We start from the raw sequence: 72089 nt of genomic DNA, 5'->3' as shown, positions 1-72089 counted from the left end.
TGCATCACATTTCAATATTGCACAGAGGTGTGCCGCCAACGCACTGCTGACACATCAAAGGGCTGTGGCAAATTCACACTCCTCCTCAGAGCCTCACAGCTATGTCACAGCTGTTCTGGGGTAGGCCAAAGAGGCACAGAGAGAGGCCAGGCATGACTGAAGACCCCAGCAGACATATTAAAAAATGGATTCTCTATTTCCCACTTCGATGAGTTAAAGGTATCAGGCCAGCCTCTGGGTAGTGCTTGATGGTTTCCTGGTAGAGGACGGCATGGTTAACTCCGAGCGTTAAGGAAAGAAATGATCTGGATCATAAGACATGTATGACAGGGTAAAAGTGATGAATAATTTCTAAGTGCAGGACTTTTTGAGACTTTTTGCCTCAAGTTAGTTTTCTGATAACTTAAACGTGTTCTCAGTCTGTGAAGTTCATACCCAAGCACACCAGAATTGGTCTGGTACACAGCAAGAGGCCGATCCATTCAGCACTGTAATGACATGACATATTCTTGGTTCAGACAATAAAAGGGTGCAGTGGCATAAGAAATAAACTGACAATGACGTTGACGTCTATGTCATAGTGAGTCTGTTACAGGGGAATGATCCTGCTCTTGGCCCACTGGTTGACGATTTTGTTCAGTGGTGTGAAAACTGTTTTTTAAAATTGAATGTCCCCAAAACTAAAGCTATACTGTATAAGTAGACTTCAGAATACTGCTGTACATGCCTAAAAACTGAAACTTCCTGATCTGACTTCTTTTGTAAGAGAGCAACTTCTAGCTCCTGCCTTCCAGATAGAGGTGTAGACTACCAAAGGCCAGATCTAAGAGGCTGAATAAATCCTTTGTTTCTCAGGCCACCAAACTGTTACATGCTCACAGTGACTCAGATGATTCCCATTTATCTACTGGGGCTGATGATGATGGTTTTAACAATGGATAAACATTCTCTCAGCTTTCTATTGTCACTTGATGTATTCATGTATTTCATCATTTCACTTCATGTGCTTCTGTTTTTACAAGGCTGTAGGTCCAGTTTCCCCCTTGGGACAATAAAGATCAACATTACATATGAAAATGAAAATAGCGAATGATAGCTACAATTTCACCTACAGTATGTGCAACTTACTGAAATGTCCTTATGGACGTTAGAAGAGAAGGTTTTAAAAGACCCCAGTGTTTTTTTGGAAGGCACAGGAAGCCTTCATCAGGTAACTCTTGTCTTTTTTTAGATTTTGGTATTAAGAAGTATGACCAGATGTGGCCAAGGATTGTTGCTGGAAGCTACCTCTAGTTCTGGGTTTTACTCCATCATCCTTGCACTATAGTCGAAAGACAGGTGATGCTTATTTTTCTTCCATGCAGCTGACAACTTGGCTCTTTATGCGTGCTCCCCCCTCTACAATCCCCACATTTAGAGTTATAATAAAGGTATACATGTAAATACAGTAACACACAAGTAAAGAGTAGAAGCAGTCTTTTTTATAAAAAATACTTTTATACTTGTGTGTTATTTCCATTCCATTACTACTACCACTGCAGGCATTGTCAGTGGTTCACAGAGATCCTCATCAGGATATAGTGGCTAGAGATATATTTGCAGGAGTTGCATTAACACAGCGAATTCAAGTTAAAACAATGTGTTCATTTGTTGCCGCTCGGTTTGCCTCCTTACCTCTACACTGCCTCTTCACCCTCTCTGTTCTCCTTTACTGTTGGCCTAATGAGTTAGAGCTCTAAATTGAATTGCATCTTCACATATTTCTTCCAGAGGGCTCACTAATTAAGAATTTAATTATGGCTGTGAGCAAAATACAGGCAACAAAACCACCTCATGTTTAAAACATGTTTAAACTCCCTCTCTACCCTTTGGTTTTCTCTCTGCTTCCTTCTGTAGGGGTGTTTTCTGAAAGTTATGAGGTGAACTGAAGGTAAGACACAGACACAGACTCTAAGATGGTAATCAGAAAGGACTATACCAGAAATTCTCAAGAGTAAGCATGTGATGCATGTATGATCAAAGAGGATAAGGAGGATGTACCGTAGACAAGATATTTAATGTTTGTTGATGATATTAAAATTATGCCTAGTGCCTAAATCTCCCAAATTAGATGATCATAGCAATTAAAAAAAAAAAAGGTATCATCCTGGGTTTTCTTTTTTCCTTTTACCCTATTTGTGAAGACTGCTCAGATATTCTTTTTTTAAAGATAATTTTTTTGGCCTTTTCAAGCTTTTTATTTCCATTTTATTTTTTATTTTTATTTTTGACAGAGACTGCTGAAGAATGACAGGAATGTGGGGAGAGAGAGAGGGGGAATGACATGCCGCCTCGTGTGATATTCTTTAAGCATCGTCTTCTCTCTTAGCCTTTTGCAGAAGGGCTGCCTGCGGGGGCTATTCCCGTGCCTAGGGGTTTCTGCACACTATAGGCCTGGCCTGTTCACATACAGTACCTTTACTCCCTCTCTCAATCACACAGGCCCTCTCAGCTTGTCTCTGTGGGCCAACCCTCCAGTAGCTATTTGTCACAAGCAGATGTTTTAGAAAACCATGACCTCCAAGTGTGGTTGCTGGGGAATGGGAGCTTGGCGCCAGTTCTGATTGGAAACCTGCAGAGCAGAGAGTGCATGGTCAAGGTGAGTAATACTAGCTCCTCTTAGGTCCTGAGGTCAGCTAATCTCCCATGGCAATCAAGAAGGCAATAGAACAAGTTAGAGGTCCCTGAGTGGGGCTGTGCAGGCCCTGACATAGCAGTGATGGATCCAGACTGGGACAGACTTTCAGGGATGGTATGTAATGTCTCCTTTAAAACTATCCCACACACACTTGTAATGGGATAAGTTGTTAGGTTTACAGACTGACATCAAACATGGCCCCTTAGAAGTCTACTCCTATGGTAAAAAAAACACAGACGCATGTCATTATGGCTGTAGCATGTATGGTTACATTTGGACCTACACTAGTTATACTAGTATTACAAATGTCTGCATTCATTGAAATACAGACATCTGCAAGAAAGCAAAAATATTCTGGAAGTATTCTGGTTTATGTTCTGGGGCCAGGTAGGAATAATGAGCTTAGAAGTGTTCAGGGAAACTGTCCATGTAAACAGGGAACAAGGAACAAAATGGCTGAAATATCTTTTGGGCCCTAAAACACCACCTAAAGATATACAAATGAGAAATGGTGGACTTATAAAATGAGGTGTTGGACCACCTTGATCTGTCAAAATAGCCTTAATGCTCCATGGTATAGATGCTATGCTGAGTGCAATGAGCTCATGTGCTGTGCATGGGTAGCATCAGCATTCATTATGTTAGCCCATTTATCTATTTTCCTTTATCTTTTCTGTTGTAATAATATCATATGTATGGGCTATTGCCGAAGAAGCTGCTACTGAGACTTATTTATTGGTTCTAGCACTGTATTTACCCAATTTATTTATTTATTTTTTAATTTTAGAAACTTTATTCCCAATTTATTTATTTATTTTTTAATTTTAGAAACTTTATTGATCACGCTGAACGTGAAATTACTTCTCTGCATTTAACCCATCCAGGCTGGCACCTGTTGGAACACACACATGCACAGGATCACACACTCAAATTGACAGATGCCAGATTCACTGGAGCGGTGGGCATCAATTCACAGTGCCCAGGGAGCAGATGGTTGGGGGAGGGGGGGTACGGTGCCTTGCTCAAGGGCACCTCGGCCGTGGCAATGTTTTTTGAGCAGCGAGAGTGGGATCGAACCGTCCAATAACCCCAAGGTCACTGGACGACCCACTCTACCACTGAGCCACGGTCGCCCCACACACATGCCATGATCATGGGACAACATAATACACATTTCTGCCAACTGTAGAGGGTGTGGACAGCTGACACACACACTGTGTCACCTCATACCTTAGCCTTGGCCATGTGTCATTACACTCCATTGTTGTGCTTCAACAGCCGCAAGTAAAATGATTTCCCAGTGCCCTGTTGCATGTAATTTAGCTTAAATTAGGGAGTGATATAAAGAGACAGGACAGATTCAGGGAAGTGTTTTGGGCCAAGTAACTATCATACAGTACATAATTGGGCACGTTCAAGGCAGTGTTGCTTGTCCTTGGTAGGCATCTTAGTCCCCTGATTCAAAATGTATACTACAAAAGTACTTGTCAAAAAATATGGTTTGTTTCCAATTAAAACTCCATGAACTAAAATTACTGAGTGGCCAGCTTGGAATATGCTAGAACAAAACACTATGACGGGAAAAAAAATCAGACATTACATTTTAGATAGGAAAGAGTGCAGCACCCATGTGAAAAGAGTATTTTCACACATACCATTATTGGGTGTAAATGTGATTCAGTGAATCTATTAGACAGAGTTTAGATGAATGTTAATGACTGAGTTGAAGGACTGTGAGTGCAAGTGCAAAATATATTCCAAACATATCCAGTCAATTCATCTTGGTCATTATTAGTGTGTGGAGTGTAACCACATGTTATGTAATAGTGATTTAAAATGCATGAAACAATACACCATTTTAGCCCAAAGCAATCAGTTAAAGAATTTCAACCATATAGAAATAAGATTATTAGGATGGCCGTGTAGCGTCTGGATCCAAGAGCAGGAGGCTTGAGGCAGAGGTTGTGTGCAAACCAACCCGGTGTTTATTTCACCAACATTGACACATTGACATACAAACTTAAAAAAAATATACTGTGGAACGCAAGCACAAGTGGTCCTACCAGGAGCAGCTTGTGGTGGAACTGGCAGCCTCACAGTATATAACCTGCTGCTAATACCACCCTAGGCCCTGACACAGTATGGGGGAATCTGACCCTACCATTACATACCAACCGAACAAAACATCACACAAAACCTTAAAATACATTTACACTATACTATATTATCAGTCAGTTTGTATGTTCTAACTGTGCTGAACATTACCAAGGACTATCAAACTCCCAAGAACTCCCCCCTACACCAATTAACTCATGGTATGGTCCGAAACCTTTCAATAGTGCTGAGCTAGCCTGGGGACTATTTTCACCCGAACACCCCGGAGAAAAGACAACAGGTGTATGACTTGCACGCATACACACATTTCATTTATAATACTGCACAGTCACATCACAATTCCAATAAAACATTCATTACTTTTTTTTGTGCCTCATTCTTTAATATATTTAACCCATTGTGATACTAAATTCCTATTGCTACAAAAGTAAGTAATGAAAACAACCTTCATTACAAAGATAAATAATAATTATGATAATAACATTTACTATCCTTGCCTCATTAGTTGCTATACCAGCTCTGCTGTAACCACTTTGTAGTTGGATTTTTCATTCTCATTTAATTTTATTTCTATTTTGTGTCCTACTTTTTTGTTTTTCGGTAACCGTATATGTGTCATAATATACAGTATTTATTAGTCCTTGTCTGCATTACATACCTTTTGCATCACCTCTGTGGTAATGATAATCACAGTGAGCATCCTGAGAACAGGAGAACGGGATGCTCAGAAACTGCAGTAAATCGTTTGATGTCTAACTACAACTAGAGCTAAATAACAACATGATGATAATTCAGACTATCACATACCCAATGACAAACAGTGGAGTTACTTGGCGTGCAAATTTAATATGATTAAAATAGAACTCTCTCACTCTCATAGGCAAATTACTTCCACCTCTGTGAGAATGCAGATGATGAGGCTAGAGGGAATCTAGTGTGACAAGTTCTCCTAATATGATATACATACTGTAATTCATTAAAGAATGCATTTACTGAATAATATTCTAACTTCCATAATGAAGATAATAAAGAGCACTCATCCCTTTTCCTCGAATTACTGCACACGCATAGACTGTGGTTGTATAATTAATATATTCTAAAATCAGTAATTAATAGAAAGGTTGGCATGCACATAATTCTGTGATTTAATCTATTAAGCCTTGAATTTCTGAGTCAAATCAGTTAGCCATGAAACCACTTTCAATTTTAATTAGCCTTTTCATGAGATTTAGCATTTACATCTACCCTTCTTCCTCACTTTGTCTGTCTCACTTTGGTTAGGGTTTTAATGAAGATTTTGAGGCTGGAGCTGATGACGGGTCTATTTCCCTGGATTTGATTCAGCTGTTTCTCCATCTGGCATTTGAGCACCTGGGGTAAGTCTTCCACTACAAACTGCTTCTCCCTGCCTTTCCAAGGTCTCTCTCTGTAAACTGATTTTGCATTTTTGTACACATTGTTTTTCTCCCATCTTCTTCCGTTTCTCCGCTATCTTCGGGTTCGAAAACCTCTTACATGTGGGTTTCAACCAGAACATTAACATATTTATAAACAACAAGCTTACACACAAAAATGAACATCAGCACCTATTTCTGAATAGGTTCAACACAAATATTCTATTCAAGAAGGTTCGAATTGCACAACATTTTAAATCTCAGTGCATTTACATTACCATTGAATTCCCAAAAGAGCTCTGAAGGTCAATTCAATCTGGCGAGTCAAATGGAACTTGCAAAGTGAAGAGGCTAGATTTCATAATACAGTGTAGCACAGAGCTCCACAGCTCTAATGAACTTTACAGATGTGTCAACCCGGGAAGGAGGGGGATGCCAATGGCAATGTAACAGCAGCCAATTACCTGCCTGGATGAAGATTCTTTACTCCTGCTTAGTGCATACATGAAGGCCTAGCAGCAGTGTACTACACACACCAATATCAACTACTGAGCTGCTATTAGACACGCTCCATCTCAAACGTGTCTTTTCATTGTTACTTCTTTCAGTTTGTGCAATATGTCAGTTGGAACAAATATAGATACAATCCATTCATATAGTGTATTTATTAATATCGTCTGTTGTATATATTTAACAAAGTGCTTTTGAATTAAATTGGCCATGAGTATGGCACACATAGATGCAGATACAAAGCTAGTTTCTTTCTTTTCTTTGAGGAGTGACGTTTTAACTCACACAGGCATTATAATAGTTCATGTGGCAACATTATTGAGCAAAACAGACAATATAAGATTTGAACAGCAGTCAGGAGTCAAAGAAGGATAAGTAGAGAGAAAGAATGTGAAAGACTTGCCATCTGGATCTTTCCTGATCTCAGCCTCAGGCGAGATTGGTCGATGTGAAGAGCTGCCCTGCTGTAATCTAAATGCTGTATAGTTTGGTTTTGTTCTTTGTGTAAGAGTTATATAACAGATGCACTCAAAATGCTTATTGCCTCCATATTTTGCAACCATCTGTTTTAATGTGTTTACACCTTTTAGGAATAAATTTTTGATATAATGTTCGAAACAGGACAACTGTATACGTCTCATCCTCAAGCACTATCCTTTATCTCTGTTTTCCTCCCAAAATAGCTCCTTATACATGTATATATGAAACGAATAAAACAGAATAAACATTAGATCTTGATCACATGAGATGAAGAAGCAGAGATGAAAAAAATAAGCTGTTTGCACAGTGTGCTTGTTTTCTAGCCTGTCATATAGTCAGAGTCGATGCATTTAGAAGTGCCTGAAAGGCAGCATAGCTTTCATTTGGTGTGGTCACATAGTAATGCATTGTGACAAGTTTTGACTGAAGGTAGCTCATTATACTACACTATGAAATAAAAGAAATCAATATTAGTAATGCCTGACTTCCCATTAAAAGTGATACTATATAATGCTGCAGCAGTTTGTTCGTTTTCACATTCACAGTGCCATACGGTTGCATATAGAGAATGTGACTGTTTTTATTAGGTGATATTGCTGAGGCATGCTCCTGAATTGAGTAAATAAGAACATCCTTATCAGAGTGGGTAGGGTGTTAGCAGAGTTTCATCCCCTTGAATTCAGCCAGCTGTAAAAGTGGTACGCCTTCCCGCAAGCGGAAGTGGAGCTAGTTGAGAGATGTGCTGTGGGACGGCTACAATATCACTGACAGAAAGAACATGACTCTCTAGAGTACATAATCATATTTCACTGTGGAATGTGGCGATTCTGATATGATGTAAGTCTGTTTTGTGCTGCTAGGCAGAACACGGGCACCATTGTCTCAAGGGTTTCTCAAGGCGGTCATACTTTATGATGCAGAAAGCCTAAATCTCATTACCTTTAAGTGCTATAAGGCTAACACACAAGATGACAGTGCCTTATGCGGTGTGTGAAGAACAACGCACCCAGAACTAAACTGGCCTGACTTTATGCCACCGGGACAAAAGCCAGGACCCATGCAGGCCTCCCAGGGGTTTAAATTAGTTACGCCTCTGTCCCTCTGTGGCCTCTGAAGCCCCTTCACTTCTACTACACCATGTCTCTAGTGGCAGGGCTTACTTAAAGCCCAACCCACATACTCTACCAAGACATGAGCTATCTTTGAAAATAACCTTGAGAAAGTAGGGCTGGAGGGGAGGGTTTTGGTACACTTGATTTGTCTCCTCTATAATAAGACTACATGATTTGGCCTCTCATGAGAGCCTGTCACAGAGCAGTCGATGCTGAATGCTGCCCTCTAAAATATTGGAAGACCAACAATGCATTTAATGGTTTGGCTTGATGCAGTGCTGTTATGTAAGCTTTGTATTAAAGAAAAAACAAAATGTGTGGGTGAAGATGAAATAGTACATAACCAAGCACCTTATTAACTAGATAAATATGGCATATCTGTGTGTTACACTGTACTATATGCTTGGCCTTCAAGAGGAGAAATGTTTTCAGGAGAACCTCTTTAATAGGCCTATGGGGAAATTTTTATATATTGGGTAAGTCTCCGCTCAATGTTCCAGCTGTCTTATAAAGCCAGGAAAGAAACTTGTCTGAGACTGTGTCTATGTTAGATAGGTAAATGTGTCTATGGTGTGCAAATGTGTGTTCATACCGTGCATACTCATCCCTATGAATTCTAATGCCCCCGACATACCACCACCTACCTCTTAACACACTCTTTTTTGGCCAGAACTACTGTCAGCTCTGTGACACCTGCCATGAAATATTCACTATACCATGAGTCATGTTCGGACTGCAGGGAGAGCTGTTCCTGTTCCTCCGATCAGACCTGGCTAAGAAGAGTCGCTGTTCACTTTGATCCTCTGCTGAGTCTCCTGACTAAAAGCTGTCTCTCTCCATGCCCATGTCATACTATGCTGGCATCATCTTTCTATCTCTCTTCAACATTTCCTTATTCCTTATTTTTGTTCAAGTCCATAATGGGTGAAAGAAATGATTGATAGGGAAAGAATGAATAAAAGCTTTGGGCACCCTTACTTTCATGAAAGCATCAACGTGTTAGCCCTGATATGTTGTTTATGTGCAACTCATCTTGTTGTCACTGTGAGATTTTGCTAAAGAGGTGCCTAAGGAGCTGTTGATGATTAGTGGCAGAGTATGTGCAGTATGTGAAAGGCGTGATGTTGGTTTGAGGTCTTGATTGTAAAGAGACCATAAATTAACAGAAACAAAGAATATCATCCCCCTCAGCAGCAGTGATTAATCTCACTTTGGGCTTTTAACTCCGGAGCCGGGTAGCAGCATGTTCCTAAGTCAGGCAGCATTTGCCCGGCCATTTATTCATTAGAGAGCCCTGAAGAACATCTGCGGACACCTCAATCGCTGCTGAAAAAAAATGTGTCTCTTATGTTGTACTGCTTATTTATTCCAGTACCAAGCAGTGTTGAGTTGTGCATATTTGCCATTTATGGCGGAATCATAGACAAACACAAGCTGTTTTTGATTGACAATGCAGTTTGATTTACCTTTATGTACTGTACAGGACGATGTATGTCAGTGATTCACATCAGCCCTTAATACTTATAGTATGCCCTTGAGGCACACACCAGAGTAACAGTTCATTTATTGTTAAAAGGCATTTGCTCTACCTGCAGAGGAAACAAAGTGCACTCTCTATGCACTCAGTCACTACAATTGCATAACTGGGCTTTACACATCTTCTCTTTTGCTCATTATGTCCAAACCATGTCCTACTTTCTCAGACAAAAGCATTCTTAAAGGTTTAGATCCACAAGGCTTTTCCTCAAAACGAGAAGCCAGCTGTCAAAAAAGCCATGCTTTGATTTTTTTCTCTTACTTCAAGTCAGTGTGGTCCTGAATGGCCTGCTTAGAGTATTAATAGGCCACAGTTGATCCATCCTAACTAAAAGTTTCAGTGTGTTGTCCCTTTTAAAACAATACAAGGAGAATGTCCTTCAAGGACAAACAGGGCCGCCTGGAGGCGACACAAACAGTACATTTATTCTCCAAAATAGTAGACTAATGAGATACATTACAGCTAAAGTCAAGTGACCTTCTGTGTCTTATATGAGAACATGTCCTCTGCCTTGTCAGTCCCTATCAGTGAACTGGTTAGGTTCCTCAAACTGATCAATAGGAGTACAGAGTCTGTCTGAGGATAAGCAGCTATGTGAGTTAGTACACTTTCTCACTTGGCACCACTAATCTGTCAGTCTGTTGTTGTTATTTCTGCAGTTGTCAAGTGCCATGAAAGTGACATTTCTTTTGTAGAATGTACCAGTATTTTTTATTTTTCGTCCTAGATTGTTAGGAAATAAAATCTTTTTTAGAAATGACGACAACTGTTCAGCTGCCTTGAAAGACAAAACTTTTAAAGAATGTTGTGTCCTTGCTTTTATTTTTTTTACCCACTAGACCTGTACTAGGGACTGAGTGAATAAGTGTCTGATATTGACTTTGGAACAAAAATGTCAATGAAGACTGAAAGACAACGCTTTGCATACTTGTGACAAGCAAAGACACTCTCGCTATGAGAGCAGAGGGTGGTTATTGAACCTGGCACTTATCTCACAAGAGAATTGAGATGTTGGTGAGTGTTGTTAACAGACCTTCTAATCGATGATAGACAAACACCATGGATTCCCAGCAGGGACTTTACAAAAAAAGGACCAAGTAAGGACATCATGTGGTCTCTTTCAGATCAGAAAAAAATGTACCAATGACATTTTAAAGAACATTGGTGATTAAAAAGCAAAATTGCTTCTTTGTCATTCAAGGGGCAAGTTAAATCTTTTCCTGATGGAGAGTACAATTAAAACTCTACATTGGCCACATTTTTAACTTGGTCTCTTTAAACCAACCTCAAACTTTTTGAGTTCTTTAATAGTACATAATTGTGTAAGTGTCCTTAGATTTGAATTGCCCTAATGAGAGTAATTTGAAGTGGTCCTCCTAGCATCAAGGGGCTGCAGTGTTATTCTTTTGACACCTGCGGGTCTTGGCGAAAAACAGGAAGCCCTTTCAGGAAAAAAAAAGTCTACAAATAGAACCAATTAACCAGTCTGACAAGCTCCCATGGTAATCACCACTGAAAGGAGATTGGGTTGCACTTAAGAGACAGGCATTTAGAAATTAAGAAACGTTAAGTTTTAGCCCTTACTTGGACTCATGGCCATGACAGAGTGGATAGGAGAGAGATTTCCCATGTGCAGTTTTTGAGAAATGGGAAATGCTGTACCAGTGCTAAGACTGGTCAGGTTTCCTGCTCAACTGTCAAAGTGCTTTTTTAAAATATATATTTTTTAAATGAATACATTTTTTAGTCATAGAATAATTGGAATTTCCTAGTTCAGTAGGCAGAGAAAAGTTATAAAAACAATCTGAGTCAAGCAGTGGTAAGAACAAGCACTTTTAAAGGGCATACTTTGATGATGCACAATTCCCTACAAGGATTAGTTTGTAACCCGTTTTGCTGCTCAATACTTGTTGGCCCCATTTGTCACTTGGACACAAAAACACAGGAAAATAATGTCAGGTTAAAAAAAATACTGAAGTTTCCCTTTAAGAGCTTTAAAAGCCAATGACCTAACTTAAAAATCGATCCTATAGGATGTCAGTAGTGAGCCGAGCACTGGAATAATATGTTCTCTTCTTTTAATTGCTGCTTCTTTTGTACGAGTTGAAGTTCGCTAATTGATGTCTCTGGCAGGGCAGTGAGCAGGGTCTGACAGTAACCCTGTCATGCTTTATCCAGTTCAGTTTTATCTTGAAAAAATACCTTTATTATGCACTGAACTATGGCTACTTCACATCGGGCTTTAGATAAGAGTATTTTTTTCACAGAGAAGCCATGACCCGCCTTGCTCTGCCTCTAATTGGCTTATCTTTATATTCCAATGCAGGCAGGAAGTACTAGCCAAACAGGGTGGCGGGCTGTGACTTTGCCCACTTGGGGTGGGGGTAAATGGTATCGGTATCACTGCGTGAAATAGTCATAGTTCAGTGCTTAATAACTGTCTTTTTTCAAGATAAGAGCCTTTTATTGTGACCAGTCCAAGCCACGCCTGGGTTATAGTCATGCTGTTAATCAGTATCTTTATGTGCCACACCTGTCAGGTGGGTGGATTATCTTGGCAAAGGAGAAATGCTCATGCTAACACAAACTTTAACAAATTTATGAATAAGATTTGAGAGAAATAACCCTTTTATGTGCATAGATTCATTCCCACATCACTTCCACGTTTGTGTGCATCCCATGAAAAATGGGAGCAAAAACAAAAGTATGTTTGTATTTCTGTATAATCCCAATGTTTTCTCAGGACCATCTCAGAAAAGGCTGCCTTATTAGTTATTAAAACACTGTTTTCTGAGTGGGTAAAATAGTAGTAACACATAGGGAGCTATGATCAGATGTTGTAATTTCAGCAACTTCACTTTGTGCTGTGTAAAGGACGTAAGAAATCACAAGATCAAGAATATGTCCTTGTGTCCTTGTGTGTGGGCACTGCAACATGCTGAGCTGAGTAAAATAAAAGCAGGATTTTCATAAAATCCCCTGCTTCTGTGTCTGGTGTTTTATTATATATTATTATATGGTCAGAGCTTTCAGTGTAAATTGAAAGCAGTTCAGAGAATTTAGGTACGAAGGTTGTATTGTGGTTAGGTGGGCGATAAATGTTCAGCAGGAGAATTCTTTGCACATTGTTTCAATTGCAAGATACTGAAAAGCAGTAGATTTTCCAAGGTCTATGTTTTTGCAACTTGTGTTTTTACTAAATAGAAGCTAGTCCAACACCTTTCTTTCCCTCCCTGATTGAATACAAATATGTGTAATCTGGAGGACATATTTCATTTAACACAGTCGCACCATCAGGTCCAAGCCATGCTTTGGTCAGGAACATAAAATCCAGATTGTGTTCAGACATAATACCATTGATAAAAAAAGTCTTATTAGCAAGTGCTCCAACATTCAGAACTGCCATCTTAAAGCTGTCACTGTCTGACAGTTCTGACAGCAGGCCTATAGGGATAGCAATTAATTTTTCTTTGTGGCGTTTGGCCTGTTTATGTCTTTCTGCTTTCCCAGACCTTGGTTTCAGCACAGAAGTTGGAATGTGTCACATTCTTGGAATGTAGTCAAGGAGTTGAATGAGGACACATCACTCTTTTACAATATATAAATATACACATAATCTCCAGATGTGGACAGCTGTAAAAAGCCTTTTATCCATGCCTATTGTATGCTGTTACCACCACCCACATCTTCTTCATCTTCGTCTGTTAGTTTTAAATATATTCAGGCAATACTCTTTGTATATTTTACACAAATAGGAAGCAGGAGCAGAGATGTAGTAGAACATCAGCAGCACTTGAAATTCCTCATCAATTGAGTGGCATGAAAACGCATTTATAGCATATCTGCTGACATACTAGAAATGTGATTTGTATTGATTTTTGGAAAATGCAGCACAAATAAAAGAGCAGTGGTCACACAGAAAAGCAACTACTGCATAGAGATCAGTACAGAAGAAAAGGTGTGTGATGTGAATAAGTAAATTCATTCATTTTCTGAGTTCTGATTCAAGATGTTCTTGTTCCTTGTTGTATTGTTCTGCCTGTACAGTTAAAAGGAGAAAATGCTCCTTCCTCATGATATTAAGCACTAAAGGAAAAGTGTGGCAAATTCATGGTGCCTTGTGCTTCTTTTGAATAGCATGCAGTCTAAGCAGAGTATCACAGTTGTTGCGATCAAGGTCAGCTCTCATCCTCCAGACCTGATTTTCCTTGTCGGTATTCCAGGCACCTCAGAAGACGTTGGCAACAGTTTTTACTTGGCAGATACCTCCCCGACCCGATAGGGCACATGGAAGAGACGCACTCTGAATAGTCGATTCTTTCAACCTGTGGTCAGCATTCCTCATGCGTCGCTCGGAGCTAAACGCTCTTCCTCTGCTCCCCTTTTAAGCCCTCTTGACAGGAAGGATGCGATATTGCACCTGGCCTCTTTCATGGCCCCCCTCCCGCTGCTTCGCCTTTGCCTCATCGTGGAACTGTTCCACCACTCGACACTAATTGTTCATCCCTTCTCTCCCTCTTATTCCGCTCTGACACCTCCTCCCTGTAGAGCTTCAGTGCTCATGCTTTGAGAAAAGAGGACAACTCGTTATTCAAACTGTTAAACAGATGAGTTCATAAGCAAGAACAGCTCTGCACCCTGGGATACAAAAATAGTGAAACCTGCTATAAATCTGTTTTGATCTGGGCAGAGTTTCAGCGCAGCAGACCTTTCTGATGCCAGAATGATAAACATAACACCCTTCTGCTCAGCCTGAGTAAGTCTATGTTGTTTATAATGAATCCCATTAAGTGGGAACAACAAAAGATCTCGATCAAACTTTGTGTTCTTATCTAATGACTCCCTGTGGGACTTACAGGCCCTGGTCTAATGCGGGTTCAGAGTCCAGCTCTATGACTGGCTTTGTTAATGAGCATCAGAAAACAAAATTTGAATCTATACTCATTAAAAGGTCCAAACAATATTTAATTTTTCATTTGGTTAGTACATAAAAAAGTAAGTAAACAACCTTTACATTTTCCAATGTTTACGGGAAAGTATACAACATAACTCTTTTCTTTTCTGTGGCTATAAATAATGAACTAAGATTATTTTATCTCAGTCATGCTTTCACAGATCGAGTGGCCATAGTCCGAGGATATGATACTGTATGGGCCACTTGAGCACAAGTGTTATTCTAGTAGCAATGGTACTTGAAGGTTGCTAATACGCAACCTTTGTGATGATAGGTGGAACCTTGTGAATAATTCTCGACTGAACTGCAGTGTTTATTGCAAGTGCTTGTATACCGCACATGGACAATTTATATTAATTTAATTAGTTCCATTGTTATTGACTCTTTGTCGTCAATAATGTTGTAATGTCTCTGCCATCAGTTCCTCTACATTACTACTTTCATAGCACTTGTAGAAAAAAAAACTAAACAGCAGGAAAACTTCTGGTTATTTTTATATTCTTTGTCTGTGATCCTCCTGTCATATTTGAGAGTGATTAAGGATTCATTATAACATGGCCTGTTAATGTTCAGTCTGTGTACGTGTGCGGTGGATCAATGGTGATGCTCTAGCACATGGAGCCTGGCCTTGTCGTGTGCTGTGGGGGTGTGCAGGGAAGGAGAGGGCAGATTAAAGCAGCTTTGTCTGTGCGTAAGTGGATTATCAGCAGGTAGAGTGCTCCCTGTGTTCCTCCAGCGATTGTGTTAGTGCACTTCCTGCCTGGCCACAGAGAGGACCATCTGCCATTTAGCTCTGATGGATAGTCCCAAGCAGACGTCAGTCTCCTCTATGCAGAACACCTGCTGAATCCTGATCGGACTGTTGGCTCGTATTAGTAAAGCCTATCATTTTGACACGATAGCATCCGTGTCTTGCTGCTGAGGTTCAAACAGGAACAGCTATGCGCGAGCACAAACACACACACACACACACACACACACACACACACACACACACACAAACACACACACACACAGAAGCGAAAAAAAAAAAAAAAAAAAAAAAAATGGGGCATTGTTCACACACACACACACACACACACACACACACACACACACACACACACACACACACACACACACACACAGAAGCGTAAAAAAAACGAAAAGAAAACAAATGTGGCATTGTTCCAATACATACTACACCAGGCACACTTATAAACAAGCCTCATTATTGGTTGTGTTATGGCCATTGCTTATTATATTGGTGAACAGACTGTAATATTTTGACTGGCATCAAATGGACGTAGCTGTGCCAATTCCTAACAGGATTGTGTGTCTTGAAGCATAAGCTCACCCAGTGACAAAGTACAGTATGTTTACTTCTTGCACACGAGAGAGAAAAGAGAACTAGAGGGAGGCGAGGAACTAAAACCAGAATACGGAAGAGGAGAACGAATATAATATGCGGAAACATCACAATCGGAAATATCTGATTATACAGAGGATATCAAAGTCCTACTGTAACCCCGCGGATCAGACCAGTAGATCATACAGACATTAGACAGTAGAAACTTTAGAAGAGGCAGAGATAACAGGCTTTCATGTGACAAGTTGGGAGACATAAATGAGAAGAGAGAATTTATACATACATAATAGCCGAGAAGATTTTTGTGCAAAGAAAGCTGAATTCATTTATGACAAAAAAAAAACTCAGGTTGTCAAGTGACCAAATGGAATTTTCATGCTGCAAAACTTGTGTACTTTGGTACGTTTGAATATTTAAATGAAGCATATGATGACAGAATATAAACACACACTATGCTTTTGTAGTTTTATGAATTTATATCTTTCAACAGTAGCAGTGCAGATTCTTGATATGACATGTCATGTGTGAACATGATGCTTGTCTGTCTTCTTGCATTGTATTGGACATCCTGTCGTGTGTTAGTAGATAAAAGGTCTCAGATTACATCTCATTCATTGTTACCAAGATGCACTGGTATATCTTTTATTATTACCTCTTCTACAATTCACAGTGATTACCATCCCCCAGTTTACGTCTTATATGTAATGCATTTCATTTTCTGCTTGCTCTTTGAGTGTCATTTATTTTATTATCCCCTGAAGTGGAAAGCCTTTTTCTCTATTAGGACACGTATACACTAAAGAGCAGCTACATGTGTGCTGAATCAGTGTCACAGAACAAAAACAGGTTTTGTTGTAGTGCGATGGGTACTGACCCTATCAGTTTGGCAGTCATGCTCTCAGTCAGATCAGGAGCCCTGATAGCCACCAAAAACCAGCCAGAAGAAAGACCCTGTCCCCTCCTGACAACCATGCCCTACCACTTGTCACTTTATCTCATCAAGCCTGTCAAGAAATAAATTAGAATACAGCAAACCAAGAGGACACGGAAGCTGTGTCCTTTGTGATGCACATGACATTGGCTGACAACCTTGTTTTGCCATAAATATATTATTTCATGCATGTGCATTTTGAGATTGATTCCAGTTTCATGCACAGCTCTAATTTGATGATAAAATTATGTTGCCTTTCGAATGATGAAAAATGAATTTCCATCATGTTGATGTGCCACACATAACGAACGTAAAAGCCATTGAAATAATAATTTGCAGAGCAGTGGAACCGTAATTAAAATGAAAAAGAGAATTTGGATGACGGAGATCTTTTTTTTTTTTCAAAAACAGTATTTCAAATTTGACAGTAATGACAGTAGTGAATGTTTCTTAAATAAGTCAATGTTTATTTCTTAAAATATTGTTGTTGGGGGTGTCAGTCCTTGCTAAAGTCGAATCTGACTTGTGGCTTTGTCCTGCATGCCATTTCCCATCTCTCTCTCCCCACATTCCTGTCACTCTTCATGCTGTCTCTGTCAAATAAAGCTCAAAAAGGCCAACAAAAATCTGAAATATATATATTGTTGTTGTTTTTTAAACATTCTGGATTTAGTCGAACTAAAAATGGAAACATTCCTACCAGTGTGGAATTGTCTAATGGTTTTCTCACACTGGTTCACCAATGTAACACCCAAAATCAGACTCACTAAGCACAGCAGGTGTTGTCCAATAGGTCAAAAATAAAGACTCAGCATCGCGAAAGCAGTCAGACCAGAGGGATATAACAAGCAAGTAGTTATCAAAAGGCAAAAAATGATTAGAAGCCAGCTCCAGGTTATGAGATCCGTAGTGATGGCTCGTGGGCAGGTGTAGCAGGGCAGTAGTTCAAATTTCCCAAGAAATGTACCAAATTGCTCTACAGTGGAAGGAAAGAGAGACGTTGGAGTTTATTCTGGTCATAGATATCTTAGTTCAGTTCCTTCTTGGGATTCTGGATTTAGTCACTTTAAAATGTAGCTTATAGTATTTAGCTGACAAACATCTCTGAAGATGTGTAACATGTTAGTCAGCAGTGAAAATGACTGTGTTGATGTGAAGACAGTATTTCAGTTGGAGCTGAATTTCTCCAGGGCAGATTCCCGTGATCTTTCATTGCTGCGGCTTCCAGCTGTTTCTGCAGCTCTGCAAACCTGGTCACCCACACTGTTGAACCCTTCAGCTTACTATGACAAACCCTTTGGCTCTCTCCATTTCTTTCTGAATTTTCTAAATCCTGTTTAGTCAGCCACTATGTGAGAGAAATAAGTTTTGTACACTCGTCCAGAAAAACCAAAAAGGTATTTTTATCCGAGAGGACAGGAATAGCCGGACATCGATTTTAGCTTTCTTAGCATCAGCAAATGGACTGCTATGATTCAGCATGTGTGAAATGAATGAAACTGTTCTGATGGGAGTGTGAGCGGTAAACAGTACCATCAATCAAACTAAATAAGACAGGCGATGCTGTATTACTGCATGCAGATGTGAGGGCACTTCAACATAATCAAAAACTCGCTTAGTTGTGTGCCCAAGTCTATTCTAATACAGGCCTGTGTTTGCAAATTGCCAATCATTTCCATTCCAATCTCATCATCCTTATCTGGTACAGAAAGGCAGAGTGAACAAATATCATTTCTCTCTAGTAATTGTATAAAAAATTCAATATGTTGCACCTTTAATCTTAGTGTAGGCTCTCTCTCACTCTCTCTCTCTCTCTATATATATATATATATATTTATTTATTTTTTTTTTATTTTTTTTACTGTGCTCTATGCTGTCTTTACGTGTTGCGTGCTTTATGGTCCTCCCAGATAAAATAATCAGTCCTAGAGGGGATGACTCATATCTCACTAATCTGATACAGATATCAAGCCCATGCCTGTGTGCGTCTTGGAGTGTTTCACAATGCCTATATCGCAATAATAACCCTAAATCTTCCCTGCAGCCGCCCGTCCACTGCTCACTGCCTTGGGCCACTCATATTTTATCAAAACAATGGGCACTACCATCTCAGTTTTCCACCACCTGCAGTGCCTTTCACTGCCCTTCCCATGAGCTCCAGGGCGCTGATGTAACTAAAACACACACCCACTCACCTAACTGCCGAGAGGCAGAATGGTTTTCCCTGCAGCACTGAACACACTGTGGAAGGGCAAACAGAAAAAAACATCGTTTCACTTTGGTGCCCAAGGATCCTGATTTCAAATCATCACAGAGAATCAGTGCATCTTTTAAAGTCAGGATTTAATCTTTGAATACTTGCTCAACCGAGAGTTCTTGCTGAATGGTAACAGTCACATCCAGCTGGCATCCGAAACCAAAGTGATCTGACTGTCTGTCAAATAAAGCCCCTCTGCATCCCCCTCCCCCCCTCCATCCCTATTTGACCCAGTACTGCTTTCATCTTCCTCCTTCGAGTACAAAGTGAATGCTGTGCTGGTGCTGGGACCCAGCCAGCCAAGGAAGGAGTCTACCACTCAGACACTGACTACAAACTATAAAATTACCCCCACCCTGCCTTGACTCTCTCTCACTCTCTCTTCTTTCTTCCTCTGTCTCGCTCTCTCCGAGCTCGTAAACACCCAGACTTCCATTTTGCAGAGAAGACATTTTGCCGTAACTGCTGTGCTGTTCGTTTCCTGGGATGCAGGATTACAGGTTATGTCCGGGCCTCCAGATATACACTGGTAGAGCAGTGTCCCACTGACCCTCCAAAGCCTGCAATTTAGCAGGGTTATTTATGGAGAGATGAGAACGCATCCTCCCCAACTGCTTCTCTCTGCTTTCATGATGCTGGACAGCCGCAGAGGCCCTTCACACTTGTGCCTCAGCCCTCCCCTGCTTGGTGAGCATGGCACTTTCTCTGTGAGCCACAATCCTATTACCCCTTTACGGCCTCGTGGTGGGGCGATAAGAGCAGCCCGGTGCGTTGCAAGAGGGGTAGGGCTAAGTCTCCTTTAGCTGCGGTAGGTGGCTTAACCATGGGAAGAATGCTCAACAGAGCTTTTGCTCTCATCATTTCAGTGGGAATTAGCTTTTGCAAAGAAGTGTGTATGTTTATTAAAGATGAAATTGCCTGGAGAAAATAAACCAGAATATGTGTGATAAAATAGGGCAAGATATAGGCTTGTGACATCGACAGTAAGAAAAGAACTGCATTTCAACAACAACAAAATAATATGTCGTACTTAAAAACAAGAGTTTGGATTGAATGACCATACTATCTGCTGAGAGAGATCCCGCATGTCAGCATCGTTGTCCTGTCCATCCCTCCCTCTGCAAACCAACATCTGCCTGCAGCACCATTGGACCTTTAATATATATATAGTTTATATATATATTTTTTTTGTTCTTAATAGATGGTTACGTGTTTACATATGTTGTTTTCGTTTGTTTGTATACTGGAGTATTGTAACAAAAAATAATTTCCCCCTGAGATTGTTAAAGTATTTCTGATTCTGATTCTGATTCTGATTCATACAGTCTCATTGTTATGTACTTATACATCTTTACTGTCTGGAACACTGCACACAGAATAGGAATATTGTCCTTATTTCTGGTAATTTATGCCCACATTTCAATTCAATTTAGTAAAACTGCATCTTCTCCAGACTCAATGGATTGTAGCAACAGTTGGTACATGCTGGTTGTCTCCTAGGGCAAAAGAAAATTTACATCATGAATTTAACATCCTCTCGCATATGCAGGAGTCGACTTTGTACTCACTGATATAGCAAAACACACTCACAGAGACACTATCACCTCACCAAGCAATGTGATATTTATCCACATTGTACTATAGGTTTATGCAAATACCAACAATTTCTGTGCAGTGCTTTGAAATATGAGCACATCGACTACAGTATATGTCCCCATGTTCTTGCCTCTGCTGTGTGCTACCCGGGGCTCTGACACTGTTAGATGTATTAAAAAGCAGACAGCCTATCTCATCCTCCTCTCACCACCTGAAAGGAAATGAATGTCACCTCATTGAAATTGGCTCTCTTTCATTGGAAAGAAGTAATATTATTTCTGTTGTCTAGGTGCCATTTGCTGCTGCCTTTTCTTTTCCCCCATTTTGAAAATGCACTAAACTGCGCTGGCCTTTGATTACCTTAATGTCTCTTCATGCAAAATTATATTTGATGTTTCAGATCAGTTTGGTGCATCTGTGTTTCCAAGTTTCATGTAAGGCAGCTTGTGTGTCAGCTGACAGGGTGTTTCGTTGTAACATGTGTAAAAGTGAAAGTGCTGACAGTGCTCTTAACCCTCCCATCAAAGCCCCAGCTTTCCTCTGAGCCCCCTCCTCACTCAGGCCTTTATGTGATCATCAATCCCTGTTCAGCCCTGTACACTGTGCCTAATTATGCCGAGGCCAGCACGAGAAGTAGAAGGAGCCTCCGCTGTACGAGCCTGTCAGAGCAAGAAACAAGGAATAGGAGAAAAGGGGCGGATAATTAGGATTCTGGTCCGTTTTTTTCTTCCACTTTCACTCCTCTCCGTCTCACCCTGCTTCATCTGCATGTTTCAGAAGGTTTCTCCAATTACCGAGGCAGTACCCCCAACCGCTTCTCCATCCGCCACCAGGGGGGGAAAGTAGGAGGGTGTTTGAGGAGATGAGAAAATGGAAAGATTCGGAGAACAGTGTGAGTTTGAATTAATGGTTTAAATTATCATTTCTACAGGAGAGTGTAAAATTGAAGGTGAGGGATTTCTGCTTATACACACTTGACAGTGACATTTATTGAGCCCTATTCTTTCTGCTGGCCTGATGCACATGGACAAACATGGTACAGCAGATATTTCCCTAAAGGGATCCCTCACATGCACTGTGCTCTGTAAAAAAATGGCAGTGTGATGTCAGCTAAACCAAGATATGGTGTGAATCAGTAGCCTTGAGGGAACATATACTGTAGATGTCATACCTTCATGCAGGATTTACCCTTTCCTTGTATGAGTCATTGGCTACCTCATGGATTATCAGTCATCAGCGGGGACAGCAGCCTTTAAATGGAAGAGCTGTAATATTAATCTTATTGAAATATTGGCTGATTTGAGACATCTGAGTTTGTAACATCCACTGAAACATGCACACACTGTCACATGCAAGCGTAGACTTACACACACAGTAAAACCACCCTCACACTCCATTATATTTTCTCAGTTTTGCAGAATCAGCTGTAGCAGAGGTGACAATAGGCTGGTGCTGAGGTGAGAAGGGTGAAGGTGAAAATGACTGAAACCTGACAAGGGGAGCAGACCTGAGGTTTGGGTTTCCTGTCACCGTCTCACACTGATTGGAGTGGAGGTTAATGTTCTTTGGGGCGGGGGGCATCATGAGTAATAGCTCTACTAGTAAGCAGTACTGTCACTTCTGTATAAGGTAAGCCATTCAAAATGGTTGACCACTGAAGCTGCATTTTGAAGCATGTGAGTGGAATGAATTTGCCACAATAGCTGTAGAAGGATTTTAAGAATTTATAGTTATTATAATAGATTTTCCATCAGGGCTAATTTCTTCATTAATTCCCAGCTTGCACAGCGAGCGGTAAAACTCTAGATGACTGTGGCCTCAGCACAGCTGCCACGTGAAACCCTTTCAGTGTGCCCGAACAGACAAAACAGTTTTGTAACAGCCAATTATTACACTCTCTGAGCCCTGACTGCTTAAAATATCAGCTTTGATGGAATACGGCTCTTTGGTGGAAAAGTTAGGTGCACTTGGCTTAATGGCAAAAATGCATTCAGGGCAAAAAATTACAGACAAGACCTTTTGTGACAGGAGTTGCAAGCATTATCTTGCATTTTCACCTGGAAAGGTGGTATTGAATAAAGGACTTTTTTTACCCCATGTCTGCTTCAGCTACTTTTACTCCCGATCTAGAGTCATTGTTTCCCTTTTCAGTTTGCCAATAGTCCCCCCCCCCCTAAAATAGCATACGGCAGCAAAAACCTCTGCAGCTAATCCCCTTCTTCCTAGTTGGTCAGTATCAGCTCCTTCCTCGCTCTGTCGCTCACTTTTAGCAGAGATTAGGATGTATGAATTCATTGGGCTGGATGCAGCTGTAATATAAAATGAACACATGTGAGCGTTGTGTCAAACCATGTGTGCTGCACATGCATGGATACACTACCACTTAATGTTTCTGTTGACCCCATAATTCATAGTCGTCCCTGATTTATAACTGAGAATTGCTACGAAATCCCCTCCATCACAGAAACCAATGAGAGGCATGTCATAGCTTCTTATGAATAAAAATGGGGATTTCATTTCAGCCATGTAATGTTGCTGTCATTTCTACTTCTTGGAGCCCAATGTATGTTGCACCAGAGAAAAATCCCCCATATCCCATGAGAGAAATTTCATTCTCACATGGCCATAAGTCCTGCAACATCCTCAGAATATCAAATCAGTGAGCAGGGATGGATGGAAACAAAATTGCTACTGGGTATAATAGGCAGACCTATTAAAAACATACTGCGGTTGTGGGAGGAGTTAGTGTGGTCGCAAGGTCATAGTGGGGACCAACCTAATTTACTCGGACCAGTAATGTTGGCTAGAAATTATCTAGAGAGAGGCGGCCTCTCCTCTAATACATTGATATCATGCCATTACTAATTACTAAATGACCTCTATGAAACAAGTATAGATAGTGGCCTGCCAGAGATGTGACCCAAACAGACAGGCAGAGTGGCACCAACATATGCAGTGTGGAATAAAACAGGAAAAGAGAGAGACACACACACACACAGAGAGTTAGTTTTAGACAACACAACAGATTAACAAAGCACCATATTAACCTTCAGGTGCATCTAATTGTTGGGAAATTGAATGCAGCTCTCAGTGAGAGGCAGATCAATATATCGAGCTGGCCTGGCTTACAACCTCTAATCCTGCAAATCTTCTTGAGGTCCTGAAGTGCTGTATTGAATATCTGAAAGACTCGGAGAGCACTGCTTAAGCATAATTTATGTAATGCGTCTGCCTGTGTCTGCATTCATTCCTGATTTAGATTTTTTTTTTTTTTGATTGTTCGACCTTTCTCCTATCAAGATGTATTCAGATGCAGTGCACATTGAGTATGAGGTTAGATCACAGTCTCATATCACAGCATTAAAACTTACATTTGAAAGAGAGTTTTAAAAGTGTAAAACGTTTTGAAAAATAGGATTCAAACATATTTTTAAAAAGATTTGAATGTCTTTAACAATTGCTTCCTTCTTACAATGTTGGCAGCGTAATGTTGTTAATGTTACAAATCTGTGTGTGCAACATTCAATTCAAGATTCAATTCCTTTGGGGATTTTTGGGCCCATTTGAACAGGGGAAACTGAAGCTTTCTGTGTAAAACTGAAAGAAAAAAAGGCTGCACCGAAAGATCAGACCAGCTTGCATTGAAGCTCAACTGGATGCTCAACCAATTACACGGCTTACAATGAAAGATAGGCCAATCAGCTAACAGGGGTCCATACTTTTTCCAACACTTTTTCATTGGTTACATTAATGAACGTGTTTCCATTGGACATATGAAGATGAATTTTAATATGGTGTTTTGTCGGTCGGTTGAGTGGGGTATATTTATGCTTCATGGACCTCTCCTCACAAATAGGGGCACAGGGCATTTATCATATTATCTTATTTAGGATAAGCTAATCCTTTATTGATCGCCCAGAGGGGTTTAGATTGTAGTTTCACAGTATATACAGCCGTATAATGCTGGCGATGTACACATTTGTCAGACAAGAATAATTCAGAAGTAATGTTAGGTAAAAGAATTGGTAATAAACCAAACTTAACTCCAACAGTAGCATGTTCGGTAATCAAATAATATTGGATTTTGTGCACCAGCTCTTAATTTAGCTGTCGTTATAGCACAGCACATATAAATTTAACCCATTACTGACAAGGTTGTGTGATAGTTAGTTAACTCCCTGTAGCTACATAAGAAAGCAACACTATCACTAATACTTTCATTTACATCTTCTACAGTGTACACAACAAACTCAAAGTTCAGCTCACTTGAAAGACTCTCAGACCAGACTGCAGCATTACCTCCTGGCAGCAACAACGTTAAAAAAAACTTGAGATATCCTTCCTGCCTATGTTGTATTGATTGATGTCCAGTGTGATCAGTGAAAACATGCCTATGAGCCAATTGGCTCACATTCTGTTGGAAACTACGTGATCAGTTGAGCATCTCTGAGTTGCCGACCAGGCTTGTCTGGTTGTTGGTGGTGCCTTTAAAATCTTAGTTTTAATGTTTTGCTATCTGACATCAATCGAAGTTCTTGATTGAAGCATGGCACAAGAACCTTGAACCTGTATTGCTTTGTCTGCTGCTTGCCAAAACAATTGTATGCAGGGTATGTGTAATCTGTTCAGACTGTATCAGGCATCAAATTCATTTAAATAGTAATCATACACAACTAGATAGAGAAACATCTGAGGCTAGTGATCACGGTTGGTTGGTTGGTTCGGCCATAGACAAATTTAGTGTGGCACAGAGAAAGGGAAATATCTCCTTTATCAAAAGCGGAGTGAAGCCTGCACATATGGTCTACCTCCCACATCCCTAATGTTGATCATGAAAACAAACTGCCTCTTCTCTTTGTTTAGAAGCTGACACTGCATGTACTGATTTCACAGAGAATAACAAATGTGCATTGCCTTACTTGCTACAGTTTACAAATGCAGATTCTATCTCTTACTTGTTAACTATCCATTGAAAAACATATTTTGCATCTTTGAGCTCAGAGTCTTGTCATTTGTGCAGGGTGATGCTGCCCTAAAGCCTCCTGTCTGTCCCTTTAATCACAGGTTACTGTGCCACTTGTCATCTGCAGTCAGGCCTGTTATTGAGAGGCTTCCCTTAGGCCGCCTCTTTGTCTTTAGTGGCTCGATTAAATTATCCTGACACCTGGCATGGATCCTCAGCCGTAATGGCCCTTCTTTTCATCCCATCCCTTTTATCAGCATAATAGACCTCTGATGAAATATTACAAACCTACAGCTCCTTCTCTGTGCTTCACTGAACTCTGTGTGAGGTCGAAAGAAACAAGTCACTGGTTCATGAGACTTTAATGATATAGCAAATTAAATGATGTATTCAAATAGGTATGAATAACATCAGGAAGTAGCAGGCTGTCTGCAGTCCTCACATATTGTAGTCATTGGATTAATTGCTTTTGAAATTACATGAGCACTTTAATCACATTAAATCTATGACTAGTGACTTGTGCACACTGTTGAGGTGGTGGTGAGTGGTGATAATGGTGGATATGATGGTGCAGAAGAGCTTTGCTTCTATTCCTGGAAACAGGACCGCATCGGAAAGGCAGCCTTCTTTTGGTGGTTCACAGTTACACTTTGCCATATATAATGTATTTTATGCACCTTTGTTATGCAAAGGAGGCATGATGAAAAGAATTTCATCATTGAGAAATGGAGTTCCAGCTGCCCCTCCTCCTCTTCCCCGTGGTCATAAGTACTGCTGGAGGTGCAGGGAGGAAAATCCCCACCACTCCAATCTTGTTGAGCTGACGTACTTGGCTTTTTTATATTTCATGCGCTTTTCTGATGCAGGGAGGACGGGGAGATGCTGAGGAGGGCTGTTCAAACCTGTATTCAGCTTCTCAGTAAACTGCTGTCTAGAGAGTAGAAACTACAGACTGTTCCTATTTGGTGAACCCAGTGGTACCTGAATGATGAAAGATCTTAATTATTCACATTGCTTACAGTATTAATGCACTTTTGCTTACCTTGCACATTTTGAGAATATTTAACGTCCTTCTATTGTTCCACCTTTAATTCACAAATGCTTATTCTGCAAGAATTGCAAACAGTTGTGTTTTAGCAGTGGAGGCATGCAAATGTTGTGTTCTTTCTCAGCTTGCTTTAGTGCTGCCTTGGGTGACAACATAATAATTGATAGCCAAAGAAAGTATGTTGGAATGAGATACACTGCTAGCTGGTTGTTATTACATACCTCTGTTGACTCTTTGTTGCCTTTGGGTGGTCAAAACCTTGAGCAACACAAGTTATCTGTCAGAGAATTCAAAGGATTCCTCCTGTTTCAATTTCTGTTTATTGCTCTTGAGTGATCATAAACTCAGCGAAAATGGAAATCTCTCTGTCACAAGGTGGTTTAAAAAACATGATTATACACTGTATTGGTATTCTGCCTTTCATCCCACTAATGCATCTACTAGAAAAACATGCCAGCATCACAGGGTCAGCAGAAATGCCACAAATTTCTACACATTGCGGTGTCATGTATAATGTTCCTCCACCTTTACAATCAACATGAAGTGCATATTCCACCTTCCTCGAATGTATATATTCCGTTCGTCCCACGCCTTTGTACATGTATGATTGCCTGCCAGTGTAAACACACATTACTTACAGTCATACAGACAGTGGGTCTGTTTTGGACGAGTGCTTCAAATAAAGGTCTGATGCTTTCTTTATCTATTGTTCACACATAATTTCATTATTTTCAAAGGGAACTAGAGTATAAGCGGAAGCGTTTATCAGAGCTGTCACCTGGCTTTCTTCTGTACAAAGCATGCGCATGCACAAGAATACAAAACACACAAAGTCAGAGCAGGAAAACTTCCACAAAACACAGCACTTTTATTCATCTCATGTTCTGTGATTATTTCCAGCAGCTCAGAGCGAGAAAAGCTTTGGTATCTCAAAGGGAAGCGAAAATAAGGGGAAGGTAAGGCACAGTAAAGCTTAAATTGAGGCCATTATTGAGGGCAGTGAGGGAATAGTCTGGGGCTTGACTCAAAAAAAGCATAGGCAGGAAGAGTTTTAGTTAGGTCAGATGAACACTAATGGCAGCTCCTATAAATCTCTAAAATGATATAACGGCACAGGAACATTGAATTCTTACCTCCACTTGCCAATTAGATAACTGTCATATATTTTACTGGTACAGTGCAAACATTTAATTTCGCTGTGCATTTAAACCTTGACTGAAATTTTCCTTTATCTGATACAACATAGAGAAATTACTTCTGACGCTTTAAAGCAAGTTTGAAACTGGCTTTCTTTTTGACAGTTAAGGCAGCTGCAGCTAATTATCTCAGTTAATGGTAAGATGAGAAAAGATTCTTTGCTTCACCAACATCAGATTCATCATCAGCTTGACAATTAGGCCGAGATTGTGCAGCTGTGGGGATGTTTATGTAGACAGATTACAGAGTGTGGGGTGGCTGTGAATGCAGGTGTATTACTCTCAAGCCCTTTATTCATTGAATGTAGAATCTCTGCTGCAAACTTATAATGAATTGTGTGACACTAGCCTCTACCACATGCATTAGGACTGGATCGCCTTGGTAATGCATTTTTGAACGATGCTAATTACATGGACTTTTAGATGCAGTAACTGGTTTTTCTGTGTTAAGCAGGACATGAAAAAAGGGCAGGGGAACAGGAGAAATAGCGCTCCACTTCTTAAATTAGGCCACAAAAGCAGGCTGGCAGAGTTGAGTTGGATTTCAAAGACCTCAAGTGCAATATAACTCCACTATAGATGTTATTCTATTCCTCACAATATTTCAGACAGAAATTGCCTGTGTGGGAAATGTTCGGTCACTTTAAGGTTAAATAGAGGGAAACCGGTATTCAGCAAATAAAATTCTCTCTTGGAAAAGTGTATTCAGGGACAGGAAATGTATTTCTGTAGCACTGTTAAATCTTGCTGACTCCCAGTCTACTTGATATTTCTGATTTGTTTGACAAAAGAAATACCTTGTTGTCAATATAATATCTCTGTTGATTACCAGGCTCCCCGCTGCCAAGTGATAAGACCCCAAAGCAGATAATGACAGAGAATGAGAAACAGCACTATTAAAACATTATTCCGCTAACAACTATACAGTGCATTCCTATTCATACTCATACAAATGCAAATCATGAATGCAATCATTTAAAATCTGTCACTTCACATTTTCTTTGTGCTAACAGGAAATAATTAAACTGGAAAACCAGATTTTTTTATGTTCGAGTTCTGAATGGATGCTCACAAAGCTCGGCTCCCGTGTCTCTCTGGGCTCTTTCTCCATCTCTGTATCACCCTCTATGACATATTAAAACACATTAGCCCCCTACCCCACCCCCTCGTACAGCTCACAGAGCGGGAGAGAGAAAGAGAGAGAGAGAGAGAGAGAGAGCCAGAGCATGTGTACAAATGAATCAGTGCTGTTTGTTGTACAGTTTCAGGCTCGAGCTGTTTCAAGTAGCTTATTTGAGAGAGCTGCAGATCATGTTTAGTAAGCTCACTCTCATTATATCAGACCCTGGGGAGAGATGGGCCCTCTCACTCCATACTATCAAAGCCACGGAGCTGCCTTAGAGGACATGCTTCAGTATGAATAGAGGCTCTGGAGTACATACAAAAAGTAGCATGCTCAGCCCTCATCACCTCTCTCAGTGAGAAGCTGCCAACATTCAAGGTTTTGATCAAGCCTTGCTGTAATGGCTGTCGGTGACAGGTATACGAGACCATAGTTGTGGAAATAAATAGCTTGATTAGCATAATGCATCACCAACAAATTCAGCTTTCAGACTGCGTGAAAGGACTACTCTTTGCCTGAGTGCAGTATTCATATACCTTCTGGGATCGTATTTCATAGGACAAACACACAATTATGTAAACAGGGTATTTACCTCTGCACCATTGGAAGGTAATATAATTTACTTCCAATGTGTGCCCCGATGCTCTGTCACTATGTTGTCTGTATTTTTGGCTGCTTTGACTAGGCTCCGCAGCTCCCTTTGTCCACCAAAAGCGTATTTCCACTCTTTTCAGCTATCATAATTCACCTGATACACGGAGCGCTTGCCTCCAGAAATCCCAGCCATATTGATCCATCTGGAGCTCAGCGACATCGCTATAAACAGGCTAATCTAACATAAAAGCTGGCCTTTCAATGCCGAGCCTGTTGAAACTATTTAGCTCTGTCTGGTACCAATGAATAAATAAATAGATAAATAAGGCACACAATCACAGGCTCAATCCTACAGTGCATCCCAACTGCATGCAGGCACCCGCTCCTGGATTGGAGATTATAAAGAATAATATCCTGTATTCTGTAAGTCTTTAGCACAGCGGGGTTGGGAATGGAAATGACAAAGAAGCCAAGATGGCTATCATCCGTCAAACTCCTGTCCTCAGCTTGCCTCCATGTGCACCTTGCATCTGAACTTTTGCGACCTTTTACCATTCTCAGATGTGATTAATTGCTACTTACACTGACCACTAATAACCTATGTGATAATTATCCAGGGAGTGACTGCTTTACCTGAATCCTAGTCAGGCCAGGCTTGTCACTTTCCTCTGTCATTCTTCCTTCACCCCCTGCCTTGTTCCTGCTTGACTGGCTGCCAGTAGGCTAAGGTTAGTGCAATAAGGGTAGCCGGGGGGGGGCTCAGGTACCCTTACATTTGTCAGAATTACAGCAATTCATTATAACCTTCAGCAGCCCTTGCCAGATGCTTTTTATAACACTTACTGGGCAGTTTTTGCTCTTAGAATGCACCAGTACACATTGTACTGTAATGTCACATGTGCTTTGAACACTGTAGCATAGGTGCAAGTACACCTTTAGACACAGTATATGGCTTGAGGGGAGGTTTGAGAAAAGAGCTTGGGATTTGTTGAATTTAAAAAAAAACACATTTTTTAATTATTTTCTTTGATGAATTCTTTAAACCCACAGCTGTGTTCCCCTCCTCTCTTCGGCCATTATTAATTCATTGACATTTTGCTAGGATGGAAATTATCAGGATGTTCAGGAGTAGATATGTTATTGCCTGCAGTGAACAGACTGATGTTTGATACGGTAAAACAGAACAAGGTTCCTGTCACCATTGTCTTTTCCCTTGTGCCGTATCTTTTTATTTGAGCGGATTTGGGGAGAAATTTCTATCCAGTTTAACCCTGCACCACATTAATATGCTCAGTAGTCAGTGATCGTTTTGCGTGGCATGCTAACCATAGAGTAAGGAAACAACACAGTCACTCTTAGATGCCAAAGGACCTTTTGGTTCACACACTTCTGCATTTGGAACAATCAATCTTACAGAGCATTAAGAATGTTGATCAGTGGTAATCCGCAGTCCTCCCTCATGTCAGACTGAATCTTTTCATCCTTAATTCGTATTGAACAGTAATTAAACCCTCAGTGAGACTTTCCTGGGCAATATGTGCCCAGACTTTTTGCCCTTTTCTTTCTTCCAAGCTTGTCTCTGTTATGTACAGAATTTACAGTCACATTTATGATTAATGATGAATTATATATGTCATCTTCTTCTATACTCTGATCAACAGATTTAAGATTGTAAACATTTTGAATTATAGATTAAGATTTCAGTGCTAAAATCGAAAAGGATCCAGCACTGAGTATGTGAGTGAGCAATCTTAAAAAAAAACTGTGGGAGATATTTATCGTTCACTTTTAATATTCAGAGGAAAATAGGAAAATACTGTATAGTAACATCGACTACAGACTACCTTACCAGTAATACACACTTATCCCTATGTTTCCCTTTACTGACAAACTAATTCTAATTAGACGTTTAACCATGCATTTTATTCTTAGCCCTGTAGGATTTAATTGCATTTCATTAATGGAATTAAATGGTTTACAGCAATAATTGTCACCTCTTATAACATAAAAATAAATATGTTTTCACTACAGCAAGTATAGTCTAATCACATAATGAGTGTATGATAGTTTTATATCTTACAGGGTTTTGGAAGACTAATATCTACTCTCTAATAGAAAGTGATTAGAGCTGTCAACACAACAGCAGATTGAAGTCTTGCTACTGAACCAACAGTTGTTTTTTGGTAATGTGCTCCATGAAGCACAGAACTGTTCCCACCATGGTTCTGGCAGTGAGCTGTAGCCTCTGGCATCACTTCTCCCTGATCTGACTGTGACCAGCACCAAAAAATGTGAGGTAGATAAGTTTGAGTAGCAATCCTTCTGTGAGAACAAACTGAGGAAAAGTCACTGGGCTCTGTGTTTTTTGGTTTAGATCCAGAGATGACACAAATGTTTATTACACAGTACGCTCTGCACAGCATTGTTTGTGTTCTTCATACCTGCAGTATAGTGTACCTAAATTGTTATTTGCTGTCATAAATCAGTGATATTTGCGAAATGAAAACATGTGTGCGTCTCAGGTCTGCACCTGACTCCTGGCACATTCTGTTCCCCTGCCGCCTTCAGTGCAATTAATGATCTTGCTTACAACATTAGCGCCACAATCATGAAAAATGGCGCTGAAGCACCGAATCCCCCAACATATTGAGTTCAATTCATCAAGGGCTTCATGCTCATTGGCGATGTCAAACTTGGTCTCAGTGTTATTGAGTGCCTTGGTAATCAAGTACCTGCCATAAGCTCCCTTGAGTGATTATCTTTTTCAACGTACAGTTCACGAAGAGATATGATTTGTCTTGAGATTCACTAAATGACTCATCTTGTTTTGGAGTTTTACAGCACATCAGGCACTCAGAGAAAGTAAAACTGAAAAAAAAAATCTATAAAGTGTCTTTGTTAATCCATTGTTTTGTCAGTTTTTGAGCAATTGTATCTGTGATAGGAATTTTTAACTTTGTCTACACTACAAGTGCACCACTTAAAGAAATAGTGTATCCAAGACAAAGATGTGAACAGGTGTATGAGACAGATACAAGATTGACCTTGGGTCAAACAACCAGTGTGGTATGCTGGGAATTCAACACTTCTAGATGTTTAACATTGTGATATCATTCTTTCTCTATCTCTTACAGCTTGAAAATATGTGATGGCCATGCCTGCAGTCTGTACAGAAAATTGTAGAGGATGTTTGCTATGCTGTCTTCACACCTTTACTGCATATCAAAAAGCCATACTTCTGAGTTGTAGCCTCTTAAAATTCATATTAAGCAGGGAAGGTATAGTGTTCAGTGGGATGCAGAATAGAGTCGGATTTTGACAGACAAAAAGCAGGGTGTGTAAGTGGCAGGAGGATAGGGATCATCAATCAACAGACAGCTCTCCTTGCCTTTGTAAATCACTGCACTGCTGAAGGGCATCATCTGTCCCCATCTCCCAATTTCAGACAAAGTATGTAGCGTTATCACTTTTTACAGATGGGATTTACAACCGATATGTACCACTTGTTTTCTTTATTTGCATCATCGACAATCATACACATTCGTTGGTCTCCCAGCACTGTAGCACGTAAACACAGGACAGGAACAACAGTTTGTCCATCCATGTCATCAGCGGACAAGTCTGTGGATGTTTATCCTACACCAGAGAAAAATATTCAATAGTACAGTAAATCCAAAAAAAAAAAAAGAAATGATCTGGCTTATTAAAAGCAACAAGTAGAACAAAAAACAAAATCAATTACAAATCAACATCAGTGTAATTCTGTAGCATATACAGTATGTTTTTGCAAATACCAATACTGTATGATCACATTAGGGAGTGCTCAGCAGTTCAGAGTTTTTAACAAAGAGAAGAAAAGTCCATAAGACAAACGTCTTCTAACAGTGAATCAATCATTGCTGTAAGCAAAACCAAGGCGCCAGAACACTTAGTAGCACAAGTTATATGAGATGAAACAGTTCTGCCCATGCTGTATGTACTGCAATGTAGACAGATTTACACAGAAAACCAAAGAAATCTTTCAGCCTACCATGTAAAGGTGAATGATGATCACTTTAAATAAATTTTCACTGTAGACATAATAATACTGATCTAAATGAAACCTCACTGGTGTGGCCGAGTGTAGGTGCAGAGTAACATGCTGCAGAGAGTTACTGTAGGGGTTATGTGTCTCATTATATCTAGTGCTCCCTACTCTAAGATCCCCCCCATCCCCCCAAGCCCTCTATAAGTGCCCCATTACTAGATTCAAAGTATCAAAAAGCTGCAGATTCAATCGAAACCACTCCAATACAAATGACTAATGACATTTTTTTTTTTTGATATTGAGTATCATACAGCTTTTTTTCACTTCCTTTTCAACGCTGATGATCCAGACTGAGTCATGACATGAAATTCTCATAGTAGATTATAGAATGTGAAGTATTGCTGCTATATATGTGCATTCTATGCAAGCATAGAAACAATAAACATACTGTAGCATATTCATCATATAAGATATCTTTGTGGGCAGCATTGGCCACGATTGTGGCATCATATACATTTCAGAATTTACATATATCCATATATACATGCACAACTAGTGCAGATATTTATTTTTTTATTGTTTAGGACTTGTTTATCCACATATTTGGACAATCCAACATCTTGAAACATATACCTGGTCCTACTCAAGTGGACCAATTAATAAAATTAAAACCACATAAGACCCTTTCTTTTATAAGATCTTTTTTTTTTTTTTTGACAGTAGTGACAAAAATAAATAACAAAGACTATGCACAAAGTGATAATTTTCTATTTTTCATAAGTGCACTGAAAATGTGTTGAATGTATGCACAGGGGTTGTCAAGCGTAAAAAATAAGCTCAGGAATCTGTCCCCCTTGCACCCCTGTGCCATTAGTGCTGTCCGAGGAGCACTGGAACTGAAATGTCACTTTCCCACATTGCACCTCTGTCATCCCTTCCTGTCCAAAGTAGCTCAGCTCATTCCCATCCAGAATCACGCTGGCAGTATAGAACGTATCAGGTTCGATCTGGACTGGATACTCAAACCACACTGGGAAGGTGTTGCTGGAACCATCAGAGAAGTATTTGCTGAGGTTTTGTCCCAGCAGTACTCCTTGACGTTTCAACTCAATCTTGGCACTGTACTCTGCTGAGCCACAGCTCGATCCATACAGTCCAAACCCAGCGATGAAAACTCTTTTATCCACTGCAAACTGAATACTGTCACAGCGGCCCCGATAGCGCCACTGATTGCTCCGGTAGGCACAGGACTGGAATCTGTGGCAGCGCTGGGGTGTCAGGCCCTTCCTAGGCTGGCTGACAAACTCCAGGTCAGGTTTCTTGGCTGCCGTGTACCACAGGAAGATGTCATTGGTCTCTGTAAGTGTCAACACACCCGACTGGGCTGCTCCATTTGCAAAATCATCCAGGGCCATTGTAGGGATACGTATCAGGTACATGGCCTTGCCCAAAACCTTACGCTTGTTATCAGTCGAGGAAGTGAGCTCCTGTCTTTGGCACTCAGCCTCAGCCCAGTTGAGCACCGCCTCAAACACCACTATCTCTTTAGCATTGAGTGTCTCTCGCTGTAGGATGCTCTCCAGGGTCTGGGCGTCGATGTCGCAGAAGCCCTCAGAGCGTAACGCCAGCTCGGCTTGGGCATCAATCACCTCCCAGCAGCGCTGTGTCAGCTCTGGCTCCTCAAACAGGCAGCTCTGGGAAAGTAACACACAGGCATTCTTGGCACTCAGGCTGGTCTCCAGGAAGTTGACGCAGGCACGTGCCAGGTGAGGGACAATGTACTTCTTGGCAGCATAAAGAGTGGCCAACACTGTGTCAGCACTCAGGTCAATCTCATCACAGTAAATGTACCTGTTGACATAAAAATGTGACTTTCTCAGTTTTATAGGCAACAGATCAACACCATAGAAACTGCATGTAAAACGGCAAGGTGTAAACATGTTTAAGATGACAATCATATTGTAAAAACATAACAAAAATATCTACATTAGATGTTTTTAGTTGATTATTGTTGAAGCTGACTGATATTACAGTATTGCAAGCAGTAGCAACTCTGCATCTGTTCAAAACCATGTTGAAAAACAATTAAATCAAACTGGCCAACAAAATAATATTCCTCCTACACCTTCGTCTACCACCTACTGTAGCTTGCTTGCAAGGACACAGAAAACAAAACTCAAAAAGTGACGAAGGAACAGCCAGGAAGAGGTAGAAAATATGGAGTTTGGAGATTCAGCATGAAGTAGAAAGTCTAATGAAATCAAATGACATAAATGATATAGATTCTGTCTCTGAGATGGAGGAAGAAACGCATCATTTTATTTGTCTGACAGGGTAAGTGCATCACATCAAAACATCAAATTGAAATAGCAGTTATGTACATAAAGATGACATCTGTTTCAAAATGGCAGCATCACGTATCAGGGACATTTGAAGGAAGTAGTAGAAGATAATCCTTACTTTAGCATTGCCAGAAATGCTGCCGGTTCCACATCTGGAATATGTATTTCATCCTTGTTCTCAGCCAGTTCACCATAAAACATGGCGTGGAACACTGAGCTGCCCACAGCCAAAACATACTGTTGAAAAAAAGAAGAGAAAACAGAGTGACAGGGTGAAAAGAGAAATGAAAACACCATAGTTCTTCTGTGCTTTCACTGGAAACCTCATGACATATTCGGTAATACATTGAATAATAAGAGAAAGATTAGTTGTATTATTCCCATATTACAGTAATAGTTACCATGTAGCTCTTACTCTTTACATAAAACCACAGTGTCTCAATTCTAATCACTGGTGTGATTGAACATGTTCGTTTTTTTTTCTAATGAACAAGATTGTGTCTGATAAAAATAAATTAATAAATACCCTAAAAAATCAGGAAATCCTAATAACTCAGCTTAAAAGAGTGCAGCATATGTTCAATTTACTGAAATAAATGACTTATCTGATCTCATGATGAAATCAGATAGAACACAATGCAGCTAATAATGTCAATATATTCACTTTATACAAGGCTACAAATCCTGTAATTATATTCTACTACATTCATGTTTAGGTCCGTGTGTGTGTGTGTGTGTGTGTGTGTGTGTGTGTGTGTGTGTGTGTGTGTGTGTGTGTGTGTGTGTGTGTGTGTGTGTGTGTGTGTGTGTGTGTGTGCAGCACCATTATGTGTAGGTGGGTATGTGGGTGGTATAAATTTTCAAAAGGCACACAGACTTTCTCTAAAGTAAATTGCAATGAACACAATCCAAAATAAACCAAGTAAATAAAGTTGTGTTTTTTTAAACTCTGATTTGCATGGTTTATTTTAGGGTGTTGTTGTTGTTGTTGTTGTTGTAGTACACACTGAAATGCATGGGTTCTTTTCATACACAGAGGTCAGCTGAAACGCAGCTGCTTTTTCATGTGGATTTAGAGACGAGTATATTATATATTAATAATATTGCATATTAGAATAAGATTGGTTTCGCCTCTTGACCCATTGTATTTTACAGATGTTCACATAAATTACAGCCTTTAGCTGGTAGTTGCATCCCCTATCTTCTAAGGATATAACTTTGTAAATGAAATCATAGTGCATATCTGAATTCTTGCCAAATGGACACAATAAAGAGTGCTGCCCTGAATGTCATTATGTCCCATTGGCATAATGTCTCAGCATAAAGTGCAGTCAAGTCATCCTCAATGTCCTTCCATAACCGCGTCCTATAAATGCAGAGTGCACTGCAGCTACCAATCATAGATAATACATTTGGGTCCCACATAAAGAACAAAAAAGATGACCCATGCAAGGTTCATCTGACATTTTAGATGTGGAAGGAATAGCTGAGCCAAATTCATGGCTGCAAAATCACTTAGTAGATTTAATGTGAATCATATTCAAACAGAGTAGACTTAATGATGTGCTTTTAGATGAGGCACATGGTCTAGGCAACTATAAAGCTTAATCAATCATTTATGTGAACATCTTGAAAAAGCAATGAGGTCAGAGGGTGGATTAAACAAAGAAGTCACATTGACCTGCAGGTTATAACTGGCATATGGGCCCTATTACAGTAATCATAACTATTTATGGTGGATTCATTTTATTGTCATACCAAAATTCAAAGTATAATCCACTAAATACGTACTTCAAAGATGTGAGATCCAGAGTTAAATGCACCTCTGCCTGTGTGCTGTTGGATGTGTTTGATTAAAAGTTGATTAATCGCGGAGCTGTCGCTGAAAAGCTGAGCTAAAGCAGAGACAAAGGAGATCCATTCGGTGTGAGATGACTGCTGAAGAGGATATCCCTTCCTCCGTCTCTCACTCTGTGTCTCCATCCTTCAGCCTCATTTACATAAATAATTGAGGACTGTCTCAAAAAGACACATGGTGCGGAAGTGAGAGTGGAGCACAAAGGACCACAGTTCCATTACTGCTCGCAATGAGGAAGATTATTATTTTTTGCGCTGATATGATATGAACGACAATGGGCCTGATTGCTTGTTTGTTAAATTCCTCACTGCTACCGTGATTTTACTGGTTGATGAAATTCTTACTCTGTGTCCTGGCAGTCGCTGGGTCCTTCCGGGCTGACCCACCACAAAGTGAACATCTGCCATCAGCTCATTGTTGAACATTACTGAATTTCTAAAAAAGGGAAAGAAACAAACAAACAAACAAAAGAAGGAATTGAATTTAGTATATCTTACTCTGTGCATTTGTTTACGAATAGAAGAAGATAAGATGAGACTTTGGGGTGAGATTTAAGGAGGATCAATGCACTTCAACTCATTTATCAAACTCATACCAATTAGTGGCGTTAGTAGCATTTAGTCTTTAGCAGGTGTTTAAGCATTAAGTAAAATATGTGTGTACTACTGCTGCTCATTATATGTAAGTGACCCAATTGCTTCAGGCAAAATTAAAGACATTTTATGAACTCTGACATAGAGCAGTAAAACACAGCAAATGATCCTTTTTAATCTTTAACTCAAACTAGACAATGCACTGAATGGAAAACCCCACTGTGAAAGAACAGGACCGACAATAAAGCTGCGTTCATATATTATTGAGTAGTGGAACATGTCACAGGGGTGGGTAACCAGCCCCATGATGTTCTGGAGAGACAACAAAGCCAGGTCGGAAAGCACACATTTTGCTCTGGACAGCTGGGGTCTTTTACTGATAGGCCAAGGTAAATATTTTGCTTTTAGTACAGAGCAGCCTCTGCCTGTTGTGCATATCAAACGCACCCAGTGCCTGTCCACCCTCTGTTATGTCAGAGCGGCAATGTCTGCTGGAGCAGGAGAGGGTGTAAACAGAGATACCCCCAGCAGATTGAGGGCAGGGCAGAGGGATCACCCACCCATACTCTCTCTCTCACACACACACACACACACACACACACTCTCTCTCACACAAGTCGACCTCAATATACAAGAGTAATTACCTTACATAAATGGTTTGTGATATATTTTTCAATTTAATGTTGGTTCTGTTCAGAAGGCTGGCAATTCAAATGGAGTGGAACATTCTGTTTTTCTCTGTTGAACTTTTTAACATTTGCTAATTAAAACGTTAAATTCATCTTGAACCTGAATGTAACGTTGATGGAAACTGTTGGGAGCAGCAGCCTACCTTTCTCTTATAGTAGAGTAGAGTCCTTGCCAGTTACAGTTCTGTATAGTGTTGTTGTTGTTGAGGTTCTGCTGCTGGTACTGTTGGACAGTAGTAGTGGACGCCGTCTTTTTGGTGGGAAAAATGTCCGCTGCCATCTTCTTCTTCTTCTTGCTCCTCAGAGTGATTATCTCATAACAGACTGGGGGCAGCTTAGAGCTGCCACTGGCATTCCCTTTCTTGGTGCTCTTACTTGACTTGCTTTTCACTGACTCAGGAAGCATTAAGAAGAAAGTCAGACATTTCATGTTCCTTCCCTTGGCATCGACCATGAGTGTGTTCAACTGCTGAGCAGTGGGAGCACAAGCAGAGAAGACATTCACCAGGATCAGGCAGGTGCGAGGGAGGACTGAGGGGGACTTGCGAAGAGGACACCAGCTGAGCTGTATGTGCAGTCGTCCTGTATGAGGTTTCACCTTTCAGGAACCAACTGGATAACTCTTGTTTTGCCTGTTTTCTTCACTGCTGTAGAGAAGCAGGTTCAGACCGGTGATCTGAAGGCACTTTTTCTGTGTGAAGTTTGATCTGCTGACGGAGAGGCTCCCGGGGTTCCCATCCCTGCTTGTCCAAAGTGATGAGATCAGCTCTTCAAATCACTTCTTTTTCTCCTCTGCTCCCTTGCCTCTCTCACTCACTGCCTCGCTGAGGGTTGGCCTGACAGCCCCAGATTTAGTACAGCTGCAGTGGTCCTTAGGCAGACAGCGCTGTTTACTCAATTCCCTTCATTTCCCACTCTTCCTTCCTCCTTCTGTGCTTCTCTTCCCCTTTCAGTCTGTCTTCATCTGTGGATTTACCTTTTTCTCTCCAGCACTTGTTCTTTTTTTCCCTCCCACTCCTCCATGGAGCAGAGTCATCTGCAGGATGCTGTCGCCGTGGATGCTGTGCTGCTCAGCCACTCGTTCTGCTGACTACAGAGGTTGAATGGAAGAGTGCAGAGGAGATAGAGAGCCCCCCCTGCCCGCCCCTCACAGCACAGTACACGGCTCTCTCCACAGCTCAGCCAATAGCAGTGCACAGCATTTATGATTGGCTCATGCAGCCTAGTGCAGCACCTACTTTAATATGCAATAGTCAACGTCTCAATTAAAGTGACAGCCATGCCCCCTAAGAATGATATATTCACCTACAATTTTGCTTCATGTGTTAGCTTTACCTGGAACCACAACATTCAGTATGCACTACAGTAAAAATAGACTCCATATTATAATTCAAAAGGGTAATGCAAATTTACTTACATGCTGCTTGAAGGGCAGAATTTGCTTAATTCATGCATCCTCTGACAGTTATACTTTTTTAAAGAGCTTTTCATGAATGTATATGAACAGTTGAATTTGCAATCCTTTCTTTTTTTGATTGAACTTCAAACTTCTAAACAGTTTTTCCAGCACAAAACCTTTTTAGATGCCACATATATGATTCAATGACAAAACTGTGTCAAAATGAACATCTTACACAAACTGTTCTTATATTACTAGAATTTAATAATGTAGCATACAGCAATGTGCCAATATGCTTTTATCTTTGATTTAAATGTCTAGTTTTTGCATTTTAAATATATGTAATTGCCTTGTGTCTGATCTAAACCAAGAGTATGCAGTGCTATAAATGTAATGCACTCTTTGCACAATGTATAATGCATACAGTTCCTTTGCTCTTTTTGTCTCGTTGGGCCTGTGTTCAGTGGGTATTCTATTTAAATCTCTTTAGCTATTTGGCAGTGGTTCGTTAAAAATGTTATGAAACACTATCATATTTGACATCATAAAAATTTGCTGCTTCATTTCTTTAATTTTTAAGGCTCTCTGGTAGTATTGCTACTGTTATTGTGTACCATACACTGGTAACACTATGGCCTTAAGTAGCACTGTTACTGCTATTAATAACAGCAGTATAATTTTATATTTGTAAGGGTGAAAATCAACTAACAAAAGAGCAGGATGAGGTGAATAAATTGAATGAGAAAGTCTTCTTTGAACCACTGTCACAATATTGATTTTTCCATAAACTCTAATTAACTGTCTTAGTATTTGCTGCGCTGAGCAGCATTAGCCCCCCTAAGCTCCCGTATACAATATGTGCTGTGGAACAGAGAAATTTGCTATGGTAACATGGAGCCAACATTACAGGGCACCATACTCTCAAATTGCAGGCCACTAGAGATGTTACCTTGGTAACCACATCCACTAAGCAACAGCAGGACTGAAATGTATTAAAAACCACGCTGATACTAAAGTCCATACAATTCTGCATCTTTTAACTTCAGAAAGCTTCATTTAGGTAGAAATTTATGTTTCTTTATGTGTCATTTCTAACTACTAAATTAAAATAGTAATAAATAAGAAGCAACCTTAACAGAATACACATGTAACAACAGTTTTGTGATTTTTATGGCATCATCTCTAGCAGCCTATATGATAAATAAAAATCTATTATATATCACCCCGAATGGCCTCCTGTTTTCTTTAATTGCATTTTCTCTCCATTCATCAACAGAAAATATAATCTTGTTATTCACACATTCAGAGGTAGGAGTGAGAGGAGGAAGTAATAATGGCGTTGTCGCAGCATCAACATCACCTTTGTCTCACACTGTGTCATCACATAATCCCACATTTTCACAGAAAAGAAAACATTTGCACGACTGTAGTAGCACTGCAATCTGCCTTGTGGTCGAGAAAGCCATTAGTCCATTCATGATAAAATAAAATAGAAACGATTGCAATCACAGACATACTGGGCAGAAAGTATACAAGAATTGTATATAAACCATTTTAAGACAGCGTTCAACATATCTCATTCTTTTATGATAATAGCTATGAAACTGTGAAACTGAGTACTCATTTTAGTTTCTGCCGCAAGTACACATTTTAAATATTTCCCCTGTATTTCAGTGCTTGGCAGTGGTCTAGCCTCAGTATATTAACTTCAAATGCTAAAGTAAAAAGCAGAAGAAGTCCAGCTGTGCCTTTGTTGATTGCTTCTTGATGACAGTACTCAGTGAAACACCTTTATCTTCAAAGCAGTTATACCGGGACACCTTCATCTTTTAAGAAGTCCCCGCAGCCAATGTGAAATGCATACGAGCCAGAAAAGATAGGAAAAGTAGTACCTCAAACGTTTGGAGAATACTTGAGTAAATAAAGTTACTCTGCATCACTACCTAAGAATCAGAAAATGGTAGTGACCTTCCATTACTTTATAATTACTGGTCTGTGCATACGGCAGCAATTTGTAATAACAAACACAACATTTACAGGCAGGTTGTCATTTTTTTGGGTGTAAAAAGCCCTAATAGGAAAAAGAAGCACAATCTAAATGTTTAGATCTAGTCAATTTTGTCCTAAATTCACTGAATACTGAGGTCATCAGTTATGTTGTGGAGGTGACTGCTTGCCATTCTGAGTTTGAGCACTGAGAAGAGCGGCCCGGCGAAGTGGCAGAACTCCTCTGCAGAGAGACACCTGCTGAGAGGCTTGGCTGAGCACAGCGGAGGAGAGAGGAGGCTGGGAAATGAACTGTGATGCAGGCCTGGCACACGGAGGCAAGGACAGGATCCAGCAGCTCGTCCAGGGTCCACCGCACCACCCACCACACCGCCAACCCTCCCCCACAGCCGCCTGCCCTCTCCACCACCACCACTAAAGCAGGCAAGGGCACCTGACAGGTGGAAGGGGCGGAAGTGATGGCATCTGCCCAGAGAAGGAGCTTAGAACTTCTGAAAAAGAGAACTGTTAGTCAGTGGGGTCTGGGAAAGACAAAAACAGTGTGAGTGTAAAAATTATCATATGCAAATTGATATGTATTTATGAAGCAGGAACTTCTGGCTTATTCAAACTCTTGTACTGTTTGTCTGTCACAGCTTAAATTTAGCCAATCGTTGCAGATTTTGTCTGACAATCAGCTTGCCAGTTTGAGGACATTTTATGAGAAAAACCTGTGTACACTTTTAGCAATGGCTTGTCCAACAAATGGCCTAACACACACTTTATCTGACCAGAGAAGACAACAACACCAAAGATGATATGATAGCCTCTTCTTCGGCTCACAATCAATATGTCACAGTCAGAAGATATAGATATGGATGTAATTTTACTTGCCTAGAGAGCACAAAAAAGCCGGAGACTGTAGAGGCCACAAACTTCTCTGGCTCACATGGACAAGATTAACCATTTTAACATAGGCACAATTCCCCCACACATGCAGTATTTATCTAATCTAGATATCTATCTTGCAGCTGTCCGTGTGTGTGTGTGTGTGTGTGTGTGTGTGTGTGTGTGTGTGTGTGTGTGTGTGTGTGTGTGTGTGTGTGCTGCGACTGAGTGCGTGGACACAGTAATGACAGTGTAGATAAGACCATGTAACCCTTGCTGACCGCATACTCCCACGCTGACTCCCACACACTTTCTGCCATTGCTCACTCATCGCCCTCTCTCTTCTGTCATATAAAACTTGATAGCCATAATTTACAGCATGATTAAATATTTTGCGCTTGGCATGAGTTGCTCTTTGCAGATGCATTACATATTCTGCCCTGTGGTTAATTCACTTAATTTCTTTGAGCGTAGTTTGGTGAAGCCGTAAAGGAATCACAGCTCTTTTGTGATGGAGCAGTGTTAACCATCGGCTATGGGACTTAATATCCAAGCCTGTTCTTTGTTTGAACACCTAAACGGTGCTTCACCAACTCCACAATTATAGTGAGACATTACAACATTTATATCGGAAACTAACCTATGTTACAGGATTGTTGTATTGATAACTCATGACCAATACATGCTCAGGTGCAAAGAGGTTCATGACTTGGAGCACTGAAAAGGAGCTAAAGGTTGATGATCCTGCAGTTTTTTCATCATTATTGATTTTTCACTGAACCCTTCCCCCAAACAGCAATTGTACAGTCACATCTTAACCAATATACCTAGGCATGGTTGGTCTGAGGTTTTAGCTTTAACACAATGAAAAACACAGGAGCTCCATTTTAAGAAATGGATTAAAAATTTGTCCTCCCCAATGTAAGCCTCAAACATTGGCACGCCTGGCTGACTGTCAGTGCTAATGTAGCATTATTTCCAAAGCCAAACAGCATGTAATTAGCTAGCTACATTATTCTGTGGGATTACATGTTTATTTGTTTATTTAACTGATGAACACTGTTTTCACATTCATGAACAATAAGCAATGAAACAAATGTAATTTATGTAGGGCATCTAGCTGAAGATAATTTGCAGCCTCCTGCCCCGGTTAAGCTTTTACATCTCGATTAAACCAGCCAAACAAATGAGTTGCTCAAACAGGACAGATAAAACCAACTGACTACTTGTTTATATGCACGTGTTTACGTGTGCATGTAGTGTACATGACTTTGTATGCATTGACATACATGGTAGGTGTGTTATAATGTGTACATATAGAATTTAAAAGTCTAGCTGTCTCTGGCCTCCCCCAAAATACATTTTCACGCATAATGACCACCTGGGTAGAGCGCATGCAGAGAATGCTTCTGAAAGACATTACTTCCTCTAGCTTTACATATTGTTTTTATGAGTGATGTTCTGGTGAAACATTGTAGGAGGCAGAATATTGCTCGGTGGGGATGATTCTGAAACTTTCCTGGTGACATTTTTTGAAAAATTTGAATAAATCCTGACAGAAAGCAGCTCCGTAGCCTGAAGTGTGTAAAAAGGTTCTCCAAATGGCATTTAGTTCTACCAGAAAACTCTTTTTAGTGAGTTCAGTTCCTGTGAAGATCAAAATCATTTGTAAATTATTACAGATTGAGTTACTAAGAACTCTCTTATTCCCTCTCTAATTCTACTACCATTCAAATCAATACATGATTCATAAATTTTAACACTTTTGGCAGTAGACTTACTCCGGAGTCTGAACGAAAGGATATGTTCACTAATTTATGAGAGTAATAAAGTACTACTTTATGAGCCCATATCGTTCATTAAAATCACTGAAGTGGAACGTACTAAATAACATAACCAACATTGATTGTCTTGCACTACTAATCCAGTCTGGACACAGCTTATCTGCTTTACATAGATCACTGAGGCAGTAATGCAGCTCTGCAGTGGAAATGTTTAATGTTCTGTTGACACAAGTTTTGACGTGAGGCTATGACTGTGTTCCTTGACATATCCATGAGGGTACTGAAGTGTGGGTGCTTGGGCAGCTGCAGAGACTCAGAGAGAGAGAGAGAGAGAGAGCTGCTTTAAAATATTTAGCTTTCTGTAAAGCATATTCAAAGTTAGTGCCAGTTGTTCCAGAGAGAAATTCAGGTGAAGTGAAGGTCTGGGTAGTGTTCATTTTAACCTCATTTCAGAGAGGTTTTGTGCCACTCAGCTACCTCAGGTGGAAGCCATCAAGTTTAGGATTGTAGGTATTTTGGAGTCATAAGTTGTTTGTTTTTTCCCTGAGCTATTGAGCTATTCAGATTATTATTAGGTTGTGAAATAGTGGCAATGATGACACAAGTGGGAGTTCAACCGTTACCTACTCCTCACATACAACTTTTAGCTCTCCATAGACTTTAATTCAGTCAGTTTACACCATATTCTTCTTGCAACTAAATCTAAAAGTCTCACCACTTCTCCCATTCTCTCAGGAGTTACTCCCAAATCAGTTTTTTCAATCAGTGCAACCTCTCTCTAGTTACACTAGTTAGTCTCTGTAGTTACACTGAAAAAATTTACATACTCTGCTTGCTTTGGTATTTTTCATGCAAACACTGAAACCTATCCCAACATCCCTGCTTACACTGTACGTACAATTTGCATATGCTTTTTTATCACACACACAGTCTTTCCCCTTTACAGCAGTACCAGTGACCAGGATCTGAATTGGTTTACCTTCAGGTTTCATTGACTTCTAGTCCATCATCTGATGTACATAAACTCCCCTCCAGCACCACTCAGTTGTTCCATGTGAAGTGTTGAAGTGTTTGAGGCATTGAGTTTAAATCATGCAGGGTTTCTTGCCAGCTAACACAGCTGATTAGTTCGCTGATTAACATAACATCAACCAGATAGGAAATGCTTTTCATACAAAATCAGCTCTTTAGGGATCTATAAACCTACATGCTCTCAGTATATTTTTGCCTGTCCCTGCAGTAAGGTAGTTTACCATACTCTGCTTTAACTAAAATATGTAAAGCAAGGTGTTGACAAAGCTGTTTCACTGTTGGCAGGCATCCCACCGATGCTGGAAAGGCTGACCATATGGTTCGTCCTGTGATGTGATTTATAGTAACATGTCTGCACCCATGCAGATCAGGAGCTGGTGTATTTACACGGAAATGTAAGTAATAATGTAAACCTAACTGTATTTTCAGATTTCATACAGCTTAATACATTTTTGAATATATTTCTAGGGCTGTCTTGGCTTGTGATAAATATGTATACGAGTATCTAAACAGACTCCTTATGTGTTCAAGCTGCGCCAAAGGAGCCCCAGAGGGGGTAGAGTGCTGACCAGGCACATACAAGCATGGAGAAAACAAAGAGAGAAAGAGAGAGAGAGAGAGAGAGAGAGAGAGAGAAAGAGAGAGAGAGCAGACAGATGGAAAAGAGATGTAGTGATAGTTTGTAATGAGGGTCCTTTTGTCGAGGGAGGAGGGGACGTCTCCTTACTGTCTTAATAAAGCAGGAGGAGAATGGCAGTGGGATAACAGTAATGATGTGCTCAGCTGTCTGTTCATAACCATGGCATTCATACAGAGAGAGATGGAAAGAGAACAGTAACATAAAACATACAGTAAACATGTTCAAAGAAAGCACATATTGGTGTAAATGCTATTAGGCTGAACATTTACTAAGACTAATATCTAGTTTATGTCACATTCTAGATTACGACGCTGGATTTACTTCACATTGAGATGGTGCTATTAAGATGTTGTAGCACCGTGCTCAGATGCCGTAGGTTGTTGCGATGTGGATGCTGTCAGAGGACTCCAATATTACACACTGGAACATGAAATTGTATGTGGGTTTGCACGCATGTGTGTGTCTGTGTGAGTGTTAATCAACACAAAACCACTGGGCAAAAGAAGGTCAGAGAGGAGATTGGGTTTTCTGAACTGAGGAAAAACAGTCCCTATAGAAAGCCAGGGAAAGCAAAAAGTGAGATATGGTTCTGTGGAGCACATGGGAAAAGCCCTTCAAAGCTGAGTCTTAATCCTTTTCTACCCCAGACCTCCTCCCTTCTCCTTCCCTCAGTTTAATCTCTGACACTGCATTAACATTTAAATTTTTCACAGCAATTTGAATCTAGTGTAAGCCGCGACCACCTAGATTTATTCATTTACACTAATTACCTACTGCTGGGATGGGAGTTGATGGTTTAACCTTCTCACAGCTAATTTCTCATGATTTCTCCAAAGCTGCACCCAGCCCCACAGGGGCAAAATATGACCTTTTCCGATTTTATTATCAGCAACACAAACAAAATGACACTAATCAAGATAATGTGGTGGCACCTTTAAAAAGCATTCCATTCCATTTCAATTTGTCACATGAGATGACAGTAATGAAAATTGGCCATATATTGAATGGTTTCTTTTACTTTGCTTTATTTTCAGTGCATGTTTCTGTTTGTCTTCTGGTGTTTTTTGGGTTTTTTTGTTATCAAATATATTCTCTGGCAGCCAGCCAGCGTACTATATTCATTGGGTTTGAACAGCTGAAGCGCTAAAAAGAGATTGCTGTGGATGATTGTAAAATTTTGCTGATTTGTCCGTCCATCCTCCCAGACAGTGTTATCTCTAAAACAGCCCTTGGTTTGTTGCTCCTGGGAAACAGACAAAATAATAGCCACTTGAGAGAAAAGGACTTATGACAATTTCACACCAAGACACGGGATAAGTCACAAAAAAGACACCGTAGAGCTTCAAGTTTTCTGTATTTTATTATGAACTAATTTGCAAAAGAAAAAAATGTTAGCTGAGGTTGTCAGTCATAATGACATAGTATGGCTGAGTTAAAAGTGGAATTATGGTAAAGTACAGTTGAACGGAGGATTAGAAACACTTAAACAGTCCTGAGGGCTAACTGCCCAGATGGAGAACATCTCTCAACAAGTCCTCCAGCCTAATTATTAAAATAGGTCATTTGTCATTGCTTTCCAAAATGACCCAAAATGTCAGTTTTCCCTATTGGCAGGGTTGGGTTTAAGCACCATATCTATTTGGTAAGATTATGGTAATATTGGGGTCAACACTACTTCTATTTTTCATGTTGAGATACTCATAGTTTTCACAGCCACAAGAGGCCCTTGTCAGATAAATGTAAACATAGATTGTTTTAGGCATTTGGACAAATCACCAATGCTGTATTTTTTTTTGTTTTGTTTTTTGAGGTCAGACTCTGCCTTAAGCATACTGTAGGCTGTTTAGGTAGTCGATTATGTGTGTACACTAGATGGTGTAGATGGGTAGGCAGAAGAAGGTAAGGAGAGATGATGAAAAGATGATGAAAAGGTAGCAAAATACAGATATATTATATATACATATTATATATTAGCTATTTATAGCTAGCAGCTAAGCTAGAGGGTGAACTTGCTCATATCAACAAGGCCTCGTCTGTTCTTCAGCAGTTAATCATGAATGCTGTAGTTTGAAAAATAAATGAATTATTTGTACATCATTCAGTATTTATCTTAATTCGCTGTCATTTCTGTTAATGTTGAATCACACTTTCTGTTTAAGCACTGACACAAGATGGCTTCCACAAAAGATACAAACTGACAGGTCATGGGTTTGAGTACAGGAGGTCATTTTAAATCTGTTTTTAAGAAATAAAATAAAAAGACAAAGAAAACTGTGAGAGACAAAAAGGGTTCAGCAAATACGAGTTAGTGGTGCTACAAATAGCTCCAGATGAAGAGAGAGCCATCCACCTCTACATCATGTACAGCTAGAGCACAGCCTGCAACATGTGAGCCCACTAAAACAGCACCTATCGACCCTGCTGACTGGCCAGCCCTGTCAGATAAGGTGAGAATAGAGCAATGATCCCTTTGAGTTAAAAGAGGATTTTACTTTTTCTGAAAGAGAGGCTGGGAGAATTTGCCAGCACATCCTTTATGGAAAACTAATAAATGGGGAAAAAATGAAGAGAAGCTGGCTGGAGCATATAAAGAAAAACAATACCACTTTTGCTGCAAGCTCTTCGCCTAGAAAAATGACAAACTGAACACCACAAGACTTAATGGCTGGAAAAACTGTACTGCTAAACGAAAAATGAATGTGGACAACATAAAACATGGTACACACGTCATTATGGAAGAAATTAGAGCTACGCCTTTAAAAGGAATAAAAAACTGACAAATTAGAAATGGCACTTCGAGAGGCTGAGAGAAAGAGGTGGCATGACGTCTTGATTGGGTTTGTGACTATTATTCAGTCCTCAGCAGAAAGAGATATTGCTTTAAGTGGGACAACCAAAATGCTACACAAGCAAGACAGTGGCAGCTTTCTAAAAGAGCTCATTGTCACTGTTAACCAGTTAACAGGAGAAAACCTCAGGAAAGGCTTTAAGAACTTGATAAACTTAATGTCTGCGAAGAAACTTGATATTTAAATTAAATTTTTAAGAAAAATGTTGTTCTAAAGCAAGGTGTTTAATTCACAATGCATTATTGTGCTCTGTGTGTGGGAAGATAGGTGCAAGGTTATCATATGTTCCAGTTCGGTAATCCTGAACAGATTTCGCCTAGGGTGCCAAAAATGCTATGGCCAGCCCTGGATGAGGTAAGTCTTATATTTCCTGACACCTTGCTGAAAACTGCATGTTCTTTTCTGACCCAAGTAGCCCGACCTCCTACAACAACGGGAAGGATGTTATTATGGACAATATGAGACTAACCTTTGCATGCATGAAAATCAAACATGTGAACAGTGCCAATTAGACTGCCAGATGAAAAATTCAATTTTTTTTCTTCTTTGTTGTATGTGCTAAGCCCCTGGGAGATCTGGTAATTTCTCAGAACAGTTAATCTGAGTAAACTTTATTAAAAGGTCAGCAGTGAATGATGGATTATGGCTTGTTTTAATTATGATTTTTTTTTTCTGTGATGCGATTGAAAGTAAAATACGCACTTCACCACCTTCCTTACCTGACACAAAATGTGAAATAGTTTGGATCTATTTGCTCATGTTGTATGCATCTCATTGTGGTATGTGTGGTTACTTTGATGTAAATTAAAACACTATTTTATAGACAAAAATTAAGTACACCAGATAACAAGTAATAAGTACCCTGATGCAAAACTTCCATATTCATATCAACAGTGCTACTGTCAATCAAATCCATTGCTACTGTGCATCTAAACAATCTATTTAGACGGTTCACATCTTAATTTCTTTCAAAAGAGCCAAAGCTGACTAATTAGAATGATACTGCTTTTGGAGCTGCATTCTACAGTTTTGCTTTCTAATTTCAGATTTGTCTGACAGTGGTGCAGCCCATGTGGGTGGTGTAAATGCCTGGCAGCTCCCATCCAACATGCCCACAGAAAAGACTGCGCATACTTATTATAAGAGAAGAACATCGTTGTCAAATTCTAAGATGGTATTGGAATTTGTATTTGTTGTGTCATCAGTTAAATCCTTGAGGATAAGCTTCACATTTCTTTTTGAGTTTAAAAGAGCATACATCCAGTAACCAAAATAACATGCATGTGATTTAATCTCTAATGCACATTAAGAACAGGATGAAATCAAGAAAGGATTAGCATATATTGCTTTAGGTATTTGTAGACAATACACTAACTGGTATTGGTATTTTTATGAAACCACTAAAACTACTTTAATGCAGTGACTGGCATTTGTCAGCCATGAGAGAAAAACAAACATTTGCACAGACCAAGGTTGCTGCAGGCTTTTCTTTACTGTGGTACAGTAGGTGTGGTGCAGCCTGTCGCTGCTGTATTCCACCCCTGAGTGCTGTGAACCTGATTTATAAGAGGGAGGGTCCTGTGAGCTGCAATCAGCCCATTTCCATCAGTGTTATGGCTTCCTGACAACATCCAGCTGTCCCTGATGTGCCACCAAAGGCCGATGGTGTGCTTGTCAGCTCTGCTGCAGTGCTCGCTGAAACGAAAACATAGAAACACATGGTGACACGTCTGCTTTCAGACATGCAAAATCACCAAATGAAATACATCATTTCTAGTTTGGTTTTGTTATGGAATGAGTTCTAAAATCATGTATAAATCTAAAATTGTGACAGATACTGATTACCCCTGAATTAGCCATGGTTATGGAGCCAAGTTCAAGAATACTTTATAAGATAGGATAAGACTGGATAACTTATTTCACCAATCACAAGGAGTACGTGATATAGATCAGTCCGGGACATGAAGACTACGAACATTTGACAAATTATGTTATTAATATTGTAACAAAATGAAAACATATCCCACATTTTACGTAACGTGATTTCTTTTTAAAATATTTTAAGGATCATTTTCCCACACATTTCATAATGCACACAAAAAGGTTTTGGACTCCACTTTAATTTCTTCAGTTGCACATGAAGGTTACAAGCAGTTTGTTGCTGGTTTGTGACTTAAAAGAAACATATCCAGTGAATGATTTTTACATGATGATGCTCTGGTTTACTTTCAGATCGAGAGCTCACCTAATCAGCGTGCTTCATCAGTCCAATCTCTCTCTACCCTTTTCCTGATGTCTCCTCTCCAGCTGCTCCCACTAACTAAGTATAGTATAATGATATTATACTGTAACCTGATAAATTGTGAACCCATCTGGCTAAACATGATTTTGCTTTTACATCAGCTGGGGTGCTACATGCTGTGGGCACCCACCATGCTGCTAGGGCATTGTATGAAACCCTCCCAAAAATATAACTTTTTTTTTTTTGTGTGTGTTAAGAATAAAAATGATAACGACATGGTTAAATTGTTAAAAACCATTGGTTGTCTAGAAGAAAGGAGAATCTGTTCTTGGCTAAATAACACAGACGCTCTGTTATTCCTTACTGCTGCTTCTCTGATACATGCTGCTCTCTGTCAGAGCTGCAGAGGTACAAATTATACCCTAATAGATGCTATAGTCTTGATGCTATATACTTTATATCTCTCTTACTTTGTTCACAGACCATGATCCAGACACTAGTTTTCCTTGGTTGCCAGGGCACTCATCTGTAGGTAAAGACAGACACTCACGCCACTGAAATATGCTGTGGATACATGTCTCAACCCTTTGAAAGACAGCGGGCAAAAAATTAAAGAGTTGGACTGATAGTAGATGAAAAGTTATTTTGTTACCAGCAGTAACATTCGAAAGTTTGTCATGTCACACCTTCACCACTTTGGAATGGTTTTCAATTAACAGGTGTTAATTGAATTCTAATTAGTAGAATTTCCTACCTTCCTAATGTGTCTGAGAACATTATTATGATGTTCAGAGGTGACAGCATAAAGAATAGTCAGAGCATGAGTAATGTCACCTGTACGTTTTCAAAGAGCCGTTTTAAGGCTCGAAATGTGTGTCTCTTCTGCCTCCCGGCCAATCTAAAAATTGGAAAAGACGTGGATCATCAGGGGACGTGAGGCGGGCTGAATGACACCTGGTGCTCAAACAAGCCATCTGTAAAGGCAGCTAGCTGTCAATCAAAGTAGCCACACTGTTAATTATGCATAACTTTAAGCCTTAATATAATTTGAACATGTGAGTTAAAAAATTTTATTAAAAATCACCCACAGTACACTGGTCATGAACGTGGAAATTAGCTATAGAGACCAAAACCGTTGGACCAGGTTGTAAACAAGTTTATTTCTGTTGTGAAGTTAGACTTTTTTAGTATCGGGGCTTGACATGTTTTGTAGCCAGAGTCAAGTGGCAGTTTGTGGAACTGCAGTTTTTGGCAGTTCTGCATAGGCTTCACTTCACAGACACAGAGGTTGGTGTTGACGTGGAGTTAAAACCTCATTTGACTAGTGTACTGATCCATATTATGGCGGGAATTGCTCAACCACCTAAAGAGAAAGGACAGTTTTTTCAACATGTCAAAAACATCAAACACTATAATGAAACTGGCTCTTATCAGGACCGCCCAAGCATAGTAAAGACCCTCTGTGCAGAGGTAACTCTTGGTCATTGCAGTTACTAGCCTCAGAAATAATGGCACCTCAGAAATAATGGTGTCTGATTTGTGTTTTTGTGAGACAAAGAGAAGGTGAATGGATGGTATCTGCATGTGTGATTTTCCACTATGAAACATGGAGGAGCAGGAGGAGGAGGAGTGACGGTGTGGGGGTGCTTTACTGGTGACGTTGCTGGTTTAAAATTCAAGGCACACTTAACCAGCATGATAGCATAGCTTTCTTAAGTAACATGCCATCCCATCTAGTTTGCGCAGTAAGACCATCATTTGTTTTCCAACAAGACAGTGACCCAAAACACACCTCTAGGCTATGTAAGGGCTATTTGACCAAGAAGGAGAATGATGGAGTGCTGCCTGCATCAGATAACCACAATCAACTGGCCTAAATCCAACTGAGATGGGTTGGGATCAATTGGACCTCAGATTAAAGGAAAAGCAGCAAGCAAGTTTTCTCAGCATCTCTTTTGCTAGTTTAAGGCCACTTACTGTTGCATGCTGTAGGGCTTAATGACATGCTAACATTAGCATATCAGAATTAGGAAGCTGTGTCTAAAAATATTCTAAAACCAACATTCATACAGTATTTGGCAACGTGTTTAGAGGAGAGAAAGTTGGCAGGGTTGGAACTTCCCCCAAGCATTCTTTTTCATGCTTTACACAACTATTTCTGTTGCCCTTCATGTGTACAACCACATGCAACACTATGAATACTTTTCAGGAGAGACTGTCTGATAATGTGCTCTGTTATCCCAGTATTTAAATGATTTTCTAAACACAGTGGGCAGCTTTTCACCTCACCTTTAAGTGTGGCTATTCAGAATAACAATGACCACTGACGTGCTTAGACAACAAGTTGTATGAACTGGTTCTGATGTATCAATATATGCTAATCCTCTCTGAAAGATGGTAATATTATTCTGAATCTTTTGAAAACATACCAGGTCAGTACTACGGTATAAAATATTATTGTAAAAATATTATTCATTATGGTAGAAATTTACAGGGCCTAAGTAATCATTTGTTAATTCTAATGTTTTGTGATTATATTTCTTCTCTCATGTACTTCTAAAGCCCAAGCTGGAGGCTATAATCAGAGGAGTGCTGGGCAGAGAGCGTGGCCACACAGTGAAAGTAAGCATTTCTAATGTCTTAACTTATCCATAGTTAAATTTTGTTCTCTTTGCAATTTCATTTTTAGACGGAGCGTGAAATAAAAAATGTGTTTTTCTGGTCTGGTAGGCAGACAGTACAGACATGTATTGATTTTGCCCATTTAATACATTCAAGACATAATACTATAGTTCTGCTCAGCTGAGGAATGTGTCTATCTTTATCTTATCAAGCATAACTAACAGATTTATTTCATTTAATTTAGAGTATTTTTACCGCAGGTGGATGATGATTGTCTAAAAGAAGGGGCAACGCTTACACTGCATAAAGTTGTGAGAGAACTTGTTGGATTTTTAATGTAAGTACTGAAACTATATATTACAATTGACTTTAAAGCCTGCATTCATTGCAGCACGTCCCTCCCTTTATTTGCAGTTAAATATAATCAATAATGATTAGAATAGACACCCTGAAGTAAACCGGTTTTAAACAGATGCAATTAAAGTCCATTGAGATCAAAAGAAGCAAATAGGAATGTGTTGTAATTTGGCAGACGTTTAAAGCAATGAGTTTTAACCATAAGGGGAACGTGTGGTAATTGAACCGCAGCGTCATTTGGCAAACTGCTGAGAAAATAAATACATTTTAGTTCTAAACATCTTCCTCTCACTGTCGTTTTATCTTCTGTTATATAATTCAAGGAACAGTTATCGCTTAAGTTGCCTCCCAGAGGAACCCTTGTTTAAAAATGAAGACAGCTTTCCCTCAATCTGAAGCAGAGAGGTTCAGATCTCTAATCAGACTTAAATGGATGTAAAATAAACCAGTGGAACCACAGTATTAATCCTGTTGCTCTGGTAGTACACACTTGTAGCTGTATCATGTTGAACATTTTGCTTCTTGCCCTAGACTATATTTTAGGATAGAGATAGACAATAAATGCAGACTCCTCGTCTGAGGAAGTCTCTGCGACTTTCAGAATTTTGATAGCCAGATTAAATTTTGTGTGAGATAAAGTCCTTTACACTGTCAGTTTCAGGGTGCTTGTTTGACTGAGCATCTACGTTCAGCTCATAATCACAGTGGCGATGACTGCTACTGAAGACGCATTTCCATTCCATTTCACTTCAGTGATAGAAGAGTGGAAATGGAGTGAAAAGGCCAGTTAGAGCCCCTGGGCTCCCTTATGCCTCCTAGAAATAGAGCTAGACTGATCAACACAAACACTGATCAAATAATCTGTGGTTTGTTTCAATAGGTACCCATGTCTTTTCATCACACGTAATCACTGGATTATTGCCAGTTCTGTAGGCTGTAGCAGCATAGACATTTTACATTTCTGTTGAACTTGTTTGGGGTTTGCGCAACATGTCCACCATATTTGTAAAGCCCTGGGTTTGTTATGCAGCCACAGTTGGAAGCAGAGTTTCATCTTTTCACCTTGAATATCACAATACCTACTTGTAGAGGAGGATGTTTTTAATAATACAAAATATGAGCAATACCTCAGGCTAACCCTAACCCTAACCCTTTTTAAAGCTTTTTGAGAGCTGCGTGTTGTGTGTGTTGTTTGCGCTTAATTCATACTCAGCATCTGTGACACAAAGGCTCACAGGGGTGGCTTGCAGACATTTGAATTAAAGCTGCAAAACTATTAAAAATGCATGGTCTCTATGTATGCATGGCCTATATTTTCCACGCAAATAAATAAATAAACAGGGGTTTAGTGAAGATGAAGCAAATCTTCAGAAGTGGGACACAGGATGAGCTAATGACATTATAACAATAAAGACTTTGGGTTTCACACTGAGAGCGTAATAGAGACCAATCCTATCTTACTCCCTCAACCCCTCCTTTCCTTTCTGCCTATAATCAGTCTAGCCCACAATGCCGCCTTCTCTATCTGTCCCAGCATGGCTGTGTTTGAATTGGCTTCTCCCCGTTCAAGTGTATATTCTGACTCACCTCTCTCTGCGCACTTCAGGAGAGCAGAGAGAATGCCTTGGCTTTCATGTAGTGGTGTATTTTTCAAGAAGTGGGACATTGACATAAGGTGGTTTTTGGAGTCTTTGTCTTACTGACAGTGATGTGGCCTTTCTCCTTCATTCTGTCCCTAGACCATGTCTGTCTGTCTTCTTTTTTCTGCCTGTCTGTATGCTCCTGCACATACCTCCTCTGTTGTTTTAGCAGATTTTTTTTCTCTGCCATTCAGACAGTGGCAGGCCCATGGCAGCGAGAATAAAGGCCACTGGTTTCTCTCAATTCATGATGAACTGTCGCTGTCTCACTGAAGCAGCCTCCAAAATTCACTGAGAGAGAGAGAGAGAGAGAGTGGAAAACAAACCCATCAGCTATCAACAACGACTGATTTGTGTGAAACCTTCGCAGGCTGAGTTGTTTAGCCTGAGCTGCAGCATGCATTCGGTAGTGTTGAGAGGAGTGAAACCGAACTGGCTATTTGGAAGAGGAGTAAAGGGGTTTTGAGTCCAAGCATTAACATCAATTTGTCATTTGGATCCTGTACATGAAAAGGTCACCTCGTTATCTCTTACGTGGTCTTGTGTGGCATTCGTTTCCAGTCTGAAATCTGTCTATAGACCACTGAACCAGGGCCATAACACTGACCCTCACTCTGTTACGGGAGAGTAACCTTTTACCTCATGTTTTCTGCAAAGGCCACCCTGTCTCTGAAACGACTTATAAACCAGTGTTTCTTACCCTCCATGTCCATGTATGTGTGTGCCTCTTGTGTCTCTGCTTGTGTGTAAGTTGCTGCTGGTTGTTTATATGAAGCAGAAGAGTGAATCCATGCTGAAATGACTAATTGGGAAATACAGTGTACAAGCTCATTTGATGCACCGAGCAACTTATTCCTTTTGCATGAATAACTACAGGTTTAAACCCTGAATACAGTTTTTGTGTGTAGCTTCCTTACGCCACTGAAGACAGTGTACTGCTGACTGTAAACCCGGTAATACATTAGTAGAATCTCTAAACAGCATTATGCTTTTTTGCTTGTGTGTTTTTTCTCTTGTGTGCATTGTTTTCTACCCTCAGGACCTCTTCCCCTCCTTCTACACCTCTGCTCTGGCTACTGCCAGAAGCCTGGCATCAAAGGGCCATTAAGAAGCCTTCTTCTGAATGAACTTGACAGCAAAGCCAAGGCGTGGTGATATGGGTGGACATGCAAATCAATATTTCACATCATCAGCCACTGGTTGGTGGAGCACGGGGACAAGATGACGAGGTGCCGCCAATACCATCATTGATTTAGACCTCAAGAGAAGCCCAAGGTGGTCCCGTTAGTGCTTTGCGGTTGCATCTTAAACTTGAAGGTGTTGTGGAGGTAATCATAAGCCAGGTATCATCAGGGAGAGTTTCTTTCTATTTTAGTGCTGAACCCATGTTCAGTCATTCTGTTCTGCCGCAGCTCAGCTCACAATTTACAGCAAATGAGTTGGAGGCTGTGGATCAAACTGAAATGACATCTGGGCTATGTTTATCCACCCATACATGCCATAACTGTTTGCAGTCTCACTGTGGAAAGATGGGATCAGTGTAAGCAAAGCAGATGGAAGGCATATGGAAGCAAAGACAATTCCCACCTTATTAAATTGTTTCATTTAGTGCTACAGCCCAACTAAGCAATGTGTCAAAAAATCTAGCGCTGTTGATGTGGTTAGGCAGCCCCACAAACAGCAAACATGTCATTCAGCTGTAAATTATGTTACACGCAAGGTCACCTTGTGTAAAGGTTGGAAAGGAGGAGGAAATGAGCTGAGGGTGTAATTCATCTCCTCTTGTCAGAGACATATATCACATGGTGGAAATTGAAACACATGCAGTTAAACTCCCGGATAACGCAAACACAAACATGGCACAGATGTCTATATTTATGAGCCTGTTAAAGCATACATCTAAAGACTGTCAATTCTGTGTTTATTGTTATAAATCATATAGATGCAATAAATTACACTTTTTACTGTTTCACTATAAAAAATGTCATTTAGTATTGATTTGTTAATAAGGTGAGGCAAAATCAACCAACATAAACATAGCCATTCAAACAGAATTATGTAGATGCCACGCTGCATCCAGGATTGGTTATTGCTGGTATCTTCTTATTGGCCCTGGCCCCAAACCTGCTCCTTCAAGGATACAGTACATGTCTTAGCATAATAAAGACAGCTTAGGAGTCACAGAGATGTTGTCCCCCTACTCTGATAAGTAGACATTTCTAGGCAAGGAGTCCCCTTCCCCCTATACCAGCTTGTTGCTAGCACAATGCCAACTCTGTGCCTCTCCAGCTTTGGCACCCTTGACCGTTGACTCTGTCTCATTCACACCTCCCCCTCCCCCAGACACACACAGATACAGTGAGTCAGTGTATGGTTCACATCAACTTTAACCATCCTGTCTGTTACCATCACATTCAATGCCATGAGAAGGGTTGTGTGTTAAAAGGGAATCTTGCAATTTCTATTTGAGTTACTCACATTTTAATCTTTTTTTGCCCAATAAATCTGTTATCATCTCATATTCACTTTCACTGGGTATTCTGCCAGATATGGGGAATCGGGCAAGGTCAAATCCATCCCCACGGTCCCCAGCTGGCACTAACCCCAGTGACAAGGGTATGTGGGAGAGGGAGACATTTTCATGCTGGATGCACAATTTGTCCAGTGTTTACTCTGCTGTCCATTTGCATCACCGACAGTAGACCTGAGTGACATCAACATGAAGCCACTGTAACCGAACGCTACTGATTTTTGGGGGGGATGGGTTACCCTTGAAATTGTCTCCCAGATTCTGCCAAGATGCATGATTTCACAACACGTGTGCAGAGCATTTTTGTATTATGGGAGCCTTTTATTGATGACATTTACTCTCCAACTTTAACCATCACCCCCACTCTACATGCACAGCAGCTTTAAACTAATCTTGATGTTACACTGACTTGTTATAGGGTGATCGATGTCTCTGTCATTCCCACTCTGCGCCACCTGTTCTTGCACTATGTAACCTTGCTATCACGACAGGCGAATAACAGTTCATGGCACTAAATTAAACACCACCAACAATTTCACTGATTCTGGTGAAAATGGGTCAGATTTTATGGAGAAAATGTTTTTTTGGTTTTCCTTCTGATTTCCTGCCTGCTGCTCCGCCAGAGCTCTTGGTGATTTACACAGTTTCCTGCTGTGAACTATATTGTGCGGGGCGGCAGGGGATACTTGCAAAGAGCAAATTTCTGAAATTGTAGGGATGCCAAATTGCAATAAATACCAGATTTTACATAATGTTGCTTTAATGGAATAGTTTGACATTTAACTTTATATGAAAGTTAGATGAGAAGGATTTTTAGTTTAGCATGAGTACTGGAAGTAGGGTAAGCTGCTAGCCAGGATATGTCTGAATTAGAAAACCATACAAGTATACAAGAGTACAATGACAAGTTGTGGTTTTTCCAGGCGGTTATGAAAACTATTTCTTTGCTGATCTAGCACACAGCCCCACATTAAACCAGAAGATATTTATGTTTTATAGTTTGTTTTTCGTACAAATTAAAGAAATGAAAGCTTGAGAGTTTTCTATCCTTTGGCCAGAACCTGGCTAGCTGCTTCCCCCTATTTCCAGTCTGTATGCTAAGCTATGTTATGTATCTCCTGGCTGTAGCTTCATATTTAATGGAAAGATGTGAGATTGGTATTGATCTTATTATCTAACTCTGGACCAGAAAGCAACCCTAACCCTGTTTCCCAAAACGTTAAACTCCTTTTAATCCTAAACCCTTAGCCCAAAAACCTCTTGAATGCAGTCACAAATGTATTTTGACTCTGAAGTTCTGAGACACAAACTTGGAATTGGTAGTACACTACACAGTACACTATACATCACAGCATTTTAACACACAGTTGGAACTCTGTGCTCATGTGCCCCTCATAGGCATCTTGGAAATAAACCCGTGAAATTAGCAAAAACCTACTACCGTATGTATATGTAACCCATCTGAACAGATTATCAAGATAAAACTGTGAAATTAGCTCACTGAAGATACATTTTTTTCACACCAAATGCTTCCAAGAAAAGCCCTAATCCAGTGATTTCAATCAGTGGATTTTTCTGGGTTAGAATGTTTCAACCTTTCATATGATTCCAACATCTTTATTTTTGTTGTTTGTCTGTAGCTGGATGTACTTATTTGATATTCAGGCATGCTACTGGAAATGCATGGTCCTATATCATGTATTACATAAGCACAACAGGGTTCCCCAGCCCTGCTTGCAAATGTATAGTCACACCTGATGATGAACAGAATGACCTGATTTCATGTATCCCCAGAGACATCTGTGCAGATGAAGGAGCGTGATGCATCAGGCCTCCATTTCCCTTCTTCTACAACCTGTCATGGAATCAATCCTGCCTTTAGATGTGCTCTCCATAGGGAAGGAATCAGAGAAGGTGTTGTGGTTTAACCTTCTCTGTTTCTCTTTCTCTTTTTCTATTTCTATCTGAGAACAGATCTATCTATCCATCCATATATTTTGTCATCCTTTCTCCTCTTCCTCCTTGGAGATTAGCTCTCTTTCCTCTCTCTCTCATGCAGACTTTCTTTCCGCCTCGCTCTGTCTTTTTATCTCTCTTTGTCTTCTCCTCCCCCTCTCTCGCTCTCACTCTCTCTCCTTCTCTCCCTCTCATCCCCCTGTCTTGGTAGCGCGGCAGCTCTTGGAGCTGAGGGACTATGATTAGGACAGAAGAGAACTGGCTGTAAGACAGAGACAAACTCAGAACTGGGTCATCATTGTTTCTGTGTGAGGGGCCTGCTCTGCAGATGAAAAGCTTGAAGACAAGAGGAGCAAATGACGCTCAGTACAGCACCGGGAGCCCTAGACATTTTTGGGCTACAGAATATACTCATGCAGAGGAACTACATAGCATTTATGTAATAAGAGCTGAATAAAACATGCTGCTGGCCCGCTTTTCTATCTCTGAACCCCTCAAGTTAGTAATCATATGGCTATGGCTGCATGGCAGAGATGCAGCGCAAACACTGAGAAGTGCAGTGGTCATGAAGAACAAGACAGAGAAAATCTTGGTTGTCACAGGGTAATAGTATTTTGACATAGATCATTATTTTTCGTCTGCTCTCTCATGCTCTATCTCTCTTTTTCTTGCCCTATCTACAGTCATCTCTCTCTCTGTCTTCCACCCCTTTAGTAGACAGTCTGACAGGGTCTGTCCCACTGGCCAACCATTCAGCACTCATCATGCGCATCATTTCCTCTCATCATTCCCCCCGGTGTGCTTCTTCCATCTCCTCTGGCCTGTTCACTCACCATCAACCACTCCCCATAAACCCTTTTATTTGTGTGTATGTGTGTGTGTGTGTGTGTGTTTGTGCCTCAGTGTGTATTCTATAGGCATGGCTGTAGTATATAAACTACTGTATAGGTATGCATGCTATAGATGAAATCTGCTTTTGCATATGGTTTGTTTAAGTGTGTGTGTTTGTGTCAGCATGACTATAGATAATATTACCCCTGAAAAATGATGTGCTGTGAACTAAAATGGATTGTGATATCCGTTTGAAACAACCAGGACTGGATAAAAAAAACAATCTATTTTCATCCAAAGCAGAAAATAATCATTTTTTTCAAACTTTCGAAAACCATTAGTTGAAAGCAACAAGTACCTCACCATAGATTTCTTCCATGACATCTCCCAGTCTACTGCTGTTAGTCTTTGGTGTACATGTGTGCAACTCAATATATTCTTCAGAAGGCCATTAGCTCACAGTGTCTCTAAAATTAGCTGGGTGAGCAAGAGCATGAAAAGCATTTATACTGAATGTGACATCCTTTCTTTCATCCGCATGTTGTTATCGTGTTTCGTGTTTCATGATGGATTTGATGTTTCTTGCTTGTGTGAAACTTTTACTGCAAAACAGAATTAGTGGTGCCATGCCCTACTTTCCAAACCATCCAGGAGTATATAATCAGTCCGAGCTGAGGATTTGCCTGGCAGTCTCTGAAACATGGATGCTTGTGAAATATCCTTTTCTGCAAGTGTTGGGTTTCACAGAGAGGCTTTCAAGAGCATTCAGTTTTTCTTTGATGGGGTGGATACTGAGACTTCTACTGCCATCTAGAGTCTATTAGCAGGTGGTTCATTGGAGAGAGCGGCATGGTTAGATGAGATTTCTAAAGGTATTTACTGTATCAAATGATTTGGATGTAATGCGCCAGCTGAAATAGCTCAACTATATTTATGTACAGGTCATTGGTCACAGCTTAGACGTGCATAATTGCCTTTATCCAAAGTCTGAAATATACATTAAATAAATATACTGATTCTAGCATATTCTACCAGACAATATGATTTTGGACTTTTCATTTTTGGACTTTCACTGCCTCTCCACCTCCTTCTCTCAGACAAGCCTCCTCCTCTTAGCACAGAAGTAATGCCAGAACAGTTCCCAGTGCCAGAAATTGCCCGAAGGTTTATAAATGAACTACTTGTTGTTCAGAGTGTGGGAAGATTTTTCTTTTTATTATACCAGCTACCATAAAAAGAGAAAGCCATGGATCATCAGAGCCTTTAAACCCTTTTGAAGTGTTATTCACCTAATGTTTTCATTTAATTTCTTCCTCTTCCTCTATCATGCATTTTTCTTCCTTCATAGTCTGTGCCACGCTCCTACCACACAATTCAAAATATCCCAGCCACTCTTTGCTGATTGTGTTCCACAATGATTTTTCTAATCGCCATTTTCATCTTGCTTTAATTAAACCTTTTATTGGACAGAGACACGGGCCATTATGCTCTCTCTATTTCAGAGAGAATGGATTGGAAAATGACTAATACCTTATGCTGACCTTTCTCAATGGCTGCCTGCTAGCAAGACTATGCAAAGCAATTTTACCAACATATTTATCTCATCCAAAGCACACCTTAGACTTAATCCTAATGGTCTTTTCATTAGCCTTTTAATTGAGCAGTGTGGAGAGTGTTAGAATATCTCTCAGCAGCTTTTGAAAAGTAGCCTCATGTCAGATCCAACCTATAAACATTAATTTGCGGTAGTTAAACGTGCGTTAACCTCCAGGCCTGGTCATCAATCGTTCATGTTCTCCCTATTTTATTCTTAATCTGATTGTGTGACATAAAAAATAACCTGCTGAATGAAATTAGAGTCTGACTCACATTTGCATTCGATCATGTTTGTCTCACAGAGTCAGAGGAAAAACGAATATATAACAGGATTTCAACAATATTTCATTACAGAATGCTGACTGTGGTAGTACTGTTATATTACAAATAATAACACAGAAAATAAATTGATTTTTTCAGGAAAATGGTCCCATAATTTAGAAACAATTTCTCAGTGCTTGCTAGATTGGATTGTATGTTTTGTGTGTGACTAAAGAGGTGTTTCAGGTTACAAGATATGACATGTAAAGACAAATAACAGTCCAAAAACTAATTTCAGTGTACGTATTCAGTTCAGTTTAGCAGTTTTTTAAAAGAATATTAGACACACAAATCTAATTAACTAAGAATAATCAGATGTGATTCAGATAAATCTACCTCAGGATTACAACTCTGATTACAGTTTGAAGTATGTGATTTCAACAACCTTGGGTATTCATCCAGACATGGAAGATAATTGTTACACTACGCCTGCTCTGTATGAATAATAGGATTTAATCACAATCACTTCATAATCAACCCCAAGAGGCATTCTCATCTGTACACAAATTCAAGACAACGGTGTGAAGTTTGTGATACAGCCAGTAGATGGCAGTATGTCCTCAGTCTGCCTAGACCAGCAGTGAGACTATACCAGGGACAAAGGTCAAATAACACAGCACTGTTGACCAGGAGGGGGTCAACACATAAATATCTCCAGGGACTTTCTCAAGTGCCTTGTGCAGCTACTTAGTGTGAGATTTGCCAGAGGAAAAGGCAGAAGTCCCATTTCCACCTCGGCAAAATGAAATCAGAAGCCTCTGGGATTTGACTCTGACCTTCCTGCCTTTCACTGCTGCTGAGTGATTACTGAAATATAAGAGGCTAGAAGGTGTAGGGTTGTATTAACTATATACGGTTTTACAGCACAATGCTACATGAAAACCTAACTCTGAGACAATGTAGGTATATTAATAAGGATTAACTTCTAATTTACATCTCATTAACTGTAATTTAGTGTCTCGTGGAGCAGAAAGACAGTCACAAACACACAAAGGGATTATTATAAAAACAGTAAGTTGTTATAGTTTCTGTATTAAACATGTATACTGTACACTATAACATAAGGCTGAATGCCAATCTTGTTTGTTTAATGTTTAGTGGACAGGAATTCCTTTGGTTCGCTTCAGACCTGCATGCATTTTATTGGCTTGTGTGGGATTTGGGCAGGAAACCAGAGCTAATGCCCCCTCTCCCACTTCAAACGGATGCCAGGCACCCTTAAATGTCATGGGGTGGTTAGAGAGTTGAAGGAGGTGGGAGGGAGGGGGATTGAGGAGTGAGAAGCTGGGGCTTGCTGGGCAAAAGAGAGAAATCCAGCCACACCGGAGCTGGCCTCAGAGCTTATCAGTGTGTGCTGGATGTAGCTTTGCCGAGGCTGCTAAGGCAAACCAGATGCAGTGTAAGTTGCTCTGTGCCACTATGTGTCAGGTACAGCCTGGGTCAACCTGAGGCGCCTCGGTGGTATAGGAGGAGACCACTATACAGTTCAAACTCACTGCAGATGGTCCATACAGTAGAGTGTTGGGTCCTGTGGTTCATCCTCTTGTCTTGACAGCATCTTTTAAAAGGTTTTGAAGGTTTCATGGTGTCACTTCAATTACTCAGCCCGATGGATTTCTTCTGCTTTTTAGATTGACAACTTGCAAGTGGTTTATAGACGGAGTATCAAAGCTTGTGAGTGTGTGTTCTGGGGTGTGTTGGCCACTGGGAATCCGACGGCGTCTTTCTACTCTTGCCAGCAGCAGTGTTTATAGGGTTTTGTCTCATTTTCTCCAGTGTTAATTTATTTCCATAAAGGCAGCCATGACACATTCTCTCCTCTGCCTTCTGTCTCTATGTGGCTTTACTTTACTGCGCTATGAATTTCTCTCCCTGTCTCTCTGTGCTGCATGAGAGAATAGACCGGATTGACCTCAGCCCTGGCTGCATGGTTATTTTGACAATGGGCATCATCATCATTGTCAGTTCCTCTCCATCTCTTCCTCTCTCTGTCTCTCTGTCTCTCTCTGACGTTCTACATGTCTACACCCTGCTATTGCATTGTTTTGTGGTTTTGGATAAGTTCTTGCTATATTGTTACACTTCCTGAGGTATGCCATTATGGTTCATCTGTGTCAGTGGGTAAATGAACATGTTGCGGCGTGACTGACTTCAATTTCCCATGTCTGCGACTAAGTCTCTCAAATCTCCAGCTTGCCAGTATCATACTCCTCCCTCCCAGTGGGTTTGTTTGGCAAACAGAAAAATACCATCTCTCTCATCATTAGGATTATATGGAGCTCATTTGCCTTTGATTGCAAAACCATTAATTCTCAAATATATTGGTGACTGACCTGCGACCTTTCTCATCAACTGACAAGCGAAACTGGTCTCATCACTTCTCCTCTCAGGCTCTTTGGACCCCAGGGGTCTGGGTCAGGGTTTGGTAGTGTTTGTACTGCCTTTATGTCAGACTTGCATGATCCACTGCCACTTAACGAGGGAGAACAAGGCTGAGAAATGAGGAATTTCCGGGCTCAAGGGTTTATTCCTACGGCACAGTGGATTACATTACAACATACATAAGAGTGACTCATTTTTTTTTAGATTCTGCCCTGAACACTGTCTCAGATCATTGTAGTGTCTAATCTGCAAGGTGGAAGTTTTCAGACATGTCTTTTTTACTATGTCACATATTTTCCAGCTAACCCAATCTTATCTTTACTTCAAAAAGGTGAAGCGCGCTGAGTCTTAATCAGGCTTACATTGTTGCTCCCTCACGAATTACTCTGCTGGATGCAAAAAAAGAAATGCTTATCACATATCCTGTCTCTGTGATTCTTCCATTTTCCCTCATGCCAGAAATATGATATAAAACAGGGAGAGATCCAAATAGAATAGTAAGAGTATAGTCTTTGTTTGTGTTCTTTGTTTCTTATCCGAAAATATGTTTTTCATAGGCATTGTTCTGTGCATACATTGAAACAATGTGGATCATACATTACAACCTACCATGAACAAAGTTATGTACATGTGGTGAAGTTTTAAAAATAGAAAAAAAACCTCAAAGACAAAGCCATATTACGATTTCACATTCCAGACTAAAAGGCATTTAGCAACAAACCTTAAATAAAATTTTTACCAATACAATAAACATCTTCACATTGGAGGTAAATAACTAAGTCTAAACTAAACTCAGTCTTTGTTTTTGTCTCGCCTCTCCCTCGTATCATCAGATGGCCATCAGCTTCCTTATTGGAGGGGTTTTCATGTTGACCATATCCTTTTCTGGGCAGATTGTTTGCATGGGATCAGGGTTGATAACATGCTGCAGGAGCAGAGAGTGCTGCTGGGAGGTGAGGGTGGTTGGAGGCTGGCGAAGGACAACTATTTGTGCGCTGGGTCCCTGCAGCAGAATGTCAGTCAGCTCTTCCTGTGTAGAGTTGACCACCGGTACACCATTCACTTCTACCAGTCTACAAGGACAATTACACACACACAGCATGTCAGACATAATGTTATAAATAAAGTTCAGCATCTTATTATGTTCTCAAATCCAAATGTTCTTTAATAACATAAAAAATGTCCTGAACTTAAATTTTTTTCTCAACTCAGTATCAAATTTTTAATTTGGCAGGATTTTCTCTACAGGGAAAAAGCAATATGTGTGTAATGCTTATTGAACTAGCAACAAATAATGTCAAAGAATTCACAAATCACAGAGCATGAAATATTAAAAACACCACCTTTACACAGAGCTCATTAAAAAATCCCCTTCATTAGATTTTATTTATAACCACCCGGATAAAACTGACAGGGAAATTGCACCACTTTGTGTTTTTTCATTAGCTGTGCAAAGAGCATTGGCACAGACGCTGCGATAAGTGAACACACACAGTGAGCCTCAAAGACTTTTCTCAGCTTCTGTGGTTCTGTCTCTGCAATGTCATGCAGACTTGTCTTTCTCTGGCAGGATTGTCTCAAAGAAGGATGTCAACTGCACTGTGTGTGTGTGTGTGTGTGTGTGTGTGTGTGTGTGTGTGTGTGTGCGTGTGTGCGTGTGTACGTGCGTGAATACTCAAGAGTTTGAGAGTGTTGCATATCTAAGTATGTACTTGTTGTAATGCAGTGGTTGCTTAATTATATGAATCTCTTTCATTTCCTAATTTTCACGCTCTTCTGCACAAGTATTACATTACAGTGTTTGCTTGTTTCGGGGCTAATATCTGATGGGTTTCCATAGCTACAGTCCAAAGCATAGAAAAATAAGAGCTTTGAAAGAAATAGGTGGGGTGAGTGAGATACTGTAGACTACTCTTACTAACTAGTGGCCTCCTGTAAGCACTAGCCAATCAATGGCCTTTAAGCCTGAATAAATTATGTGTTGTGTGTCACCTGTCATCCACACAGAGGTGTGAGCTGTCCACCTTGACCACCACAAGTCCGCTGCCTTCTCTGTAGTCACATATAAATCCATAATGGCCATCAGGTTTTTGGTTCTCTTGAACAACTAGCAGCATGGCCGGAGACTCCATGGACACCAGCTGACTCAGGCTACCGATGGCCAAACTTTTTTCCCGAGCTTTCTCCTGAATGCAGAAACAGGACAGGGCAAACTCCTTAAATCAGACTACAAGCTAAGCCCATTGTGGTGGATTGGTGCAAATTTCATGCAAATATACAGTGTGTGATACAAGAAGTAGAACTTTTAAAGACCCATTTTATGCCTTAATTTTGTCTTAATTCTGATATTCCTACCCTGTATTATAAAAACTCATCTATATTTGCATTAACTAAGGTAAAGATTAAGGAATAGCTGAGCATTATTTATTTTCTTGGGGAGAACTAGATGAGAAATTCAGTACCACTCTCATATTCGTCTTTGAAATACAGCCAGAAGATGGTAGCTTATCTTAGCATAAAGACTTGGAAACAGGCAGAAACAAGTAGCCTGGCTCTGTGCAAAGATGTCTAAAGGCTAAACACGTTATATCTTGTTTGTTTCTTGTACAAAAACCAAGGTGTAAAAACAGCAAGTTGTGGTTTTAAGGGGGGTTAAGTGTGGACCATTTCTTGGCTAGGCGCAGTGCCTTCCACGAGTCTTGCCATCACTGTGTGGTTGCCAACCACAGTATTCGTTTAAGGCACTGTAAATGGCAGATAGTTAAATAGATTGAAAAATCACTAAGTGCAACTTCTTCAAAAGAATCATTCAAAAAGTCAAAGAATCTTTAAAACTTTCAGATTTCCCTTTTTGTGCCTCTGTAACATAAATTTTACTAGTGACTGTTGCCTTGAGATGAAATCGTAGTATTATTTTTTGGAATACAGCCTAAATGATTACAGATACAATACATGGAAGTCCCAAAGAGATAGATCTGAGGCTGTGTCAAAACCAGAAGACCACCAAGATGTAATGATTAGCTTTGGAAAAGATCACACCACAAGTAGCTTGCAGGGATCACAGAGAACTTGTGAGTCTGACCACTGAATTCCAATGCTCCCTTATCCAGCCTCTTGGCATACTCCCCCCCTCCCCTCCAATGGCATGTGAATGCCTTGCAGCAATAGATGCCGCCTTGCTCGGGTCAGAGGTCAAAGCTAAGGCTTCTCTCCTCAGACAAGTAGGCCAGACAGGATATATTCACGGAAAACTCAGCTGAAGCCCCTTGAGAAACACCCTCTAACACACATCATTTTCCCTTTTAGTCTGCTTCAATGTTGGACATATGCCAAGGAATTTTGTCTTCATATTCTTCTTGTTTATCCACAAGATCTAATCAGAGCTTAACCTAGATGAGCCAGACACAGGGCACATATCCCATATTCACAGACACAACCAAAAGACTGTTTCACAATAGTGAGAAAAAAGTGAATATGAGTTACAAACTTCATAAACACTATCATTGGCCTCTATCACAGGACGCTACAACATGATCTGTGTTTTTTTTCACCCAGTGTAAGTAATGATTCTCTGACAGGCCAGACATCATACTGTAGATGCTAAGTGGAAGGGATTGCATTTCCTTTATAATGATGGGTGTTAGTAGTTCTGGACTCAGTGCTGTCATTCTGAATGCGGACGCCTTGGCTGCTCCAACAGCTTCTTTTTTAACACAGTCAACCTTGGGGTAGAAAATGGAGGTCAGAGAAATGTGAGTAATCTGACCACAATGATCAACTATAACATATATCATGACTGTTTTTCTATAAACCTGGAGGCACTCTATCCATTTCTTAAAATCAGGGTCATGCCATGGAAAAGAGGTGGCAAATTCTTCTCACAACCCAATCCATCTTCAACAAACGTGAGCACAGAGCGGGCGTAACAGTAATTCTTCCAATTTCCCCTCTTTTAATTGTCTGTCTGAAGTTTTTGAGTTGCTTATTTAAAATAATTTCCGCCATTTGTTGTCCTTCCCCTCCTCCCTCCATCCTATCCGTCTGTTACCGTTTCTCCTTCCCTCTCAGCTGCTTTATTGATGCTCTCCAGTTGCAATAGATCCTGGAGATTAGACTGCTGATGATGAAATATTTCCTTATTGTCTGTAATGCGGGGCAGCCTACAAGACCAAACACAGGGCAGTCTGCTCCTTATTAGAGCAGCAGCTCCATCAGTTTCCCAGGCTGCTCCTCAGCTCTGACCTGTGTGTTAACTCTGATTAGGTCATATGATAAACATTAGCGCTGCTGCTTTTCCCACAAACTCAGCACCTAAAAAAGCGTGGCCCCGGGGCGGCAACGTGACACGGGGCACCTTTCAAAGCTGAAGCCGCGTGTGTCCTTTCATGGCACCTCGTTAGGGCTTCTCCAACAGTATAAAAGAGCCACATTAAAAAAGAAGTGGGCTCCTCCGGGGATAGATGGAGATAGTTTTACACATGCTGGCCCATTTCTCCATTGCACTCTCCCAGTGGCTTTTGTCACACACATTCCATTGTTGGTATGGTCACAGGCTCTCGGATGTCAGCGCTAAACATCATTTTCTCGGAAAAAGTGCATGTTCATCCAAAGGACTTCACTCAGTCTTGTATACCCACTCTCACGACAGGACTAACTGCACAGCTTAACAAAACAGAGTGGACTGAATGGAGCATTGTGTTGTCACTCAGGAGAACAGTGAAGAGAAGATCAAAGATGATGGACATAATAGTGTGCAATAATGGTCCACCACATCAGGAAGCCGTTACCACCTTTCCAAATGTGTGCTAATTGTACTGTTGGACAATTAAATGAACAAATGCAAACTTCACGTATTCTGTAGATTCATTCATCGTCTAGGTGATCCACACAATATGGCTTTAATTAGTGAGAGTAAGGACAGTTATGTTGTTTCAAAATGGCATTTGGCATGGCCGAAAATAGTCCAAATAGTTTTGTCTGTTTGTTTTTATTCAGAGCAGAAGTATGATTTTAGTGTTTCATACCACACATGCCTCTCTCGATAACTAACATCGTTTTGGTGCAAATCTCAGTTTCTCATTGTTTATTTTTAGCAATCAAAACATACTCTGACTCAGAGCGTACAGCTTCCCACATATTAGTGTGACTGTGTTTCACATGCTGTTGATTAAACTCCATTAACTCAGCTCCAGACCTTCAACTCGTTGCTTAAATTCCGCATTCGAGAAAACAATCCATGAGAGGTGTTTGTAATCATAATTTGATCAATAGTACCTTAACATTGCTTTCTTGCAAAGCATTTTGGAGGTGAGCCACCTGTCGGTTCAGATGTACCATGGAAATTTCCTCCTTGAACACTTGGCAGTTCAGTTTCATCTTTTCCAAGAGACGAACGTCCAACTGCCTGAAAAGGCAAGAGACCACATTTGAGAAAAGGCCACAGATGTACACACATATATGCATTACATTTTATGAAGTATGAAGTTCAGCTATAGTTAAGGTTTCATGTGAATTAAATAAGGAGTGAGTTAAATAAACACAGCATATGGTTTATATGCAATGCTAAACAGCATCTTTGACTTAGTTATCCACAACTTGTTTAACCTCCTGCTGGACCCTGTCCACTCTGTAGTCTACTCAATTTTTCTGTGATTTTATTTGATGAAACAAAAACATCTTAAGAGTTTATT

General features: G+C 40.2%; 1 protein-coding gene and 1 long non-coding RNA gene across 2 annotated transcripts; both read right to left on the bottom strand.

The window, feature by feature from the left end:
• Positions 1-33330: 33330 nt before the first annotated feature.
• On the bottom strand, positions 33331-40521 carry btbd3b (BTB (POZ) domain containing 3b). Its single transcript, XM_010729885.3, has 4 exons — positions 39488-40521; positions 38407-38497; positions 36323-36441; positions 33331-35713 (listed from the first exon to the last, which is right to left on the bottom strand). The coding sequence occupies exons 1-4, from the start codon at positions 39796-39798 to the stop codon at positions 34681-34683; spliced, it is 1554 nt and encodes a 517-aa protein (XP_010728187.1). The 5' UTR covers positions 39799-40521; the 3' UTR covers positions 33331-34680.
• LOC109140201 (uncharacterized) lies at positions 33331-49692 on the bottom strand. The gene is made up of 3 exons (XR_002042413.1): positions 49680-49692; positions 48594-48597; positions 33331-33734 (listed from the first exon to the last, which is right to left on the bottom strand). It is a non-coding gene; the product is annotated as an uncharacterized LOC109140201 (long non-coding RNA).
• Between the last annotated feature and the right edge of the window lie 22397 nt (positions 49693-72089).

Source organism: Larimichthys crocea, chromosome III (assembly GCF_000972845.2).
Source record: "Larimichthys crocea isolate SSNF chromosome III, L_crocea_2.0, whole genome shotgun sequence".
NCBI lineage: Eukaryota > Metazoa > Chordata > Actinopteri > Sciaenidae > Larimichthys > Larimichthys crocea.
Note: the sequence above shows the minus strand (reverse complement) of the source record. Positions and strands in the feature narration are given on the sequence as shown.

What these genes read in the sequence shown, in the direction of transcription:
- btbd3b (XM_010729885.3), bottom strand. Translation starts at nt 39,798, where the DNA reads ATGGTCGATGCCAAGGGAAGGAACATGAAATGTCTGACTTTCTTCTTA. An exon ending in TACTCTACTATAAGAGAAAG is followed by an intron (nt 38,498 to 39,487) that starts GTAGGCTGCTGC and finishes TCCCTTTTTTAG; the next exon opens with AAATTCAGTAATGTTCAACA. An exon ending in AGCGACTGCCAGGACACAGA is followed by an intron (nt 36,442 to 38,406) that starts GTAAGAATTTCA and finishes TTTTTTCAACAG; the next exon opens with TATGTTTTGGCTGTGGGCAG.